The sequence below is a fragment of the Nycticebus coucang genome, chromosome 8, assembly GCF_027406575.1.
Source record: "Nycticebus coucang isolate mNycCou1 chromosome 8, mNycCou1.pri, whole genome shotgun sequence".
Taxonomy (NCBI): domain Eukaryota; kingdom Metazoa; phylum Chordata; class Mammalia; order Primates; family Lorisidae; genus Nycticebus; species Nycticebus coucang.
Genome location: NC_069787.1, coordinates 91,527,652 through 91,598,939, shown reverse-complemented (window position 1 = coordinate 91,598,939; position 71,288 = coordinate 91,527,652). Strand labels below are relative to the sequence as shown.

At 42.1% G+C, this 71,288-nt stretch overlaps 2 protein-coding genes and 1 non-coding gene across 5 annotated transcripts; 1 reads left to right on the top strand and 2 right to left on the bottom strand.

The window, feature by feature from the left end:
- Nucleotides 1-13,347: 13,347 nt before the first annotated feature.
- Nucleotides 13,348-28,477, bottom strand: TDGF1 (teratocarcinoma-derived growth factor 1). Of its 2 annotated transcripts, XM_053599906.1 has the most exons (7): nucleotides 28,285-28,477; nucleotides 17,018-17,053; nucleotides 16,165-16,217; nucleotides 15,950-16,081; nucleotides 15,435-15,549; nucleotides 15,230-15,339; nucleotides 13,348-13,745 (listed from the first exon to the last, which is right to left on the bottom strand). In XM_053599906.1, exons 2-7 carry the CDS (start codon nucleotides 17,035-17,037, stop codon nucleotides 13,630-13,632), a joined length of 546 nt encoding a protein of 181 aa, XP_053455881.1. In that variant the 5' UTR covers nucleotides 17,038-17,053; nucleotides 28,285-28,477; the 3' UTR covers nucleotides 13,348-13,629. The 2 variants fall into 2 exon arrangements, with proteins under 2 accessions (XP_053455881.1, XP_053455880.1); XM_053599905.1 differs by lacking the exon at nucleotides 28,285-28,477 and having other exon boundaries at nucleotides 17,018-17,302.
- Nucleotides 28,478-31,524: 3,047 nt separating this feature from the next.
- On the top strand, nucleotides 31,525-66,876 carry LRRC2 (leucine rich repeat containing 2). Of its 2 annotated transcripts, none has more exons than XM_053599903.1 (9): nucleotides 31,525-32,252; nucleotides 40,034-40,177; nucleotides 45,628-45,835; nucleotides 49,372-49,528; nucleotides 53,619-53,755; nucleotides 56,442-56,587; nucleotides 57,972-58,127; nucleotides 63,173-63,300; nucleotides 66,507-66,876. In XM_053599903.1, exons 2-9 carry the CDS (start codon nucleotides 40,053-40,055, stop codon nucleotides 66,554-66,556), a joined length of 1,107 nt encoding a protein of 368 aa, XP_053455878.1. In that variant the 5' UTR covers nucleotides 31,525-32,252; nucleotides 40,034-40,052; the 3' UTR covers nucleotides 66,557-66,876. The 2 variants fall into 2 exon arrangements, with proteins under 2 accessions (XP_053455878.1, XP_053455879.1); XM_053599904.1 differs by lacking the exon at nucleotides 31,525-32,252 and adding an exon at nucleotides 38,072-38,242.
- On the bottom strand, nucleotides 62,591-62,697 carry LOC128592835 (U6 spliceosomal RNA). Its single transcript, XR_008382047.1, has one exon. It is a non-coding gene; the product is annotated as a U6 spliceosomal RNA (small nuclear RNA).
- Nucleotides 66,877-71,288: the final 4,412 nt, after the last annotated feature.

The following is a 71,288-nucleotide window of genomic DNA, read 5'->3' as shown; positions in this document are numbered from 1 at the left end:
TAGCAGGGGTGGGTAGATTGCCTGAACTCAGGGGTTGGAGACCAACCTGAGCCAGAGCGAGACCCCTGTCTCTAGTAAAAATAGAAAAAATAGCTGAGTGTTGTGCCGGGCACCTGTAGTCTCAGCTTCTTGGGAGGCTGAGGCAAGAGAATTGTTGGAGCCCAAGAGTTTGAGGTTGCTGTGAGCTATGATGCCATGGCACTCAACCAAGGAGGACAGAGTGAGAATCTGTCTCAGAAAACAAAACAAAACAAAACAAAATGAAAAAAGAAAAAAACAGAGTTGATTTGGCTCCAGGAAAGTAGAAATCTTGGGACTTTGTGAGATATCCCATTTATAAGGAAGGTGGCTGATGTAGGCTGATGTACTGAGTTTGGGGAGTGAGTTGCAGAAGAAGAAGTTATGAGTCACTGGTCAGAAAGGGATGGGAGAAAACACACTTGCTCCCAGGAAGGGCTAGCTCTGTCTTTTGTGATGGGGCTCTGTGAACCCACTGGTCAGGGCAAGATGCTTTCATTCACTGCTGAGATGCAAGGGCTGCCCTCAACAGTGTTCAGAACTTTTATAGGCAAGTTCAATAAGGCAGAAATCAGGGGGTTGGGGGAGGGTAAGCCAATCCATTTCTTCACTTTTTAGTAATATTGGTTTTGTGACAACTAGAGTATTTATGTAGATCACATGGTATTTCCATCCTTCACTTGGCTGCTTTTCTGGGATAGGCTGACTGGACCAGGAAAGGCCTTTCCAAGGCTGGTAACACGGTGAGCCTTCCTATTAACACAATCATGGTCTTTCTTCCTAACACTCCAATAGGGTGAGCGCCAGTCCCTTTAGGATCTCACAGTGCTTTACACATGACATGTTAGTTATCCCATAGTTTTATAGTTAGAAGGAGTGTAAAATTAGTAAAAAGAGAAAATAAAAATTCTAATATATTATTATTGTATCTTATACAATTGTTATTTTATCTAATAAAATTATTATCAGCTATCATTCTAATAAAATTGAAGTGCAGGAGACTAATTTTCGACAAGGGGGAGAAAGAGGAAGAGGAACCTATACCGCGCGTGGCATATTATGAAGCATTTTATGTCACAGTGTGACTGAAAATCTTCACATGACGTTATCTTTCCTGTTTTAGACATAAAAATTACAGCCAGATTGACTGAATAACTTGCACATGATCCCATAGCTATAAGTGGCAGAACCGGGACTCAAATCTGTCCGATCGCAATGCATGCAAGCACTCTTGAAGCTGTTACATTTGCATCTAGTTGAAATTGGCCCCAATATTAGGCACGTTAAATATAATTTTAAATATATTTACAAATATAATTTATAAATATCCATATAAAACATGAGTAACACTGGGTAATTTGAGCCACCTGTGACTAAAACATGCCAACGTGTCTAGCCATCATTTAATAGGGAGGAAGTAGGGAATTCAAAGTTACATCTTTGATACTTACATAGAAAACAACTATTAGCCACTATGGTCAATAAAAAACAGATGACCAAATAAATGACCAACTGAAATGGGGTAGTTGGGGTTTGCTCAATAGAGAGTTAAGGGTTGGAGTCTAAGACCATGGGTTCTGGGACTCACTTTACTCCACGTGACACCTGACAGCTCAGCTTCATTATCTGTGAAATGCAGGGCTAGTCCTTACCCTCGATTATGATGTGGCCCAGGATTGACTGGTGGAGAAGAAACTGTCATGAAGGGACCCAAACAAGTACAGATAGTTAGAAGGCACACACGGCCAAGATGACAGAGGTAACCTTTCCGCCCAGCATTTTGAGAACAGATCTGACTGTAAATATTCTAACCTATTATCTTAAGAATGCGCCATTTGAAGATCATAACATCTTTCTCTCTCTCTCTCTCTTTTTTTTTTTTGTTTGAAAAAGATGGTCACTATAAGTAAAGAGGTCTCTGGAGGGCTAGGCCGCTTCTGAGGGAAGTCCAGAAGTGACATGAATAACTCACTGAGGGGCTGGGCCTCTTACTCTGATGTCTCTGGGTAGCTTTAATTCTGGGTAAACCCAGGGCTCCTTTGCCAGGAGCACAGTAGACTGTTAAGTAGGGAGCAGCTGAGCATCTTTCATTTCCCTGCCTTTACCAGGCTCGACTCCTGCCTTCCAGGTGCTTTGACCTGGTGGAGAGGTTAAGAGTCATGTCTGTGAGTCCTGCAACCATAAAAATTTAATACAGATTTTGTAGGACACTTTTTAGATTATAATGTGCTTTCAATTACATTATCTAATTTAATGAGTGACAAAAAGTGGAACAAATCTAACAAAAGACATAAGACAAACATGGCACATTCCCCAAACAATGCTGCCCCTGCTGCAGACCGTGTGATCAGAGTGCAGGAGGAGGCCTGAAGGTGAGCAGGCTCATGGGAGCTGGCAGCCTGGCAGAGGCAGGTGGAGCCAATGCCCCTCACGTCTCATGCCCCCTGCCCACCATAGACTCCACCTGGTACAGTGCCAGGAACTGGACCTTCTCAAGAAACATCCTCAGCAAACTCTGACAGAAGCCCCACTCTGAGGCTGTGCATGTGTTCGACTGGTCTGGGTAGACCACAGATCCTTGGAGATGAACGAAGCTGTAAGCAATGATTAGAAGTCTGTGCCCTGGCGATTTATCTCCAAGGACCTCATTTAGAACAGTGCCTTGAAAAGGATAGGAGTCGTGGCTCCCTTGGCCTGACATTTTCTAACTCCCTTATAAACCTGATTCATATTCCATTACTTTCAGATCCGCAGTCCCTGCCTGGCTGCTGAGGTGCACACCAGTGAGTAAGCCACCTGGATTATACTGGCCACTGGGGTGCACACCAATGAGTAAGCCACCCTGGATTATACTGGCATTTTCACCAGAGTCTCCGGTATCATTCTCTGAAGGAAAATGAGAGCAGGGAAAGATCCTCCAGCAATAGTACTGATGGGAGGATCACTTTGGGCAAGGGACATTTTGGGATACTTCCAGACATTCAGAGTGAGGCTGCTGAGTCCAGGCATAGTTTGCCCGGACATGTCCTTAGGCTTCAGAGAGGCCTCGGGAAGGGTGGAGGTGGCCCACAGAGCAGCTCTTTGCCAGCCCTGAGGCCAGCTTCATGCAGAAGGGATTAGGCTGAAGGGACAGTGGGATGAGACTCCTCCTCCATCCCACCACCCAGGGGTGGGTGGGCAAACACATGCCCAGATCACATCATGGGCTGAGGGTAGCCAGTGATCCGTGAGTGACCAGGGCTGAGCCAGGGCTGCTGCTGGATAGCTGGGGAGGCCAGCACTTGGACTTGAAGGCCTCCGCCTTCTGCCAGGTTCCCTATAGGCTCCTCCTGGCTGCATAGCCTGTGGCCTAATTCCCCTCCTCTCTCTCTTATCTCCTGATAATCAAGGTGTTAACATGGGACACCCAGGGGACTGAGGGAGTACAGGGGCCAAGTAAAGACTGGGGTCTGTTGGGCCTTGTGGCCTTAGAAACCCATTTCAATTCCTCCTGTTATTCTAAGTTCATCTGTGGAATGAGGGACTTTAAGGTCTTGTCCAGCTTGAACAATCAGTGGTTTCAGAGAGGGTTCTTAACCCAAGGTCCGTGGATCTTGACTGGGTTTCAAGGGATCCATGAGGCCTCTGAGGGTGCACAAGCGCTTGACTGTATGTTCATAATGCATTTCTTTCTGGGAAGAGTGTTGATAGCTTCCTTAAATCCTCACTGGACTCAGAGACAATGACACTTATAGGGCATGTGTAATAGGGTAAGCACCCTTCTCACTGTTTAAATCAAGGAACTCACATCTGGTCATCACATCGATTCCCAGAGACACAGAGAGGGTAAGTAATCCCAAGGCCACAGTGGGCATTTAGACTCTGCAGCCCAAGCTCTGAACTACTACTCCACATTGGGTGAGCAATGGTTTTTTCGTTCTTTCCAGTATCTGCAAAAAACCCTCTATCTTCACTTGCAGTGATGTTATAAAGGTGAATAAGGTATTTTAAGGTTGAATTTCTCTTCCAATTTAAATCACCAGTGTTGATTTAATTGTTAATAATTAAATCATTAGTGCCAATTTAAGTCATTAATAATAAGTGGTAATGAATCAATTATAATAAATCAACAATAATGCTTTAAGTCATTAATAATGAAGCATAATTAGCATGACAAATGCATGAGTCCCATGTAAGTTTTGTTTCTTAGTAACTGATCTCTGCTAATTCCTGTTTTTTGCAGATCCCTGCAATTGTCCAATAATGTCTTGAGAAAATCAATGTTATTATTCTTCACAACTATAGTTAAAGTTATTCCCAAGTCTTGCATGACAAATTATTTTTCCTGCAGTATTAGCCTATTGTTACCCAAACATATATCTATAAAAAGAAGTGAATAGCAAGATAAGAGAGACATAAAAGACAATTCATTACTTATAAAATGTTTTTCTGTAGAACACCCAACATGGAAAAAATTACTTCATTATAATCAAGAGTGATGGCCTATCTTAACTTCATGTTTCTATATATGTACTCTGGAGACTAAGCCGTCTTTATGCAAAATTTGTGCCAGATGACTTTATTGAGTTCTTTGGATTCAGGCAGTAACACACATGACTTGGAGAGTTTGGTATTTATGGTGGTATCAGATGTTATAATATCACTTTTCCTATGTGTGTTCATTAAAAACTGTGGGATTGTCTCTGAGAAGAGAGCGAACATTGGAACAAGACTGCTGAGAGCACCCACTAACATTACTTTGTGGCAAGCAGAAAAACCACCTGAACATCATATTCAAATGAAATGCTGAGGCTACACACTGAAAGAGTTGTGTTTTCCTGGAAACCATGGTGCAGTGACCCAGGATCTCGGTCCAGAGGTGTTTATGTCTTTATGCGTCAACATGTTCTGGGTTAAGTCCAGTGAGGAGAAGGGGTTCGGTGAGTGCTGACTGAGTGGAAAATGGATTGTCTCTGAGATGGCCCAGGTCCAGGCCCAGGAGGCCTCCTATCACCCAGACAAGGGGGGACCTTGCCTCCCTCGTTCTCCTGGCAGATTTCTAAGTTCCTTCAAGGAGACTTAGGACTTTCCACCGATAAATACCAGTGATGTGCAGGCACATGGAAGCCACTTAAAGTGCAGGTTGAGTTGAAGAATGAATCAGCATCAGTTGAGAGTCCAAAGTTGAGAAAAACTACAAAGACCAAAGAAAATTTATTTCTCTTTTTTCATGGTATCTGGGCAGTTTGGTCTCCCAAGACTTTTTGCTATTGTAAATGAAGTGAGACAGAGCTTTCACTTCTAAAGCCCTTTGGTCTCTTCCATCTATTGCCTTTAAAAAGCATGTTCCAAACAAATAAGACAAGAAGACAAGGAGAGAAAGTTACCCAGTGTGGATTTCACATCTGTTTCGTGAATCTGCAAAGATGATGGCAGGTTCACAAATACTGTTCCCAGCCATGGGATCTGGAGACACACAGACTCCAGGTCAGCAAGGTACCTGTTCTCCCTTACCTTCCCCCCTATTCTCCCTCCCAGGGATGGGAGGATTTTCTGTCAGTGGCCCGGTAGCCGTGGTATTGAATTAGCTGGGTCAGGAGAACCTCAGGGTGGGGAGGTTGTGTTTAAAGCCCATATCCTGCTCAGCTTCACAGAATCCCATGACCTCTGGGTCCGGCAGGCCCTGCACCCTCCCAGCAACCCCATGCTGAGAACAGGTTAGGGAAATCCAATGCGGATTCCATACTAGCCATATGGGGATGTGTTTGGGGGTTGCTCAGGCCTGGGGAGATGAAGCCTGGGAGGGGGTTTGACCTAGCTCTGGAAACCAGCAACCTGCAGAGCTGCGAGGGCCCTGTGGCATACAATCAAACTGAGCTTGAGCCTCACTGAAGCAGGAGCATCATTTGTCTGGTTTCTCCTGCCTCCCGCAGACTTTCTTGCGGCAGCTGCTGTGCTACGAAGGTGGTGGCTACAAGCCCCAGATCCACTGCGTAGGACTGTACCACTGGGAAGCCTCCTGACGTGGCACCTCATATTTAGTCTTTCACTATACACAGTTTTGGACAGGCACAAATTACTTTTATAATTTAAGAAAAGCAGAGAACTAGAAAAATGACGCAGTAGGCATGCAAAGAAACTCCCCTAAGAACAAATAAGTTAAAGCAATCCAACAACACTCTCACTTTAGTTTAGAATGTAAAATGTTTGTGGAGAAAAGAAGAGAATAGGAACTTATATAATTTGTCCTTATTTCACATACATCACGGGGCCTATGGGAGGTGGATAGGAACAAACCAAGATACCTAAAGAACAAATGGGAGGCTGGTTCACCAGGGAGGGTGGGAAAGATACCAAGTTGGATAAATGGGTGAGTGAGTAGGTTTGTCCTGAAGAATACAAAAGGCCCAATGTACTCAATACTATTATGAAATCAATATATAATCATCTACACCTTCATATGAATGGTAAAACAGAACTATAGTCCAGAAAGTAGGAAGGAAGAGGGTGTTTGATGGGATCTCATCTAATGTGCACCATGCAATGGTACATTTCAAAACTATTAAGAAAAGAGTATAATTGTCTTACCACAACAAATAGGTAAGTGAGGTGATGGATATGTTAATAAGTTTGATGTAAGCATTTTACATTGTATATCAAATCAGTACACTGAACCCCATAAATGCATCAATGTACACAGTTATGATTTAATAAAGGGGAAAAAAAGAATACAAAAGACAGGCTGGGATTCTAGGAAGGTGACATGAGTGTGTCCTCCGGACTTCCTCACGGTCTCTATACTCTTATAGAGTCACACAGCTGCCCTGAAGGCTGCCTGAAGCACGGAGGCCTCCTGAGACCCACAGGAGAGGTAGTGGCAATGGGGCTGCTTTTGCCAAGGTGCCAGGTGTGGACAGTGTCCAGAAGCCATCGGGAAGGCGTGCTTCTCTTCTAAGCTTATGGCCAAGTCCATGCTGGTCAGAGTGTCTAACCCCTGAAGGACACAGGCTACCTGCTGCCCACGAGGGCCTTTGGGTGCCACCCAGTCTTGCTGGCTCTGGTGGGACTGGAGGAGCTACATGGGGGACTGAATTGCTCCAGGACCTCATGGCTAGGAGAGCTGTTCCTGGTCCTCACACGATGGCACCTTCTACCCCTCAGCACAGGGCCACCATTTACCAGCCCATTCTTAGCAAGCACCAGGTACAGAAAACTGACTGGGAAACTACAGACCACAGAAGAAAAGGAAACTGGAAAGCCTGCTTGCCAGCTGCCCCTCTTCTCATTCTGTTTCCAGTCTTCACGGAGCTTGAGTCACGGTAGAAGGGCACAGATGTCACAGGAAGAAGTCTGATGATTTTATATGGTGATGGGTGCTATGACAAAAAACAAGATTTTTAGATACAAAGGGTCTGAAAGGGGTGACCTTAGGGCAGTCAGGGGTCTCTGAAAAGGTGACATCTCAGTGAAGCTTCAAGAGGTGAGGAAGAGCCCTCTTTCAGGGGATTCCCAGATGTGAAGGTGGTGAGGAGCCCACAGTAGGGCTGCCAAGTTCAGGGAAGGAACAGCCAGGCTCTAAGCCTCCTGGACACAGGGCTGCTCTCCTGGTGCGTCTGAAGGGGCCAGTTGGAGGCAGAGAACAGAGTCCCAGGCAGATGTCTGTTCTTCCCTCCAGCTGCAAGGAGAGGACCACTGAGCTGTCCCAGGGACCAGCCTGGTTGATGGGACCGGTGGTTCACAAACAATCAAGTCACCCTCACCTAGGGAAGAACCGACCCCTCTACCTGCTGGGTTTGGAGGTTTGGGCAGGTGCAAATACTATTTTCATGCAAGAGAAGCAAAGAGTGAGACTTCTCTGAAACATGCAGGAAATGCATGTGTTGGTTTTTAGTCCAAATATCTACAGAGGTAGATTCTGGGAACAGAAAAACCCAGGGCTGACTGTAGCCTGTGCTAGACTGGCCACCTGCAGGAGCGCCGTAGCTCCTGCTTGGAGCGGAGCTGGAGGGCAGGTGGGAACTGGCTGGGCTGCCCTGAGCTTTTGCAGCCAAATTACTAAACCCCAAACACTGGCATGTGTGCAAATCCACAAATATAAAATAAATTATCTTTATTTACAAAAACCTTAGCTTCTCAGTTATACAGTTAAGACTGTCCTATTGCAGACAATTTAGAAAATAAGATTTAAAATCACATAATTCCCCTACTCAGAAATGAGCATTTCAATATTTTCATGTTTTCTACGTTTCAAGAATTTTAGTTGAGACTGTACTGTATTCTGCCTTTAACATCTAACATCGTATCTTAAGCATTTCCCCATGTCTTTAAAACACTGGGTGCAGTAGTTCCTGCCTATAATTCTACCACTCTGGGAGCCCGAGAAGTGAGAATCCCTTGAACTCAGGGGTTCAAGACCAGCCGATCAAAACAAGAGTCTGCCTCTACTAAAAATAGAAAAACTAGCCAGGTGTGGTGGCAGGTGCCTGTAGTCCCAGCTTCTTGGGAGACTAACGCAAGAGGATTGCTTGAGCCCAGGAGTTTGAGGTTGCTGTGAGTAAGGCTGACACCATAGCCCTCTATCTAGCCTGGGCAACAGAGTGAGACTGTCTCAAACAAAACCACAACAATTTCTTTTTAAAGATGTGTAATATTCCAAGGTTTAAGATAAGCTCTAATGCAGTAGACTACTCCCCAGTGTGGGGCCTTTAAGCCAGCAATGGCCTTTTGAATGAGCCAGGACAAGTCCACCGCAATGGAATGTGGTCAAAGGTCAAAATGCTTTCCACTTCAGTGTGGACCCAGGTGCATCTTCACTTGTCCCACATGGGACCAGCATTTTGAGAAGACTGTCAACCTTTTGAGGATAGTCGCGTGTATCCCTAGAGCATCATTTCCCAAAATGTACCCCTAGTTCACGATTTTAGATGGCTTACAGGTGAATGGTATTTTTAACTTTCAAGACTTGTGTATATTATCCTTAACTTCACAACTGCTATTGCATTGAACAAGTAAAAAGCATTTTAAAAAAATGTGTCGATAGCCCTTATGCATGGGGAAAGATTCCCATCAGTAATCATTAGAGTAATACATATCCAAACTATAATGAAATACCATTTCACACCTATTAGGATGGCTAAGGTAAAGAAAGACACTAAACGGAGCACAAATGGTGACAAGGGTGTGAAGAAATGGGAACCCTTGTGCATTGTCAAGGGCAATCATAACATGGTGAAGCTACTGTGGAAAACAGTATGGTGGTTCCTCACAGAATTGAAACATAGTATTACCATATGATCCAGCAATTGCACTCTGAAATTAAGTAAAAGAATTTAAAGAAAGATGGGAGAAAATATTTGCAGGTTATGTCTCTGACAAAGGATTAAGAACCAGAATCCACAGAGAACTCAAATGTATTAGCAAGCAAAGGACAAGTGATCCCATCTCAGGGTGGGCAAGGGACTTAAAAAGAAACTTCTCTGAAGAAGACAGGCGCATGGCCTACAGACACATGAAAAAATGCTCATCGTCCTTAATCATCAGAGAACTGCAAATCAAAACTACGTTGCGATATCATCTAACTCCAGATGATAGCCCATATCACAAAATCTACGATTAGCCCATATCACAAAATCCCCAAACCAGAGTTGACGTGGATGTGGAGAAAAGCGAACACTTCTACACTGCTGGTGGGAATGCAAACTAATACATCCCTTTTGGAAAGATGTTTGGAGAACACTTGGAGAACAAAAAGTAGACCTGCCATTTGATCCTACAATTCCTCTACTAGGTATATATTCAGAAGACTAAAAATCACACTTTAACAAAGATATTTGTACCAGAATGTTTATTGCAGCCCAATTCATAATTGCTAAGTCATGGAAGAAGCCCAAGTGCCCATCAACCCACGAATGGACTAGCAAATTGTGTACACCATGGAATATTATGCAGCCTTAAAGAAAGATGGGGACTTTACCTCTTTCATGTTTACATGGATGGAAGTGGAACATACTCTTCTTGGTAAAGTATCTCAAGAATGGAAGAAAAGTATCCAATATACTCAGCCCTACTAGGAAACTAATTTATAGCTTTCACATGAAGGCTATAACCCAACTATAGCCCAAGAATATGGGGATGGGGGAGAGGAAGGGGAGGGGGAAGGATGGGTAGAGGGAGGGCAATTGGTGGGACCACACCTACAGTGCATCTTATAAGGGTACATGTGAAACTTAGTAAATGTAGAATATAAATGTCTTAACACAATAACTAAGAAAATGCCATGAAGGATATGTTAACCAGTGTGATGAAAATATGTCAAATGGTCTATAAAACCAGCACATCATACTCCATGACTGCATTAATGTACACAGATTTAATGGAAAAAAAAAAAAAAGAATTTAAAGAAGGGACTCACACAGATATTCATACCCAATGTTTATAGCAGCATGATTCATAGTAGCCAAAAGGCCAAAACAATGCTATTATCTAGCAATGAATGGATGGATAAATGGCACACACGCACAGTGGAATATCTTCAGTCTTAAAGAAAAACCGTTTGACACATGCTACAACATGGATGTGACTTGCAGACACTATGCTAAGTGAAAGAAGCCAGATTCAAAAGGACAGGCGCTGTATGACTCCTTATTTGTGGCATAGTCACTCAGAGACAGAAGTACGAGACTGGTTACCAGGAACTGGAGGGAGGGGAAATGCTTATTGGGCACAGAGTTTCCTTTCAGGATGATAAAAAATTTTTCAAAATAGATAGTAATGATGGTGGCGCTACAATGGAAATGTACTTGATGCCACTGTTTTGTACATAAATGATCCCAAATGGTACATTTTGTTATGTATATTTTACCACCATAAAAAGTGAACTGATAGAAAGAAAAAATTAACTACATTGCTTGATACTTTATTATGCTACAAAAAATTAAGTACAGATGATGTGGTCCAAATCATCAAGGTGGTATGGGAATGCCCAAGTTTGGAAAACACTGTCCTAGCCTCATTCACCGTCTGGCTATGAGTTATTTCCATGCAAATGAGCTTTCTTTTAATACTTGTAAAATAATACTTTTTTTTTTTTTTTAAAGAATTTTTCTATTTCTGGCACCCAAAATGTTTTAAAACCCTCTGTTGTAAACATGCAGGCAGAGAGAGAAGGAAATGTGACGTTTGTTGAGAGCCTATTTTGTGTAAGTGTCCCTGGTGTTTAAAGGTTCTTGCGAATGTCACAGAAAGAATTTCAGGTCATGCACACAAGCCAATGATAGTGGCAAGTTTACTGCGCCAAAGTGGACAGACCTAGAAAAGGGCTGCGCAGAAGACAGTGGGCAGGCGTGGAAAGAACCACCCTCGCCCCAAGTGTAGTTGTTTTTATCGTATTTGTTAAAGTCACAGCAGGCTGGCAGTGTTTGTTCTGTCCAACTTCCCTTCTTACTCAGAGTTCCCTTGCTTCTCCTACCAGGGGGTCAAAACCACAATGTTAATTTCTTATAATTATGGTATAAGGAGGGAAAGTTATCTTGTACCTGTGCCTACCTCAATGCTGGGAAATTAATGGCTCCTTTCTTTTCCCCACGCCAACCACAAATCTGGCTGTTTTTCTGGGGCCATTTGTTCCAGACACTAACTCTTCTGTTCCCTCCTCCCTTGGTCACACCTGACTGACTACTTACTCTAACACAAGTGTTTTATCCATTTTGTTCAACTTATTATAGTAACACTGTGATGTAGGCATTAATCCCGATTCACAGATTGGGAAACTGAGTCCCACTGTCCTGTCAGTAAGTGGCCAGCCCAGTACTCTACACTGGGCCTGTCCACCTCCACAGTTTGTGCTCTTTCTGGTATGTCTCACAGCTTCCTGCTCATCCCATTTCACTTTTTCATGGAGCACTGCAAAAAATCCTACCCATTTGGAATTTTGTATGTGCAGGAAATTTGTAAACATTTCTCATTGTATATCAAAGCAGTACCCTGCACACCATAAATGCATCAATGTACAAAGTTATGATTTAATAAAAAATAATTAATTAAAAAAAAGAAAAAACACAAATTGCGGATCAAGTAGTGCCTAAATAATGGGAGCAACACTTGTCCTCACTGCACAGCCACACACCAAAGCCAGAAACAAAACTGGGCACCCACCTGGGGCTCCCGGCTCTTCTGGTTTCCTCATTTTGCATCAGACGTATTGTTCATTCCATATGAAAACAGATATAACATGTCCTCACCAGGTAAAGTTAGAAAAATACAAAAGTGCATAGCACTCTGGGAGACTAAGGCAGGTGGATTGCTTGAGCTCAGGAGTTCAAGAACAGCCTAAGCAAGAGCAAGATCCTTCTCTAAAAAAAAGAAAAACTAGCCCAGTATTGTGGCATGCAGCTGTAGTCCCAGCGGAGGCAAGAGGATCTCTTGAGCCCAGGAGTTTGAGGTTTCTGTGAGCTAGAGCACTCTACAGAGGGTGACAGTGAGACTCTGTCCCCCCCCCCCAAAAAAAGGAAAAAGGAAAAAAGTGCACAGAGGAAAAAGCCTACCATCACAAAGCATGGTCATCTCACCACCTAGAAATAACCACAGTTCACATTTGTCAATATATTTCCATTTTTACTTGTATGCACATATATGCAATGTATTTTAAAGATGGGCTTTACAATGTATAGTTTTATCACCTGGCTTACAACTGAATATATTGTGAACATTTTCTCTCTTCTATGAGTTAAAATAACTGTTTGGAGAAAACATAATTTATTCAGCAATCTTGTTGGGAAAATTTAGATGTAAGTTTTTCCCAAGGAGTTGTCGTTCTGTTTATAATGTCTTGATAAAATAAGGAAGTCCTTGTCTTTTACAGTTTTCTATGCTCTTCTATTTAGCCCTTTAACTTGCTTCTTTACACCCACCTAGTCATCAATCAAGTAACCCATTTTATCTTTTCCAATCCTTTTCTCCCACTCACTTCCTCTTTCCTACCAATCTCCCTGAAACACAGCAGACTTCTACCACCACATCACTCCAGCTCCTCCCCTTAAAGTCTTTTTCTTCTAAAGATACTGTCTTTATAGATTTTGATCAACTCTACTCAAAATTTTATCCTCGGTTCCATATTAGGTTTAGTCTTCAATAATCTGAGGACAGAATTCAATTGTGTGAAAGAAAATATTAGTAAGAAGACTATGGTAGAGTTACATATATCAAGATACATAGGACTTGGGCACAATATAGCTGACTTTTTTTTGGAAGAAAAATTTCTGGGGAGAGCACAGGGCAGAGGTAAGAAGCACTTGGTACTTTAAGAAAGTGTTAGGGACCATATGGAAATATATTCATTCTTTCTTTCTTTTTTTTTTTTTGTAGAGACAGAGTCTCACTTTATGGCCCTCGGTAGAGTGCCGTGGCCTCACACAGCTCACAGCAACCTCCAACTCCTGGGCTTAAGCGATTCTCTTGCCTCAGCCTCCCGAATAGCTGGGACTACAGGTGCCCGCCACAAAGAAATATATTCATTATTTCAAGGCAACTAACAAATGATCATCTTTCAGTTAGGACACTGGAGCAGAAGACCTTGCTGGTCATGAAATATGCATGGTATCTATGCTTCTATTTCCAGAAAAAGTCAAATATCCACTAATAGTAACTTTGTATAGAAAAGCAGATGCTAGCTAACATAAAAATGATCCGTGCAGACAGTGGTATTTCTGGAGTTCGGGAAGCCTCTGGGTGCTCATCCACCACGTGGCCGCCTGGAAGGAAGGGGAGCTTGGTCATTAAAGGAAATCCCCCAACAGTTTATCCTGCTGCCCATGCATGTGGCATGTTTATCTGAGCCAAAAATGTGTTTGGACCCAACTATTTGATGAGGACAGTATGCTTATGGGATCAACAGTACTGACCACACAAAATTCAGACTCTCCTGAGAAACTCTTAATAATAAAAGTTGCCACAAGCCTGCTGTTCTCTTGATCTTCTCAGGACACTCTCACACCTGCACCCTACCCAACAGAGGATGCCTTCAATTGCGGGGATGAGCAGAACTCGGTGAGGCTCTCAAAAGGGGAACATGTTTTGGGCCCTAAATTCCAGAAAAACATGGTTATCATTCAACCCACACTTAACAAACACCTCTCTTGGGCCTGACATCCAGGATGCAAATGACAATGATACAATCTTTGTTGGGGTTGGGGCTCCATCTTATACTCAGTGAAGTGTTTGCTTTCCTTTACTTCCTGGACTTGAATAGTTTCAATTTCTAACATTTCCATGGGCCAGAAGTATAAAGGCCTTTCAACTTTGGTGGCCCTAGAAAGTAGGCTCAGATCAGAGTAGGGAGAAGACCCTCTGATCTTCTCTTATTTTCTCCCCCTCTAGGTCCTAGCCTTCTTTTCATCATTTTTTAAAACTCATTTGAGGAAAACAATCAATAAGGTGAAAGTATTCTGGGACCAATCACTGGGGATGGCAGTGCAAGGGCTATTTAGCCCCCAGGAAGATGTTCCTACAGGACTGGGGTTGAGGTCAAGCCTCGGGTGGAATGTACTATTGGGGTGGGTTCTGAATGAATTGCCATCCTGGAGATAGTTTGACTCCCTCTGCCCAGAGGAAAGGAATACTGGAGAACAACTCTTGGTTAAATAAGAAACTGAGTCTTTTCTTTCTTTCTTTTTTTGGAGACAGAGTCTTACTCTTTGCCCCTAGTAGAGTGCCGTGGCATCATCATTGCTCAGCTACCTCAAACTCCTGGACTCAAGTGATCTTCCTGCCTCAGCCTCCTGAGTAGGCACTTGCTACAAGGCCTGGCTAATTTTTCTATTTTTAGTAGAGATGGGGTCTTGCTCTGCTCATGGCTGGTCTCAAACTCCTAAGCTAAAGTGATCCCCCTGCCTCAGCCTCTCAGAATGCTAGGATTACAGGTGCGAGCCATGTACCCTGCCATGAGATGAAGTCTTGTTTATTTTCCTCAATAAAAGTTCACACAAAATAAAATGTCAAATGGACTTGAACTCTCCATCTGAAGGGTAGCAGGACTAACGACGTTTCTGAGAAAGTCAATATCCAGCACTCCAAGACGAGTGTTTCATCTGGAGTCCTCAGAGCTATTACAAGCACAACTTTGGCTGTCAGGCTCCCACAGGTTATGAGGTATGAGAATAGGTCCCATTAACTAAGCATTCTGAAAGGCAACTAAGTCACCCCAAAGGGTGACAGCTGGGGGAGAACCTCTGCTTACCACACCCAGGTAGAAATGTCTGAGGAAAGCAGCGGAATTGGCCACGCCAACATTTACACATGGAGCACTTCCTGGGCAGCCAGGTGTCATGGGGCACAGAATCGCAGCTCCTGAGAATGGACAGGCAAGGCAATGACCATGAATCCGAAATTCTCATTCTCCTTCCCTCTCCTCTCCACCCCTCCCTGCCCTGTGAATGGCTTACTCTTTGCGCACATCATACTCGCAGTTCCGTCCATAGAAAAAGTGGGGACAGGCACAAAAGGACCCCAGCATGCAGGTTCCCCCATTCAGACAGCAGGTTCTGTTTTGCTCCTTACCTAAAAGGTACAAAGATGTGGCTAAGGGTGGAGAGATGGCAAAAGAATTCCTGTAGAGAGATGGCAAGGTTCATAAAATGCCAAGGACTTGATCTCCCCAATGTGTCTGCAGATGTCTAAAAGTTGTAAACCTCAGAGAGTACGACTGTATGAATGAGTGCTGCTTTTGCTACCTGTGCTTTTGAGCAGAAAAATCATTTTCATACACAGGGCAGTGGCGGTTCCAGGAGTCCCCCAGGGAGGTAAAGTATACAATGCCTGTCTCACTTCCCAAACTAAAAGCAGTCCAACCACCTGTCCAGTTCCAAAACAAAGCATCCACGCTCTTAGGTGAAAGAGCATTAAGAAGGAGATGAATGAAGGACCAGGATACAGATGATTCAAGGCAGGCAGATCTTACTGTGCTGTATTTCCATGGATGGCACGAACTGGAGAGATGGAGGACGAACTGCAGGTGCCTCCTGGGACTGAATGCTGTCGTTTCTGAAGGACAGGTCTTTCTGAGGTGGATGTGTAAGTTCATGGCCCAACCCTTAAAGACAAAATCCACTCAAGGAGTCTGTATTTCAGGCCACATAAAAATGTTAGTGATCAAAAGAACAAAAAGTCTCTCACCCACAACTAATCCCAGTTCAAAAGCTTTGGAAAAGGCCATGATCAAAATCACACTAGGAAGAGGAAATCAGACATTAGTTAGCAAAACAAAGAAAATAAACCCTACAAATTCACACCCCGTGCTCTCAGCACGTGGACAAGACCACAGACCACTAAGGAGAAACAGCGTGCCACCTTTCTTTTTTTTTCTTTTCCTCTTTTAAAGGCTGACTAATTCAGATAACCAAGAAAAATGATGAAAATAAAAGTCACCAATATACAATTCTTTTCATTACATATTATTTCTCAGGCCCTGTCTTTGTATGCACATAATTTTAAGTAGATATGAATCTTTTATCTTGTACTTCACATAATATTTTACAATTTATATTTACATATTATATATTTTTCATCCTGTATAGTTTTCATATAAGAATTTTAAAACAGCTGCATGATAGTCCAAGTTATTGACAAATCACATTTTACAAACTATTTCATTTTAACCAGTCAAAATGTTTTCAGGTTAAAAAAAGTTTTTTTGCTATTATTCTTAAAGGTTTTTTGCAAGTATAGACTCTGTCTAAACCTTTTCAGTAGGTTTTTAATTTGGTTTTGATATTGACCTTTGTTTACCCAAAAGTAGGAAAACACTATTTTCTAGGCAAAGCCATTAATATGATTGAAACTGTTAGAAGCCAAAGGCATAGTTGGAAGTAACTGTGTGAAGTTCCGAGTCTTTCAGGAAAAACAGCAGAGACCTTGGCAACTCTTCTAAGGTTTGAGCAAGATAGAGTTAAGCAACTGGTGGAGAGCATTATTTACTAAACTAGTAATCTCTAGCAGTTAAATATTCACATTCAAGATTAGCTCGTACCTGGAAGAGAAGCGCACCATCTTCAGTAGTCCACAGCTGTTAACAATTTAGGGGGTAAAAAAATGTTAGCATGCCCTTAATTCAGAGTCATTTTCAAAACACCCAAAGGAAAACATTAATTCCTAAGTGAAAATGGCGACTTAAAAAGGAAAAGTATTCCAGATGAGAAGTACACCTTCTCCAGAGGGCCTTGGGAGAAGCAGGAGCCAAGGTGTCCCGGAAAACTGGGGCTTCTTGGCCCCAAATAATGTCTTGACCTTGAGCCCGAAACTCCGCCTTACAGGAATTCTCGGGCTTTACAACAAACCCCAGGGGTGGCGGGGAGGGCGCAGGGGAGGGCGAGGAGGCGGAGGCCCACCAGCATTACAATGCCCAAACTCTTAGGGGAAGGGAGGCTGCCGGCGGTAAACCGACCGAAAACAATCAAGAGAATGGAAAAGGTGGAGTCCGGGACAACAGTGCTTAACTAGCCCTAATAACTCTATCCCTAGTTGCAGGTTTAAAATGTCACATTTATTCTTTTGAAAATAAGGTAAGTCAACTACTGTCAAGTTGGTGATTCAAGGTTGGAGGAGTGGTGGAAAATAATTACTTTAATTAGAAAAACCTAAGCACCAGGTATGGGTCTCTCAAGACATCCGATACTTTGTTACTAAGTTTTATTTCTTGCGATTTGCTTCCATCTTTGTTTTTCCAAGAAAAGTGGTTTGCGCCAGGTCCTCCACCCGGGGCGCGCTCTGCCGGGTGAGGGTAAGACTAGGGAGCTCGCGCTGACAAGTTCAGCGCAGGCGGGTTCCCTCCCCACCCCCGGCGGGCGCAGCGAAGGTGCTTTGCAGGCGGAGGCTGGCTGGGCGCGGACGCTGGGGATCTGCAGTCAGATTGCCAGGCCTGTTGTAGGAAAAAGTTCTAGAAACACAGTAGTGTTGTCCCTCAAGGGAGGCCATTTCAGCTTTGCCACTGATTGTGACCTGACTTTTCTCTCAGTCTCCCAGCGTCTCCAGTGCGGCCTCTTCCATCCCCACCTGCCCAGCCACACCTCACTGGGAATTAACCCTAGACTGAGATGTGTCACGTGGAACCGTCTAAGTGTTTATTCGGTGGGCCCAGGAAGACAGGAAGACGCATCCTAACATCTCAGTCCTTCAGGTTACTTAGTTACTAAACTTAGTCGTGAGTTATTTTCTTCAATAACTTAATTCCAGTTTCTAAAGGAAAGCCTGGCGTTTCGCAATTGGCCAAGCATACAATCTGAAGCTTTGATATAGACCTGTTTACATCCGTCTCTACTTAGTGGGTTTAGGTGGGGGCAGAAGGAACTGGTAACAGGCCATTTCAGCATCAGCGCCAGGGATTCACAGGTACTACTGAGAAGAACCTTTACTTCTACACCTGATCTTGGGAGCATTAAACTTGAAATTATTTTCATTGAGGGAATGGGGCCCTCTGCAATCAATGCCCAGATGCAGCAACATTTTCAACTCAATAGCAGCTGACGATTTAATTCCTACTGCACTTCAGCTCCTCCTCGTGTGTACTTTTTAGCTAGATTCCTCAGGTGGCAAGCTGAGACGCAGAGGGGACCAACTTGGCTTGTAGCTCTAGGAGGTGTAGCTTGGGGGAGGGTTCAGCAGTGGGTGAGGTGACTCTGCCAGTCCTGGAGCTGCAAGAGGCTTAAGGACCTCTCTTAAAACAGAAACTTGAGGCTGCAGGGCCCTTAACAGTTTATTGTGCTAAGAAGGTAAGTAGTGTCGACACTATAGTCTCACCTTGTGGACCAGACAACTAGTTCCATTTGAGGATTTCAATTTTTCAGAGATGGGGCAGGCCAGTGGCAGACTTGTACACACAGCCCTGGAGCTGCGACTTCTTTGTCTAACAGGGCTGTTTTGGGATTTGTCGAGTTTGAACTAGGACCCCTACAAATTACCTCTTCATTTTCGGAGGTAGAAACGCCAGTCCCCAAATCCATACTTTGGTATGGCTGGGCTAATTTCAGCCCTAAGCCCAAGCATGCCAGCCCTTCTGTCACACAAAATTCCTTCTCATCCGAAGACCAGAAGCCACTGAAAAGATTCCCATTCCCCACAGGTGCAGAGCAGAGGAAGCCGAGTGGACCCAGGGTAGACAGCCTGGGCAAAATTTTGGAATGGGGAGAGGAGAAAAGAAGGGTAAGGCTGTGGTGCTATTGGGCTGGGGATGCAAGAGCTGTTCATTTAACACAGTGGTTCTCAACCTTTCTAATGCCACAACCCTTTAATACAGTTCCTGTGGGTCGCGACCCATAGGTTAAGAACCAATGAACAGGTATTGAGCTAATCTCCTGCTAGGTTGCTTGTAGACTGGGAGTGGTCTCTGGGGAAAGAGTGGAGAGGAAGACCCCCCCACTGTGAGTTTGGGAAGAACAGTAATTCATGATTATAATTGTGATTGCAAAAAGTTGCTGCTGCCTCCAACTAGGAGAATTGAATAGCTACCCTAGGTCCAGCTAGCCAGCGGACCTCTCTGCTCTAGCACTGCTGAAACTGGCCCTGCCCGGCCTCTGGCTAGTGAGTGCTGTGCCAAAGGGTTATGGCTAGAACTGGGGAGCACTACAGCACGGGGTTCCCAAATCACAGGCAGCTGGTACAGTCACCTTCTCCCTCATGAAGAGCACCTCATGAATAGCTGAGAGTGAAAAACAATGGTCTTGGTCTCCGACATTCCCAGTATTGCCCTAGAACTGTTGTATTTTAAAAACTGGAGCAAGAGAGACAGAATTGTGCTTAAAACAAAGCAAATAAACATTTTGAGTTAAAACTGGCCAACCAACCAAGAATAATGGAACCCGAAACATGGTAATCAAAGAACAGACTCCCAATGTCTGTCTAAAATCCATGAACGAAAACAAACTTGGAGAATGGGATCAATTTTAGTCTTAAAAAGCCAATTAAAGCCTTGTTTCAGTGGTGGATAACATGTAGCATTAAATTCCAACTTAAGAGTTTGTCAAAAGAACAGCCATTTCTGCAGCACAGTGGCAGTGTTTCAAGGTCCAAGCCTCCAGTTATCATAGGGCTCCCGGGAATACCTTTCTCTTACCTTTGTCATAGTCCCCTGAAAGTTGGAGCAGGCCAGAAGATGGAAGGGAGCAGAGGCAGAGCTGAGGAACTAGGTATCTATACATACCCTCCAGCCGAGGAATGGTGGGGCCTTCCTAATCCCATCAAGCTGAGCGCCCTCCTAATCCCATCAAGCTGAGCGCCCAACAATTTATGATAATACCGGCCTTACACTCCCGCTGAAATGTTACCTACTCAGCCTGCCCAGCCAGGTTCATTAACAAGCTAATGGCTTTCTGTTCTCACCCGTGAACTTAACAAATAGCAACTGGAACCCTATTGTATTTGCCACTGGTCTCTGTGTGGGGTTTAAAGAATAGATTCCTGCATGCAAAAAATCTGCAATCTCAGTGGGGAAGGCAAGCTCAAGTGAGTCATTTTAGAGCCATATTGTTATATAAATGGTGTAAAAGGAATGGAAAAAGGCTGAATTTTTTTCCCTGTGTGTAGAACATTAGAAGGGACACATGTGTCTACATTTTGTGATGCACTTCTTTGTACATGTATCTTGGTCAATGCTTAAAAGCGAATTCATCTGGTAAATTGCTACCACTGGAATTTATTGGTTATAGGGTTATTATTTCCCAGAAGCCTGCACCAGACTCCTCTCCTCCTCTTCCTCCCCCCTTTGATGTGGAGAGCTCATTTCTCATGCACTTACCAGCTCTGGCTGCAGTAAGCATCTTAATTTTTGCTATATGGGATGTGAAAAAGACTATTTCATTCTATCTTGGGTTTGCATTATTCCTTATGTTTATTGAATGTTTGTATTTCATTTTCTGTGACCTGGCTGGTAGTTGTTAAAGGCTCCTTGAACTGCCTTTGAGACTCAGGCTAAATGTCATTTGCTTTGGGAAGTTCTGGCTGACACCATTCTCCTTCCCCTGGCTTCCAGCTGTGCTGAGAGCCCCATCCTGGTATCCTCTGCCCCAGTGTTTACCTTGTCAACACTGTATTGTAAACTGCTTGTTGTTTTTGTCTTTCACTAACTCTTCCCTCTTATCCCTTACCCCCCTGAACTAAGAGGTCCAGAAACCTGGTTTTCCAGGAATCACAGCCTCCCCAACTAGTGCAGCAGCTGCCTCTGCTGGGTTTTGTTGTCGTTGTTGTTTTTTGGCTGAATCTTATTCCAATTCTACATCCATGACAGAAACATTAAATCTCAGCTCTATTTTCCAAAATGGTGGTGTGGCAAGCGCGAGGTCTTTGGGAAAGACCACAGGAAAACAACTTGTTTCCCAGTCCTGAGCCTGGAAATATAACAAAGAATACCTTCTTCCCTCAACAAAGAAGGGAAGAAAGATGAATTCTAAGTATGTACTCCAATCTGTCACTGATATGCCAGATTCTGGGGAATTTATTTAAGAGTGTTCACCATGTATAAGACAAGATAATTTTGATGCACTTACTGGAAACCACAGCAGGGCATGGACAGTCTGATTTAGACTATTAGATGTAGTTATGGTTTAGGATTTTTTTACACCCCAATCTTTCTCTTTCCAATTAAATTCAACGAATATCGACTGGCCAGTTATTCTGTGCCAAGCACCATGGGGTGGGTAGAGATTTCAAGGTTGGACTTCTGCTCCCTTTCCCTCTCCCCTGAGAAGAGACAGGCCCAGTAATCTAAGCCAAGTGCCATTTTAGTGTGATCAGAAAACTGCAGATAGGAAGAAGGCAGCCACTTCCTGACTTCCTGCTGACCAGGTTGAGGCTGAGTGGATGGGCAGACAGACTCCTAGGAGTTAAATTTGGGAAGGAAAGCAGGGGTCCGACTTGGTTTTCACAAGACCTGGAGAATCTCATTTAGAAGTGCTTCTTAAGTGGATTTTGCATTTGATCACATACAGGCATTCTTCACAGATCTTAATGGGTTTGAACTGCAAAAGGAGAGAGGGAGGCTGTGGTACAGGGCCCAAGCTGCTATCAGAATGGGGTAAAGGAAGGTCTCCAGTGAGATGTCCTGTAGGCAAACAACCCCGGGCACTTTGAAGTGTGCCTTCCTCCATGGAAACTCATTTGATTTAGGCTGGACCTCTGACCTGTGGAAACTGTGAGTTAATCAATGGGTATTGTGTTAAGCCTTTAAGTTTGTAAGAATTTATTATACAAATTCATAGCAATATAAAATTAATACAATAAACACAAAAATACTTCTACTTTTTTTTATTGGAATCTATCATGCACTTATAAAATTGGATGAATGAATAATAAGGCTTCCATGTTAATGAATTATTCCAAAGTGAGTATCATCTGACTGCTAGAAGCACAGAAGTCTATCTCAGGCCTGTTCACAATCACTACCTTCTTCCTCTTCCCCAAAGCTCTCTACCTATTTCTTACACCATAGATTGGTTTTCCCATGGTTTTTGAGTTATATAATCCTAAATGTGTACGTGTGAGTGCCTCCTGTCATTAAGCACGTCGGTGTGAGTCAGTGAGGTTGTTTGGAGAAGGTGGCTCATTTCATTATTTTATAGTCTTCCATTGCATATTATACTAAGATTTAGTACCATTATTGAAAGGATTATTCTTGTATGACTGCTTAATATGCCATTTCCACCAGGAATCAATTGTTCATGTATTTGTGAGTCTTTTTCTCTATGTTTATTATGTTCAGGTAGTCTATTTTATTTTTATTTTTTTATTATTAAATCATAGCTATGTACATTAATGCGATCATGGGGCACCATACACTGGTTTTATAGACCATTTGACATATTTTCATCACACTGGTTAACATAGCCTTCCTGGCATTTTCTTAGTTATTGCGTTAACACATTTATATTCTACATTTACTAAGTTTCACATGTACCCTTGTAAGATGCACCGTAGGTGTGATCCCACCTATCACCCTCCTTCTGCCCATCAGGTAGTCTATTTTAGATGTTCTCATGTCAAAGTTCCAGGGTCATTGCCATGCCAGACTGATGAAAACACTAAAGTTGTGCTTCTTGATTTTCTCAACAAACATGTTTAATGTCAGGGAGCCAGGTGAGGGCACATTCCGGGCACATTTACCTTGTCTTTGGTTACTTAACCTCAGTTTCATTATCTGTAAAATGGGGATATGCACACCTACCCCACAGAGATGCTGTAGGTCAGTGATTCTCAACTTTCCTAATGCCATGACCCTTTAATATAGTTCCCCCAACCATAAAATTATTTTCATTGCTACTTCATAACTGGAATTTTGCTACTGTTATGAATCGTAATGTAAGTATCTGATACGTAGGATGTGTTTAGGTGACCCCTGTGAAAGGGTCGTTCGATCCCTAAAGGGGTCGCAACCCACAGGTTGAGAACCGCTGCTCTAGGTAGACACCTACTATAGCTCTGGCACATGGTAGGAGTTTGAGATGTTCCTGTCTTTCTACTACCTCTTCCCTGTGGGCAAGGTCAGGCAGCATGCACCCATTCACTTATGCATTTGTTATTTCTACCAAGTGTCAGGTAATAGGCTGGGTGCTATGAGTACCAGGCGTTGAACAATGCACAATGAACATGCCCTTTTCTTAAGGCCTCACAGTCAAGAGCACATGGACATGCGATTTGGTGAGTTTGCTTAATAATAGAGGGTCTGTGCTGAGTATGATGTAGTGGCCAAAAGAAGCAATGGGTCACTTTTCTAGAAGTCAGAGAGGGGAATCCTTATTTGCAGATCAAAGGCAGGAAAGCACGAATGGGCCTGGTGGAAGGAGGGCACAGAAGCAGTGTGCTTGGGCTGGCCATGAGTGATGGAGGCAAGCAGTGGTGATGCTGGTGACAAGTGAGCCCTGAGGGCCAACAGAGACAGATCAGGGAGACCTTGCCTATCAAGGAGCTGCCTTCTTACTGTAGTTGTTCTGCCAAGAACTCAAGGAGGAGAGTGTCCTGAGCAGCTCTATGTGTTTAGAAAGATCTCTTTGGCATCAAAGGGAAAGCAGACTGGTTAGAGAAACTGGGGGAGACTGTTGCAATAGAGCAGCCAAGAAATGCAGGGGCCTCGAGTGAGACTCAGGAGTGTGAGAAGGGAAGGGTGGGGAGATGGGGAGAAGGCAGAATCTACAGGGCCTGTGGTGGCTCAGTGGCATGGCAGAGGCTGGTTTTGAAGGACATCTGCAGCTTCTAGTTTCCTAGGGACTTGGAAACCAGAGGTTTGTGTAGAAGGGTAAACAGGCTTCTGGATGCAGTACAGACTCTCAGAAAGATCACTGGCTTTGTGTCTCACAGACCTGGGTCCAGTGACAATGTCCACCTGAAAGCTGGGAGTCCTGGGTCAAAGAACTTAACCCCTTGAGCCTCATTTCCTGGACAGTAAAAGGGCTTGAGTATTTCCTCCCTTTTAGTGTTGTTTCCAATCTGTTCTATCTATAACAGGGAGAAAGTGCCGGCATATGTACATATGTATTATGTACAGAGAGTAGCACCCTTTATCTCCTTCTATTATTTCAGAAAGGTGGCTTCTGATATTTGCCACATTTTGATGTAATGTTATTAAATACCTAGAACTGTGCCTAGTGCAAAGTAGGCACATGTTAGCTATTATTTGTGTGTGTTAGTCTTTTTTTCTATTTTTGAGACAGAGTCTCACTTTGTCAGCCTTGGTAGAGTGCCATGGCATCACAGCTCACAGTAACCTCAAACTCTTGGGTGCAAGTGATTCTCTTGCCTCAGCCTCCCAAGTAGCTGGGACTACAGCGCCCACCACAATACCTGGCTATTTTTTTAGAGACGGGGTCTCACTCTTGCGCAAGCTAGTCTCAAATCTGTGAGCTCAGGCAATTCACCAGCCTCAGCCTCCCAGAGTGCTGGATTACAGGCGTGAGCCACTGTGCCAACCTCGTGTGTGTAGTTTTTAATATTTTTCTTTATTGGCTTTGTGTGTATGTTTCATTTTAATGGTATAATCGTCATACCAAAATTTGAAATAAAAGAAAGAAAAAGTTAAGTCAAAATAGCTTTCCATCATTATACCTGAAGAGTTTCCATTGGGAATTTTAGGCCTGGCATTCTTGATGATTTGTGTGGCTGAAAGGCAATGACTGACCAAAATGTCCCTGGGTAGATCCAATGCATTGGCAAAGTCATCCTCCGGGGGCGATGGTCAGCATTATGTCAAATTTGCAGGTGAACCAGGTGGACCAATACAGCTTTCAGGACACAGGTGACATGGCTTACAGGGGTAGAACTGGCTCTGGTGACCACAGTTATACTTTTGAAGAAGTTTGGCTTCCTCCCAGGGAAAAACTAAATAAATACGAATCTTGGAAAGAAGGGTACACTGCTCTGAGTCAGGATCCTTAGTGAGTGCTCCCTGTGGCCAGTCCTGTGGTGAACGGGAGCCCCTGTCTGAGAATTTCCCACTGGGGTTGTTCCAGGCTAGATTCTCTGACTCAGGCCAGTGCAACCCAGTTGAAACAGCATGCCAGCCTTGTGTGTTAAGTTTAAACTTTCCAGTAGCCACATTGACAAAGTACAGAGAAACAGGTGAAATGACTTTAATAATATATTTTATTTAACCCAATATAGACCAACTATTATCACTTAATCATGCTGTTAAGATAAAAAATTACTGAGATACTTTATTTTTAAAAAACAGTAAGTCTTGGGCGGCGCCTGTGGCTTAAGGAGTAGGGCGCCGGTCCCATATGCCGGAGGTGGCGGGTTCAAACCCAGCCCCGGCCAAAAAAGAAAAAAGAAAAAAAAAACAAAAAAAAAAAACAGTAAGTCTTTAAATAGATGTATATTTTATGCTTACAGTTCATCTCAGTTTGGATTAGCCACATTTCAAGTGCTTAGTGACTCCACGTGGCTGTGGCTGCTGTGTTAAGTGCTGTAGCTCTGCTGTTAAGGAATGTGCCATGTGACCCGTGAGGGCCAGCACAGCCTTCCTCAGCCCAGGAGCTGTGCTTCAAGGTTTTAGAAGACGGCAAATATGGAGTGGCCAGCCAGGAGCCCTGGCCACCTGCTCCCACATCAGTCAAAAGCATTTAGTAATGGTCATTGAAATGAAATGCAATGTTTATAAACTTTTGAAGTTTTCATTCTTTTATAGTCATGGGTGCTGGGTTAGTGAGTCCAGGGATTTTTTTTTTTTTTGAGACAGTCTCATTGTCACCCTGGGTAGAGTGCCGTGGCATCGTAGCTCACAGAAACCTCAAACTCCTGGGTTTAGGTGATCCTCTTGCCTCAGCCTCCTGCATAGCTGGGACTAAAGATGCCTGCCACAATATCTGTTTAATTTTTTCCATTTTTAGTAGAGATAGGGTCTTGCTCTTGCTCAGGCTGGTCTTGAACTCCTGAACTCAAGCAATCCACCTGCTTTGGCCTCCCAGAGTGCTAGGAGTACAGGCTTGAGCCACCACGCCTGGCCCAAGGATTTTCTTCAAAGAAAGCTTCACTGTGCTTGTGACTCACATTTTGACAGGAGCACTAGACTCAGGCGGGGTGTGAGGAAAGCAGTTAGTCCACCCACGGATGTGCGGCTGAGCGTGTATGTGGAGCCCCTTTGGATGTGGGGCATATGTGTCCACATCCCCACGGAGAAGCTGAAGCAGTGGGCTTCAGACTGAGCCCAGCTGGAGCCAAAATGCATAAAAACATCTTGAGCTCTTGGACACCATAAGGCTGTTTCCAGGTGTGTGGGAGCACTGGAAAGGGAGGAGCACAGGGCACAGTCCTACCTGCTGCCTCCGGCAGGTGGTCTCTCTAGATACACCCAGCCCACACAGAAATGTCTACATAGTGAGTTTAGTATGATAACGTGTAATAACGATTCCTATGCGACCATAAGTACATAGCTTAAAATACTTCCTGGCTCACATCCTGACTGTGAATCTGAAGCAACTGTGGAGATGCTGAAAATACTGATCCCTGGACCCTACCTGGGCTTACTGAGTAAGAGCTTCCTAGGAAGAGAGGGGCCACCAGGCCTTGCCAGGGAGGAGCCAATCCTGGGTGTCCCTGTGCCAGACTATGCTCATTCCAGACCCTTACCACTCACTGTGTGATGGTTACAGATATAGACACACTCTGCATTTTAGTATGATCTCAGGGCTGGGCACGGTGGCTCCCACCTCTGGGAGGCCAAGGCAGGTGGATTGCCTGAGCTAAGAAGTTCCAGACCAGTTGAGGTTGCTGTGAGCTATGACACCATGGCACTCTACCAAGGGCAACAAAGTGAGACTCTGTCTCAAAAAAAAAAAAAGAAAAAAAATCTCAAGTGGTTTGGGTATACGGTAGCCAGATAAAATATAGGACATCTAGTTAGATTTAAATTTCAGATAAACAATTAATAAGGTTTTAGTATAAGTATGTTCCTTGTAATATTTGAGACGTATCAGAAGTTATTTGTTATTTATCTGAAATTCAAATCTAATTGTGTTCTATATTTTTATTTGTTAAATTTCTTACCCATATTTGGGTACATATTATATTATTATTATAGTATGAGGGGCCTGGGCCAAGCAATGGCCCACTTCTTCAACATTACCATAATAAAGGCATCCCATTATATTCTGAATACATTTATGGAAATTTTTTCCCATTTAAATATGATTAAGCTTTTGAACATGTAGGTGTGTCATAAACTGAAATAATGTTTAAGTAGCATCTGAACTGAAACTGCCTTTTCATTTCTTTTGGCTTAGAAAACCAGGAAACAAAACCAAACCAAACTAAACACTATCTAATAAGTAGGTAACTTACATTATTTATCCAAAGAGAAAAATAATCTAAAAACATTACCCTAAGTTATAAAATAGCAGATCTAACACTTAAAAGATATGATTTAATATAGTCACAAAGATTTATTGTCCCCCATTAACAACTCAGCATATAATTTTAACTAATTTAATTATAAATGTCAACAATTAATAGATGTTAACAATTAGAACAGAGAATCTAGAGATGAAACCATCCTAATATGGCTATATGATCTTTGACAAAGCAAATTTACCACTCACAGGAATTGACTCTTGATGTACAAAAGATTTAAACCTAAGACATGAAACTATACACATCTTAGAATAAATTGTGGGACTCCCTTAAAGATATCAACTAGGTGAGGAATTTCTGATGAAGATCCCATTGCTAATCATAGCAACAACAAAAGTAAATGGGACCTGATCGAGTTTAAAAGTTTTTGAACAGCCAAGGACACAATCCACAAAGAAAATGACAACCTACAGAGTGGGAGAAGATACTTGCCGCACTGGAATCCTGTGTGATCTTCAGCAGGTTAATCAATCTCTTTGAGTCTCCGTTTTTTCACTTGGAAAGTAGGAGAAAAATGACTGTTGTTTGGCCAAAATGAAATTTTATGCTTGAATCCATCATTGTAATATCTGACCTACCAATAGGGATCGTTAAGTATCCACTCCATATTTTAATCATGGTAATCATAAAATCATGGTAAACATAAAATAAACTTTCTTTTTTAGGTACTTTACTTGAGCATAAAGACAGTAAATATATTGACTTTCTAAACCAAAGGGAAATGTCTTAGGAAATGTCCTGGGTGGAAGGGTGAAACTATTTGGAGAATGTGAAGGTCTAACATAGTTTACCTCTGTGGTTCAGGGACTATTTTCAAACTAAACAAAGTAAATAAACTTCATTGCAGTTTGAATCTCATTATTTTAAAAAATAAAATGAGAATAAGCTTTAGGCCCTAGAACCATTTTTAGAGACATTTCTTCACCAAATCACCAAAGTCAAAAGTAAAAAAAAAAAAAACAAAGTAAAAGTATATTTTGGGAGAATTTCTTACAGTGTCTGACAACACTGGTCTGTACCTGTTGTATCCACCCCCCACTGCCCACCCCCATTGGTTTGTACCTGTTGAAAGCTATTCTTCCAAAGTATACTTTGTCTTTTTTCACTTTTTACTGGAGCATTTAAAAAGAATTGATGGGCTGGGCACGGTGACTCATGCCTGTATTCCTAGCACTCTGGAAGGCCGAGGCAAGCAGATTGCTTGAGCTCACGAGTTGGAGACCAGCCTGAGCAAGACTGAGACCCCCCTCTCTAAAAATAGCTGGGTGTTGTGGTGGGCACCTGTAGTCCCAGCTACTCAGGAAGATGAGGGAAAAGGATCACTTCGCCCAAGAGTTTGAGATTGCTGTGAACTACGACACCATGGCACTCTACCAAGGTGACAAAGTGAGATTCCGTTTCCAAAAAAAAGAAATTGCCCACAAGTATCCAAACGCAGAATTTATCTATACTCATATAGAGAAACTCCTATACTTTTATGTTGCCTTTTCCAGAAAAAGTTCTTTTAACTTTAAAATTTACACATTGCTAGCTCAAGTTATTGTCAAAGTTGAAAGTCTATAAAACAAAACAAATTTGGTGATTGGGAGAAGAAATGTCCCTAAAAATGGTCTTAGGCCCTAAAATGTATTCTCATTTTATTTATTAAAGTAATGATGTTTAAACTACAATGAAGTTTATTTCCCTTGTTTAGTTTGGAAGTAGTTCCTGAGCCATAGAGATAGATAAGCTATATTAGACTGGCATATTTTCCAAATATTTTTAACCATCCACCCAGGACATTTCCTAAGACATTTACCTTTGGTTCAGGTAGTCACTATGTTTACTTTCTTTGTGTTCAAGTCAAGTATCTAAAAAAATATTTTTTGTTTACCATGATTTTATGTTTAGCATGATTATTAAAAATATGGAGTACATACTTAATAATCACTTCAGACATTACATGAGTTGGTTCATTTTAGCTTAACTAGTCATTCCCCCCCCACACACACACACTTTAAAGATGAAAAAATTGAGAATCAAAGAGATTCATTAACCTGCTGAAGATCACACAGGATTCAGCCTGGATTTATGTGACTCTAAATCTCAAGCTCTTAACGACCAATATACTTAATTTCATGTACTTCCTATAATGGTCGAATACCAATGGTGGGGTCAGAGACTGTGGTGACTGACAAAGGCTGATGACGTTCATGTTCTCTAATCATCAGGGAAGTGCATAATCAACTCCACATTGAGGTACCACAGTGTGATAACCCCAGGGAGAAGGGGTCCCATTGTAAAGTCCCAAAGCAACAGATGCTGGCAGAGAGAAAGGAATACTCATACGCTGTTGGTGGAACTGCAAACTCGGACAATTTGTTTCTAAAGTAATAAGGAGATTGCTCAAAGAACTAAAATAGACTTACCATTTGATCCTATAATTACACTACTAGGTATCTATCCAAGGAAAAAAGTCATTTTGTCATAAAGACACCTGCACTCCAATGTTAGCAGCACATGTCACAATCACAAAGATGTGGAAACAACCCAAGTGCCTATCAGTACATGAGTGGATTAATAAAATGTGGTGTGTGTGTACATGGAATATTATTCAGCCATAAAAAGATGGAGATCTAGTATCTTTTGTAAAAAACCTGGAAATATTTGGAGACCATTCTCCTAAGTGAAGTATCACAAGAATAGAAAAACAAATACCACATGTACTTAATACTAAACAGCAACTAGTTGATCAACACCTGTGAGTTCAGATGGAAGCAAAACTCAGTGATATGCAGGTAGAGGGGAGAGGGAGAAAAGGATGGATAAAGTCCCATCCAATGGGTACGCTGTTTGGGTATGTTGCACACTTTCTGGGACAAAGATATATCTATAATTCTGACTTTATCCACACAAAAATAAGCTATGTAACCGAAATGTATATACTCTCATTAACAATCTGAAATAATAATAATAAAATCCTGTCTCAGTTTGGCATACACCTAAAAAAAAAAAAAACAAAACAAAACCAAGTCTTCTAGTTAATATAAAAATGTTTGAAAAGGAATGTGTAAGAATTTTCATGTGAAGCTACCCAGGTATGCTAGAGGTAAATGTAGTAGAAATCTGTGTTCATTCCATACCTGTCCACATGATATGTCATTTTTATGTTTGTGCCAAGAAGTACAAAGGTCAATAGCAAAGGTGAATAGTGCTTGGTCAGAGCAACAAATGTTTTCTCCAATACATAACTTAATATGGGACATTAATCTACATGTTGGACATAAGTCCAAATAAAAATGGATTTGTCATTCATACAGTTATGCCTATTATATGGATTTATAGTGAGTTAAAACTAATTTGGTAATTTCCACCTACCTGTATCTCTTTTTGTGAAGTTTCTTTGCTAACATATTATTAACACTATCATCATTAGTACGATTGTCTTTTCATGTATAAGGTAATGTATTTAAATTATTAAATTCAACTTTATACTCATCAGCTGTAAAAAATATACCTAAATTCTATGCTGGACATTTACAAATAATTATTTTATGCTTCAACAACAAACAAAAGATTTATTGTGCCCCGTTAACAATTTAGCATACAAATTTAAATAATTTAATTATAAACATCAAAAAATAGAAAATGTACCATATAGAACATAATCCTTTTAAAATAATTTTGGCAATTAGCTTTATTTGTATTTATTAGATAAAAGGTATTTCTAAGTTACAGGGCTTAGGTACATGAAGAGCTGTTGCCATGAAAGGGCAGGAAGGGTTGGGAGGATGCCTGGGTGTCACACGCCTGCGGCGTGATTATTGATTACTGTCAAATTTCACAATGTTGGCTATTCGCAGAACGTATCTGTCCAACTAGTAAATTCTCTAAAGATAACCTAAACTCACATACATTTCAGGAAATTAGAAACACATATAAGGATGAAATTGAGACCTTCGACGTCCTTTGCTTCCAACACTGAAAAAACTTACATCCCCCTGGTCATAGGGCGCTGTAATCCTCCTTGTTGGGTTCCCAGCTTAAGGTGCTAAGAACACGCTCTGGCCCCGTTTTATTCCCACGCGTCAGGATTTCCAATGTGAAGGATCCAGGGTGTGTGGCAGACGTGCACTAGTCCTGGTTCCAGGGCTCAAGCTGGCCGGTTGCGGTCTGCTCTGTGCCAAATCCTCCCCTAAAAGATCTGTTTTGTCTCAGGCTGGTCTGACTCACATAGAATAGATAGATAATCAGCGCATGCCCTCCAGATCAGGTTGTCGGCTTACAAATATAGCTCGTTAGCGCACAGGCACTGGACGCTCCGCCGCGCGGGCTCTTCCGGCCGCTCGGCGGGTGTAAACAGCCTCGAGCGGATTACGTGCGACTCCGGGGAGGTGGCGGTAAGGGTCTCGGGTGGCCTTCCCGGAGGGCGCGAGGGCCTGCCGGACAGGGGAGGGCCGCGGGCGCGCTCCGCTTGTTTATGTGCGACCCTGGGCGGTGGTGACCTCGAACCAGCCCAGGCTAAGCGTCCCTAAGGGGGCCGAGGACGAGGCCTCGATCTCTGTCGAGGGACGGCGACAACTGAGCCGGGGAAAGGGGGACGCTGTGGGGAGGGAGCATTCCCTCCCATTGGGGACTCCTGAGCACTCCTGCAGACTCCCTTGGGGCCACGGCTTAGCCCAGATCTTTTCTGGTCCAGAGCGCTGTCCAGGGGAGATAAATCAATTTTGTTTTTGTATCCTCTAGTGCCCTGAAAAGTATGAGTGACACGGAAGAGACTCTCACGTCCCCTGACGTGGGGTAGGGGATAGGCGGAGCGGAGGTGGGGTGGGGGTGGGGTCGAGGGTGGAAAGTGATTGGAGTCCCAGAGAGTTGAATGGCTTTAAGTGGCTTGGCCTTGCTGCTGGCTTTTTTGTTGGATCAAGCTCCCCCAGAATTCAGCAACTGAGGGGTTCACCATTATTGTTCCAGAGAACCTCTACTAACCATGCAGGGTGGAGAAAAACCCTCAGATGCTCAAATACCTCTTGTTTTTATCTTATCCTGTATGTAATTGGTGACAATGGCCTTGTCTGAATTTCCCTTTTTTTCTTTAAAACAATTGACTTTTTTTGAGCCTTGCTAGATGGCAGGACTAAGCACTGGGCACAAATGGTCATATGTAACCCTTTTGCTAACCCCATGAGCTTGGTGTTATAACATTGTGTCCACAGGAGGACACTGGGGGGTTCAGAGTGGTTAGGCCATGTTCTCAGGGACTGTAAGCCAGTAGGCAGGGCTCCAGCCTAGGCAGGCTGGCTCTGATGCAGTCCTCTTAATCCTATCTGGACCTTCTAGCTCCCAGGCTAGATTTTCTAGCTTAACAAATTACCATAAAAATAATCAGGTGTCCCCAGGGAAACGGATCATGTGGCACATATCTAATTCAGAATTTGGCTGTCTATACTAACCTTACTCAAATATGTAGCCCATACCTACCCCACAATTTCTCTTTTTATTTTAAGACAGGGTCTCACTGTTTTGCCCAGGCTAGAGTGCAGTGACATCATCATAGCTCATTGTAGCCTCAAACTCCTGGGCTCAAACAATCCTCCTGGCTCAGCCTTCTGAGTAGCTGGGACTATAGGCACCTGCCACCATGCCCAGCTAATTTTTCTACTCTTTGTAGGAAAAAAAAGATGTCCACGGCATCCTTCTCTGTGCAGGGTCTTGGTTTTGCTCAGTCTGGTCTCAAACTCTTGGCTTCAAGTCATCCTCCCTCCTCCAATTCCCAAAATGCTAGGATTATAGGTGTGAGCCACCATACCCCACCCTTATCTCACTATTTCTATCAGAAAACTCACTCTTTATTCCAACTCTGAGGATCAGGCAGTGGCCTTATTTGAGGAGAGAATGGAATTTGGGTTACCAAAGCTGCTTGGCTGCCATTTTATTGTCCCATTTTGGTGTCTCTAGCAATTACATTGGTTACAGTTGTTCTCTTGAATCTGGCAAGGCTGATGATAGAGGTGTTCACAGTGAGGACACACCTGGAAGCATGCTGTGGAAGGCCTGGAACTGGGCAGCCCAAGGGAAAGAGGGTCTTGGGGGGCAGAAGGGAAGGAGGGAGCCAGGCCTCTATCCTCATGGTTGGTCCAGGTGACCCCTGCCTCCAGCACCATTTCTCCCTCACCTCTCCCCACCTCCAGAAGTGCACCTATTCCCAGACTCCTCCAGACCCTTCTCATGAGATGCTCTGAGATGGAAGCCCTACACCCTCTCTACACCTCCTGCCTCCCAGTCCAGGCTGTCATTTGACAAGAAGGGAGAAGACTAGGTCACCATAAAGTCCCCCCCCTTCTCCCTGGCATACGACTTCTGAGTAGAGACTAGTGTTGTGGTGCCAGGGGGCAGGATTTTCCAGTCATACCCTATGGCTCAGGAGAGTAGATGGTTCTGTAAAGTGATTCTGATATAACTGTGTTGGGGAGAAGGGCACAGAAGTTATCCCACACTGATGACCATTTATGTCCCTTCCTTACCATTGCTGTGGGACTCTCCTCTGCCCCTTACAGCAGTTGGTTTAGTGTCTGTTGTCTAATTAACATGCTGTGCTGAAATATAGCCCTTTATACCTATGTTCTCCCTTCTAGACTGGGAATTTGGAGCCATGGATAAAATCTTAATTTTTCTGTATTTAGTTGCCCATAAATTTAGTTATTTAGGACTCCTAGGAATTGAACAACAGAAACACGCACTAAATAAAATAGTGTATTGAGGTTCATAAGCAGCAGCTTGGTGTCTGCAGCCCTTACAGGACTCAAGCCTCATCATTTGATGGCTGTGGCATGCCTCTCTGTGTGGGAGCTGGTGCGGGGTGATAGGCACTGCATTTGCTACTGTGTGACCTGCTCAGTGGCCGGTGGCTGCTGATTTGATGGGGGCCAGGCTTCTGGGAACTTCCCAGTAGCTATTCCTGTCAGTAAAATGTGGCTCCATTTATGGACATAGAAAATATAATTAAGCAATCATATATTTAACTTCCATTAAGTGCTGTAATGTAAATAATCAGTAGAGAGAAAAAGTAATGAGAGGACCCACTTTGGAGGGAAAGGCTGGAAAGGCCAGACTGAGGCAAAAACATTTAAGCTGAGTACAGAGGCTGAGGGGAGGAAGCCATGTGAATGGGGAAGAGTGTTCTAGATTTAGGGGGCAGCATGTGCTGAGCTCTGAGTGGGAAGGAGCACAGGGTGAAAACAGTGAGAAGGAGAGTGGTAGAGGTGAGACAGGAGGGGCTGGCTGAGGACAGATCATGCCAGGGGCTCATTGCCCCTGTGGACAGCTGAGATCTCACTCTCATTACAAAGCTAAGTCTGGGGAGCATTTGTGCCCTGTGGCAGCACGATCTAGTTTTGTTGGAAAATGACTCTCACTGTGGAGTGGAAAGTGGGTTGGATGCGAGTGAGTGGGAAGCCAGGAGACAAGTAAGGAGACTTTCGCACAACTGAGGCAAGATGTGACACTAGTTGGTGGTGAGAAGTGCATGTCCTTTAAGACCTAGGTGATAGATAATTGGATGGGCAAATGAATGTGTGCGTGTGAGCATGTGTGTGTGTAAGTGTGTGCATAGTATGCATGTGTGTGCATATGCATCTGCATAGTAGGTGGCAGAGTAAGGAGATAGAAAGCAAAAGGAGTGACGTGTAGACAGTGATGTGGTCCTAAGGCCCAGGGAAAGATGGATTCTAAAGGAATAAGTTTGGAGGTCATCATGTTTCTTTGAGATCTGTGTGAGACATCCAAGTGAATATGTCAAGGAAGCAGCTAGCAGATGTCACTGTAAGTTAAGACTGATTTTTACAAGTGCCTCTTATTTCATTGTCTGCTATCTCAGTTATTTATTGCTGTATAACAAATTACCTCTAAACATATCAGCTTACAATAGCATTTTATTATCTCACAGTTTCTGAGAGTCAGAAATTGAGGCAGCTTAACTGAGTGTTTCTGGCTCAGGGTGTTTCATGAGGTTAAAGTCAAGATGTTGGTTGGAGCTGCACTTATCTGAAGGCTTGATTGGAGTTCAAGGTTCTGTTTTTAAGGCAGTCCACTCACATGGCTATGGACAAGAGGCCTCAGTTCCTTTCCTTATGAAGTTTCTCCACAGGGCTGCTTGGGCATCCTCATGACATGGCGGCTATCTTCCCCCAGAGTGAGTGATCCAGGAGAGAGTGAACAATACCTTTTAGACCTAGTCTTAGAAGTCACACACGATCACTTTCATCACATTATATTCATTAGAGGTGAGTTACTAAGTCTATCACCTTTTTCTTTTTTTTTTTCTTTTGAGACAGAGTCTCACTGTGTCACCCTCGGTAGAGTGCTGTGGCATCACAGCTTACAGCAACCTCCAACTCTTGGGCTTAAGCAATTTTCTTGCCTCAGCCTCCCAAGTAGCTGGGACTCCAGGCACTCCACAAAGTCCAGGTATATTTTTGTTGCAGTTGTCAGCGTTGTTTGGCAGGCCAGGGCTGGGTTTGAACCCCTGCCCAGGTGTACATGGCTGGCGCCCTAGCTGCTAAGCTACAGGCTCCGAGACTAATCTTTACCTTTTTAAAGGGAAAAATGTGAAGGAGCTTTTGCCAGGGGTCCTCAAACTACGACCTGCAGGCCACATGAGGCGGTGTGATTGTATTTGTTCCCGTTTTGTTTTTTTACTTCAAAATAAGATATGTGCAGTGTGCATAGGAATTTGTTCGTAGTTTTTTTTTTAAACTATAGTCCGGCCCTCCAATGGTCTGAGGGACAGTGAACTGGCCCCCTGTTTAAAAAGTTTGAGGACCCCTGGTTTAACCCATCATATCCACCAAAGCAAAATATTTTATGTCTTATTGTTTGCTAAAGCTAGGCTAAGCAAACTGTATTCCAAAGGCCTGTCATCTGTTTTGTATGGCATGTGGGCACTTGCTGGAATGCCTGGGAACCAAGTACCCCCTTCTGTCATGTCTCTCCTCTCAGTCCCTGGCTACCTGGCCAGCTGTATCTTGCTGTAGGCCAGGGCCCACACTTGTTGCCATCTACACATCGGAGTCTCTATTGATAGCAGCTGTTGGGCACCAAGCAGAGGAATCTCAACTCAAGATGTGCAGATCACCTTGCCTCCTGCCAGTTAACTTGAAATACCTAGAGGAGAGAAGGGCACACAGGCATCTATCTGAGTGTCACTGGGGCAGAGAGTGAGACTGATGGCAGCAGGCTCCCCCTGCCAGCCCTGACCCTACCCCTCTGTCCCCAGGCCTGCCAGCTTTTCCTGTCTTGGACTAGTCACTCTTGCCCTGAGAACGTATCCAGCAGGTGGCAACTGGGCATGACACATTCTTACCACTCAGGGTGGCCCACTCAAGGCAAGTGAGGAGGGGCAGACCAGGCATTTTCTCTTTTCTTATGTAAATTCCTACATATTATCTTCTATTTTGCCTATTAACATGTGAAGCTTGGAATATTTACTATCTTTTCCTGTATAGAAAAAGTTTGCTGACCCCTGCAATGACGCAAAAGGATTTTGTAGGTGGTATTTTCCTTTCCTTTGTGAATCTAACCTTTGAGAGTATCATGCAGGAGCTGTAGCACTGTAAGTCCCTGGCAGTCCTGGACTGAGGAGCAATGTGCCTGACCCACTCTGTGTCTCAGGGTCTTTTCCTTTCCAGTGAAGAATGCCACTGTTTTTCTTGTGCCTCATGGTCTCAGGTGTTCTCTTCTCTGGAAGAGGATCTTTTACTGTGGACAGTGTAGCTCATATCTAGGGAGGCTTGTTTTCACAATAAACACACAAATCCAGGTCCACAGCCTGGGAACTGGAATTAGATGATGTCTTAGAACCATGACTGTGGCCAGATTCAGTAAGGGCCCAGGCTAAAGCTTTGCTCTGTGTGGGAAAGTCTACTTGATTGTAAAGTTTCCTCTGAGATGTTATTGCTTTATTTGTATTGAGGGGCTCCCACAATGATTCTATAGAGGTTAACTTTTCCTTTTCTGTTTTAGTGTAGTGTATCATGGGGACAATTCTATAGTCCTGGAGAAAGTTGATGCTAGAGAGACTACATTTTATGTATTTACCTGAAAGATTGTGTTGGCTAGAGAAGAGATTAGCTTTGTAAATTTGCAAAGCTTTGTAAAGTTGCTGAGGGACTGGCACCTGAATCTCTCACTAACATCTGCCTTTCTATGTTCCCCAGTGTGGCTTTACCACTGGACAGAGGTTCTCTGCCTACCCTGGACTGACTCATGGGCTCTCACTGGATAACCTCTTTCCCAAGCACTCACAATGGAGCTACTACCTCCTGGGTGAAGGTCAAATTTGTCCAGTTGTCTAGAGAGGTCTCTGCACTCAGCCCTGCTCTGTACAAGATGCCAGGTACTGGGCTGGACCTGGCACTTGGGAGCTTGTGTTTCTTACTTCTCAGGACCTCTGGATGTTATATGCATTTCTCTAGCAAACGTGGTCATCACTTACCATTCTTAAAGTCTCCAGTTTTCATTGTTCATTTTTGCAAATAGAACTTCATCTTATGAGCAAGACCTTGATTTAAAATTGGCACATTCAAAGCCCCCTTAATTCAAAGGAGGTTGTAGAACAGAACTTCCTTCTCAGCTTTATAAAACACAGGGAAAATGCCGAATGTGGTTAGATGACAGACAAAGGATATAGTTTCCCACCAAAATACTGAGGGTAATAATAATTTATAACTATTTAAAAATATATCAAGAAAAAAATAAAAAGAAATAAAAATATATCAAGGCCTTTGGTAATTAAATTTCATATATTCCTGGAACTTGTCAAAGATGATTAAGTCCTTTTTGTTGACATGATCAAATATTTAGAACACAAAGGCAACAATTAGGAAGAGACCAGTGCATAAGATAGAAACTTGAATTGCATTTCCCTAAATGAATTTAATAAACAATGATATTTTTTAATGCAGGGATAGTTAGTGTACAGATCTGGTTACTTCTCAAGGCCTCAGAGAATGGCCTAAGAAAATGAAAGAACCTCAACAAGGAAATGAAAGGATCTGAGCTGTGTCTGGTTGACCTAGAGAGTGTACATCCTTTGGGTTGTGAGCAGTTCTTCCAGCTTCAGTTACTCTGGCTGGCCAGGTGAACTTGAGCTCCACAGGGTTCAAGTACAGTTTACTTTACTTTGGCTTTTTGGTTTACTTTCATGTGTAGACTTGGGTTCTTTGCACAAATTCCCCTCAAGAAATTAAGCTGACAATTTTTCTTTTTAATTTTCCTCCAGTATTGACTATAATCTGGCTATAATTGGCTATTGATCTTTTGTTTTTAGGCTGATGTTTGGCATTCCTTTATGGAGACATTTATGTCAAAAGCCAAAGCCTTAATATCTTTGCAGGGTAGGTGCTCCTGAGCTGAAAATAACAGAGTAAGGAAAGTGGTCAAAGAAGAATTAAACCCAGAAATTTCTGATTCTGGGTTAGATGGAGTAGCACACTCTACCCTGTCTCTCCCACTCAGTGCAGGTATAAAACCCGAACAGAGTACATGGAGCAGTGACATGAACATGGAAAAGTAAATGGTTGCAAGAGGATAAGAAAAGAACTCAGAATTCAAAGTGTCATACAACCAGTAGTTGAAGGAAATCACACTTACGTTCCTCTTGTCCTGTCCTTAAAGGAAAGAAAGAACACTCAAATATATTTAGAAAAAATTTTATCAAATGAAGGGGCACTTTTCTTGATCATTCTCAATTAACTAGAAAAGTAAACACAACCTACGTGAGCTCTTATTTGTATTGAGTTATGTTCTACTGGAGAGAAAAGGAAAGAGAATGTTTGTGTGTGTTTGCTCGTGCCATGATGCGTTTATCTGACTGCCCTTGAGTCTGTTACAACCTATTGGGAAGATTAGATGCATTGCTAGATTCAGTGGAATGTGGCCCCACGAGGCCTGAGGAAACCCAGAGTTCAGCTGACAGGGAGACAAGCCTGATGTTCTAGAGATCACCCCAGGGTGAGTGTTGAGCTCAGACTTACACACAGTACCGTCAGATTAGCAGACTGCCGTCCTGGAAGTAGTGTGGCGGAGTATCATTCCTTAAGCCAGGAGATTTCACTTCAAAGTGCATGTCAAAACTATTCTTTTCTGTACGTGTATGAAGCTGACACACATATATTTTTTTAAACAGGTAATTTCATGCTCTTCCAATGGGGCACAAAGTGGTCGTGTTTGACATTTCTGTCATCAGAGCCCTGTGGGAAACCCGTGTCAAGAAGCACAGAGTTCGGCAGAAGAAGGAGGAAGAAAGGCTTGAGAAGAGTGCATTGGAAAAGTAGGTGTTTCAGGGGGTAGGGATTTGGGCAGGCAGCAGCAGGTGAGCTGTGGAGGAGGATGCTTTTCTTCTGGGATTTCCCACTGTCGGTGACAGTTTCCTCCCTAGACTTCAGAACCTCACACTGTTGCCCAAGATGGACACCGGATTCCTGTAACAGTAACACCCATAATTATAATGACTTACATATAATCCAGGCACTGTGCTAGGGAAGACAGAGTTGACACAGTAACTTCCTCTACAATACATGCTGGAGAAAACTGCTGTGCTGGCTTTCACAGCAGCTCGCTGGGCTGCCTGGTGCATGCCACACCCATGTAAGCCATCTGAGGGCGGCTCTGCCCTGTATTCTGGCCCTCCCCCATTGAGCTGAATCCTAGATAAGATTTGTTAGGTTGATGTCATTTTTATCTGGGTTAAAATGATGTAATTTGACTAACATATAAACTTGCAGAATGAGTAAAAGAGTGCTTTGAAAAAAACTACATTTGTCATAAACACATTTATAATAGCCATACAATTAGATTAGCTCTATATGAGGTTGATAAAAGAACAGTAAGCTAGAAAAGGTGTATTTGCGTATGGCTTTGCGTGTGTCTACAATTTTTATTTCCTCTACAAAATCCCACACTGGAACTCCTGGATGATGCGTTATGGGCATTCTTTTTACCAAAAGGGCACAGTGCCATTCTGATTGGCAGACTCTTTCTCAAAGGAGGTCCCTGGCCCTATGTCAAGTTAGCAGATGGTGGTGTATTTCTGTGTTTTAAGTTAAAAACAAAAATGTAAGGCATGAGTATATCTATATTCTTGGTTCTCCACTTTCAGGAGATTTTTGGATTGAACGACTGCCTTTTCTGATCATGCTTGATAGTGAAGCTGCTACTGTTTGTATCATAGTGTTTCTAGGTGTTTATCATCATCCTTAATTTACAGATGAGAAAGTTAAGAACCTCAGTACCATTCCCAAGTTCACCAAACTGGTAAATGGAGGATTTGGCCAAACTCTTTCCTCTATCAGGGGCGTCCAGCCTGAGGCCTGTGGGATATAGGCAGATTATTATTTGAGGACTGTTTGGCTTCTCTGTGGTGTTAGATATCATGATATTGCAAAAATGAAAAGTATGCATGGACCTATTTTTTTTTTTTTAACTCATTAGCATTTGTATATTTACTCTGTAGCCCAACACTTATTCTTCTAATGTGTGGCAGAAAAGCCAAAAGGTTGGATGCCCCTGCCTGTACTCATAGGTAATTGAAACATCTTTTCAGTTGGCACTAATCTGAGATTATCCAACATGATGTGAATTTTGAATTTGGGAATTGGAACTGTCAAACTGTCCCATGGCAATGGATCTGGGAGACTGACACTCACACAAGTCACACAGTGTCTCAGGGCCTGTCTCAGCCTGGCTTTAACTTCTCCTGACTCCTTACTCGTGGGTCACTCTGGAGCATAGCAGACTTGTTGCATGGAGACCCAAGCCCTGGGGTGGGGGAGGCTTAAGGAAGTGTTTGTAGCCAATGTAACCTGCTGAGGTTCTTGGAACAGGAGTCACCTCCAGAACTGAGTCTGAAAGCTGTGTTCTCCAACCTGCTTTGGAGTGGTAACTGCCCTGCCCCTTCAGCTATGTCACTGTGATGTTAAGCGTCTTCCCACAGCTCATGTATATAGGATTGACCCTGAATTGGGCTCAGTGTCACTGAGCTTGTGCTGCGTCTCATCTTAACCTAAGACAGAAACCTCTCAGGGATTTGTTAGGCACTCCGAGCTCCAGATAAGAAAAACAGCCACCAAGTTGGCTGGGACAATAAGGAGGAATGTGAGTGTTGAAGAAAACAATAATTAGTTTCCCAGGACCTCGGAAATTTGCTTTCTTCACGGGGGTTTTTGAGTTTCCATAATATGATTCATACTGTGATTACTAGTACTACTTAAAGGTTAACTTGGTTTCTTGGGATCTATTTCCTGGTTCATTTAAATTTCCTAAAACAAGGAAAACTCTCCAGCTTGTTTTGTTACCTTACTTGATAGTATTTCATCTTGTAATGCTGTATTTGTTCCTGTGGTATATGCCAGCATTTAAAAGTTGTAAGTAGATATAAAATATAGAGTATCAGTCTGAAACTTGTTCATCAAAAGAAAAATAGAAGAGCTATTGTTAGGCTTTCAGTGAGGAATTCCTTGTCCAATGAGGCTATTTGCCATCTGGGATTATGGGTTCATTTCTTAAGGAAAAAGTATTTTGTTTGCACATTTATTGATTTAATTAGTAGAACCCTAATGACCTTGTTTTGTATGTTTATCTCATATTTGATGTTCTACTTAAACTGATTCAAGGGGAAGATTTCCCATTTATTTATGTGGGTGAAAAAACACACAAAAACAATGGCGTTTTATTTATTTTAATTACTCTTAAGGAAGAGAATAGAATGTAAAAAAATGTTTCTATTCTCATCTTGCCTTTCCTATCAGGTTTCAGAGGAAAGAAGACATAAAATATTTAAGAAAGAAATACAAAACAGAATAGTCATATGATGATTTTTAATGGGGTCTGTCTAATTTCCTTTTTTCTCCATTTTATGTTGGCTATATCAAGATATGTGAAATATTTATATCAATTTACAATTTGTGATATAGGAAAGATGTATGGTATAGGGCTTAACTGGTATCATTTCCTTACACTGCCAGAATCTACCTTCGGGTTCAGTCTAAGAAACGAGGAAAGTTGGGCGGCGCCTGTGGCTCAGTTGGTAAGGCGCTGGCCCCATATACCGAGGGTGGTGGGTTCAAACCCAGCCCCGGCTGAACTGCAACCAAAAAATAGCTGGGCGTTGTGGCGGGCGCCTATAGTCCCAGCTACTCGGGAGGCTGAGGCAAGAGAATCGCTTAAGCCCAGGAGTTGGAGGTTGCTGTGAGCTGGGTGAGGCCACGGCACTCTACCGAGGGCCATAAAGTGAGACTCTGTCTCTAAAAAAAAAAAAAAAAAAAAAGAAACGAGGAAAGTGAGTACAAGCACTGGTGGCAGTGGCTGTGCTGCTGATTGCTAAAATTTTGAAGAAACTGCTTCTAAAAGAAGGCCAAGCAGCATGTCTCATACCTAGGGTATGCCCCTGTCCTTGGCTGGTACAGTCAGATCTAAATATACAGGTAGATATTAAACATTTGTTTTTATCATATGGTTGTGAACATATTTAAATCACAAAGAAAAGTTTATTACAAATGAAAAGCAACGATTTTCAAGCTGCTGCAAAATCTGCCAGAGGAGATTCTAATTCTTTTAGCCCTTTCTTCTGGCATGAAATACATGTCACTTCATGTGCTGATATTTTTAAATTTATTACTTTTATTACATTACTTCAAGACTTCATACGCTTTATGTTTAGTTGACTGCTGGGTGATCTCCCCTAGCTCACTTCACAGTGATTGAGACCTATGTAGCCATGCCAACCAGTATTATCAGCAATTATTTTTTTCAAATGTTCCTGCTTCCTTCAGCTTAACGGTAAACATGAAACTCCAGGAATATTCAAAGTGGTTTCTCAAGAGCAAGATGTTTGATTAAGAAGATGATAGTTGCACATAGATCTGGGGAGCCAGACCTGCAGAAATCTAGAAACAAGCTTCCAGGCAGGCATAATAGTAGGTGCAAATGCCCTGAGGCAGGAGTTTCCTGGATAGTCAATGAAAAGCAAGGAAAGGGGGGTGGGGGGCAATGAGGTCAGACTAGCCAGAGGAGGGGCCCAGGTCTGTAGGGCCTTACAGGTTGTATGTGTGAGATGAGAAGCCAATAAGAGGTGTGGGCAGAGGCATAACACAACATGATCAACATTGTAACAGTCTGGCTCAAACTGCTGGGTGGGTGTAGACCACAGGGAGGCCAGGGTGGTGCCAGCAAGCAGATTGATGATAGAAGCTTGGATTAGGATGGAAGCAGTAAAGAGGATGCAAAGTGGTCAGATTGTGATAGAACTGACCGTGTATGTTGATGGATTTGATATGGGTATGAAAGTAAACGTAGAATCAGAGAGAGGGGATTTTTGGCCAGAGGAACTGGCAGCCTTTTACTGAGCCGAGAGAAGAAGCATGTTTAGGGAGTGAAGATCAGGAGTTTGTGTTGGAACTTGTCAACTTGAGATGCCTTTAGACATGCAGGCGAAGATAGTGGAAGGCAATTTGATATAGAGGAAATCTTGGCTGGAGATGTAAACTTGGGCATGGTCAGCATACAGATGTATTGAAGGCCAGGAGGCTGGAAGATATCTAAAGAGTGAGTGTAGCAGAGAAGAAGCCCTTGGAAGTCCAAAGGTTGAGAAGGTAAGGAGGAGGCACAGGGTCCGAAGAGGTGGGAGGGTCACCAGCAGAATGCATTGACCTAGAGGCTACATGATAAGCAAGCTGCAGGGAGGAGCAAGTCACTGGCTGTGTCAGGTACAAAGGTGGGTCAGACATGGACTTGGATTTGACCACTGGATTTAGTGAAATAGTAGTCACTGATGACCTTAACGAGAGTAGTTTCACACTTGATCTTATCCAAAAGGCTAAAAAGCGATCAATGAGAACAGTTTCAGGAGAGGTAAGGATGGCTAGGTGCAGTGGCTTGTGTCTGAATCCTAGCATTCTGGGAGGCCTGGGCAGGAGGATTGCTTGAGCCCAGGAGTTCAAGACCAGCTTGGACAATATAGCAAGATCCCATCCCTACAAAAAAATAAATAAATAAGGAGAGAGAAGCAAGGGCTACTGAAGTGATTTCAATAGAGAACATGTTAAAGGCTTCAAGTGGAAAACAAATCCCTAAATAAAGAAAAGCCCACCAGGTGCAGAACACTGTTCTAAGAGCTATGTGTACATCGGAAGGGCAGCCAGATACGCCTAATGCCATCATGGAGCTTAGGATCAAGCTGGGAGGATCAGCCGTAAGTGTGAGAAGCTATAAAGTGATAGGGCAGAAAATTGGCAACGATGCTTTATGGGAGGCTGAGTCCTGAATCAGCTCCTGTGTCTGGCTGGACCTTGGTTCATTTACAGGAGTGAAGTTTCCCAAGGTGGCTGATGGATGACATTTCAAAGTCAGGGATGTTATAAACTGAGGCTCCTCTCTATTTCTATTCAAACGCACTTGAAAGATCAACAGTTCCTGGGGCCTTGAACTTTGTAAAAGCTTAGGCTGGCAAAATATAATTTCAAAAGAAATTGCAACTGAATGCACAGGTAATTTTGGTAGAAATATTGGCCAGAAATTCCATCTTCCTCACTTCCTCTACTTTTCTAAACAAAGTTACTTAGTTACTTATAATTCACTAAAGAGTTTAGGATTTCCCCTACCTCCCCCAACACACCCACAGGGGGAAATCAGCTCTGTAGTGAGTCAGGAGGCCTGGCTGGCTTCTCTAGGCAGGCAATGGCCATTCCGTGGGACAGTGACCGTGGCTTCTGCTGCCCACTGTAGGATAAAGGAGGAGTGGAACTTCGTGGCTGAGTGCAGGAGGAAAGGCATCCCCCAAGCTGCATACTGCAAGAATGGCTTCGTAGACACCAATGTGCAGCTTCTGCAAAAGATTGAAAAGAACATTCTCACCAAGCAGAGTTCACTTGTCAAGGACAAAGGCAAACAGAGCAGTGAGTTTGTGCTTGAACTTTCAGGGGATCACTGGAAGGTGAGTGGATGTGTTTCTCTGACTGGCAAATTATGCTTGCTGCAGCTGCTGTGGCTGATGACTGCTGCTCAGCTGAGCTGGAGGCATTGGCCTGGGCTCTTGCTTTTAGAGGGCTTTCCAGAGGGTGGAGAGGAGGCAGTTCTGTGCTCTGAACCAGGCTGTCCTGTGTCTTCCTCCATGAAACTCAGTGTAGTCCTGGCAGCAGCGGTAGTATCCACCTGAGTCCCTCTCGGGCTTAGCTGGGGCCTCACAACCCTCCCAAGGTTTAATGACACAGTCTTTAAAGGTGTTTCATTCTGTGATTTTTCCTCCAGCATTTAAAATAACTCTTTGGCTTTTAAAAAATCTAATTTAAATGACTGAGCCTCCCATTCATCTAAGCTGCCAGTGGGCAGTGACTTACTGATATGTCGTAATGCTGCTGGTGCTGGGCCCTGGGCAAAGGAATTTCAGGGATCCTGGATCCAGCTTTCCTGTCATGAGATTCTGAGAACACAGCAAAGACACCTCCCTCTTTCTTTCCTCAAGTATTTTCAGGTGTTGTCCTGGCTCCTGCTCCCCTACTCGCTTTGCGTGGGGAGGTGTCTCCAGGGCTTGGCTGTGAGCTGGCATTCTCCGGTTGAAGAAGCACCTGGGTGTGCAGGATAAGTCGGCACGTTTGGAGAAGCTGCTGTGGGCACAGGAACTCAGGCCATTGCCCATTACATTGGGGCAGGGTGCTCTGGACCTGCCCTCCATTCCCTTCCTTTTTTAAAAATTTTAGTTAATGATTTTTTTATTAAATTATAACTGTGTGCACTGATGCATTGATGGGGTTCAGTGTACTGATTTGATATACAATGTGAAATGCTTACATCAAACTGATTAATACATCCATCACCTCACTTACTTATTTGCTGTGGTAAGACAATTATACTCTTTTCTGAATAGTTTGTATTATGCACATTGTGGCTGAAAGTACTTTTGGATGGGAAACGGAATATTTGGGATTATCTGGGGGCTGGTCTTCAAGAGTCATGTGACCTGGGGCAGTTTACCTTTACGTGTTTTATCGACTTTATCAGGAGAATGATGCCAGTGCTTCCTCTGACCCTCTCTGAAGGCTGTTGTGAGCATTAAATGCGCGAATATTCTGTAATTCCAAAAATGCAAGATTATTGCTGTAAAACCGCTTAGATATTCTTCCTCCTGCACCCTCGTCTCTGTGACAGTAGGTACATGGATGGTACCTATTCTGGGACAAGAAGAAAGGCACATCTGGGTTTTCTTGGAAGTCTGGAGACACTAGTTTGCAGGACGTTACACGGAGCTCTGAGAGTATGTTTGGCACACTTAGTTTTTGAGGGCATCACTGCAGAGCCCCCATCTCCCTGGTGCCTCCCCTCCACTCAGGAGCACATATTTATAATTTATCTGGAGCTGGTAAGAAGGATCTCAGTTCCTGAGACAGAGAGGAAAATCTCAGCACTTATCAACTGACTGTCACCTCCTCTGCCCCAACTGTGCCTGCAGGACCCCAGTCCAGGGACTCTGTTTCACCCTCTCCCCTGAACAGGCCTCGGTCTCCTTTGAGTGGAGGCAGAGGCAGTTGATTTGTGCCATGGATGGGGGTCAGGGTTCTGGTCCTTCGACTTTGACCCCACCCTCCTTCTTTGGGCCCTGCCTTCAGCTTTCACATCCAGGCATGCGTGTTCTTCCCCCTGGTTCTTCCACCACCTGAGCCTCTTGGGGCTTCTGGTGAGAATCCAGGTTGTGTTTCCCCTGCTGGTGTAAGACTGAGTAGATGTGGAAGCTGCTTACCATCTGCGAGCTTCCCAGCTCCCCGCATTTTGCTGCTGATGGCTCCTTCCCTTTCTTTTGTCCTGCAGGTGTATGCCATCTGAAGAGTTCCTGTGCTATTTATTCCCTTTCACGGAATTTTAGAGAGGAACAGAAGTGTCTGTGTATCTTCAATCTGTCATTTTCACTTTATTCCTTTCATTTCCATTTAATATGATACCTTAGTACTTTTCTCATGACTAAAAATAGTCATTAACACAGTTTAGAAAGTATAATAATCTTTCAAGAGCGCCAGTATTGAAAGAGTGGAATGAGAAGAGTCGCATGGGAACGGAGTCAGGGCGCTGGAGCTTGGGGGTGCCGGGAGAGCGGCTGTGAGCCTGCAGCCTGCTCCCTAAGGAGGCGACTCTTCGTTTTGTCTCAGCCCCAGGGCAGACCGTCTGCTCTGGTGTGGAGTCCCTTGGGATCAGAAGGAGCAGGGATGGCCTGCCCGGGCAGAGCGCAGGTGGCGGGGGGCAACTAGGTGGTCAGCTATAGAAGCAGCTCCTGGCAGCTGGTTTAGTGCTCTGTGGTCACCCACTGGAAATGGTTACTTTTTAGCAAGGTGCTTGCATTTTCATTTCACAGGGGGCCCTGCAAACTACACAGTCACACAGTCCATCCTTAGTGTGATTCATTTAAACATCTTTTGGTTTCAGTTTTCCTCTTTCAAAGGGGCCTTACTAACACCCATTTTGCGTGTATTATATGGTACTGCTGGATGGAATGGTGCTAGAGTGAAAGTACTCTTGCAAGTTGAAATTCTTCACCCACCCCCAGCGGCAGTGATCATAAAGCACATATGAGCACTGAGCACTAAATAAAAGGGTCGGTGTGGATTCTCCCTACCCACCCCCTCACCCCCATGGAGTTTTCTACCCCACCCAGTGCGCCAGCCCCTATGCTGATGGTGCTCTGGGGTCAGCTTTTGCAGCCAGGGGCCCTGGTGCCCTGTCTCTGCCCTCCCAGCCGTGCCGCCACACCCCTCCTGCAGTGGGGGCTCCCTGACTCTTGGTGAATCAGATGTCTTCAACCAGACAAATAGCCCCCCTAAAGTCTTTAAGCACTTCTCAACACCTCTCCAATGTATCCTGGAGCACTTGTTCAAGAGGAAGCCTGGATACCTCAGCGTTCCTCACCATCGCTTCAGAAGCCAAGGCTCAGGGAGTGGTGAGCCTGGAAGATGGTAGGGTCTGGTCTTCCCACCACCTGTCTTTCTGGTGCTCTTTCCTTGTCATAGACTCAAAAGAACATCTGGAAATTTGGTACAGCGAATGTTAGATGTTTATCAAGAATTTCTAAAAGGAAATATAGCTCATATTTCAAAATGGAACATATGGGCAGATTTTATTTTTAGAGGGTGTTAAATTGGTGTGTTGCAAATGAATAATGTGTATTGTGGCGATGAATGTGAGCCTGGTTGTATTCAGTAGGATTTAAATAATAGGAATTATTGAATTTGATTAATATTGAATATTATGAATAATTTTTTAATAATATGAATCCCTGGCAGCTTTGAAATCAGGCAGATCCACTGTGAAATGAATGAAGACTGCGGTGTCTTTGGTTTCTTTCTGAAATGGCTGGAGCTCTGGTGGTTACATCTAATGCTCTCACGTCCACTTTCTTGCTTCTTGTTTTGAAATAAATACTTGGTTTTACATGGTTTTGGGCCCCTAAGGGGCTAGCTCTGATTGATGTTGTTCATTCTATTTTAGGAGCTCCCAGATTCGTTGAGGGAGCAGACACACCTGAGAGAATGGCACATAAGCAATACCCTGATTCAAATCATTCCTGCATATATCAAGCTGTTTCAAGCAATGAGAGTTCTGGATCTGCCAAAAAACCAAATCTCTCATCTTCCAGCTGAAATTGGTATGTCACTTAGCAGGGTCTTCAGGCTCCTGTGTGGTGAGCAGCAGGCAGCTGTGTACAGGTGACACTCTGCAGATACCAGGGTTCCTCTTCCACCCGCTCCAAAGGTCTCTGGCCAGGGCTATTTTGACAGTCCTCAGAGTTGCTTGTTCACAGCGTCCCTTATGGGCGGAAAAGCCATGATTTCACCTGTGTAATTCAGCTCATACAGATGTTTGCCAGTTGCTGAGAAACTAGAAGTTTCATGTGTTGGCAACACTTTGTTTAAGAACTTTTTGGTTATTTCTTTTTAGTTTTAGAGACATACGCATCCAATAATATGATTATTGTAAATATCGAATAAAATATATTGCTCCCATGTATTAGTCCATTGATAAGTCTAGCTTAGCTTATTCTGTCTTTTTGAAAGATTGGAATTGTTCAAATGCATATTCTTAAAATGAGGACTGTAGTGATCATTATTGCTTCTTTTCCCCGGGACTTGAGAAGCAGAGGCGAAAGGGCTGCACAGAGCTCCATTCTCACAACACATGCCCTAGGGCCAGTGGAATGGCAAACTCCTGTGAGAATTTACCAGCAGCCAAGGCCATGTGGGACAAAGAGTGGCTTGTTGGGCCTCTGGCGTTCATACAAGTGTGTCTGGACTACAGAGTTCCAGCCATCCTTTTATCCAGGCCAATCTCAGGGTTGTTATGCAGCTACTAAATGGAGAGATGAGGTGATGTCTTCCCCCAAAGAGCACTTGCTATAAAAGCAGTATGTTCCCCAAGCTCAGACTCCTTCAGCTATGACACTTTCTGTGTATACATCCTTGTGGAATATCTGTATCATGTGTGGTGGGCTTGGTTGTAAGGGAACTGACATAAATATGCCATCTCTGACCAGGAGTCTTGTATCTTCTGCTAATATCCATAGAACAGCAACAGGCAAACTTATTAGCTCGTAAGTAGGGTAAATTCAAATTCTAGACCCAATGAGGACAAGTACTTCTGATTCCTTGTCCAGTTTCTTAAAAGGTAGGAAGGCCTTGGAAGTTTTATAGTTGAAAAGCACCATCTTTGACTTGTTAGTGGTCATTTACCTCCTGTCTCTCTATTTTACAGATTGGAGAGAGCAGTTGCCAGTGATATTAATGACTTAGCCCAGGGGTGGGGAATCTGTGGCCTTAAGGCCACACGTGGCCAAGGGAAAGTAACCTGTTTAAACAAGGACAAAACATTCAGGATAAAAGATGGGTAGAATTTAGTGCAGAGTACTTAACAAGCAAATACTAAATCGTGATTAGTGGCCTTCCACCTCCAGTGGGACTGGGCTTTTGATCTAAATTTACTCTGATGGAGAAAACTGAGCCCATTTCAGAGGAGTAATGCCAAATCCTTACCAAGATACTGCTGAGAAATGAAAAGTAATGTTTACATGATGAAACTAGGCATTGTGGAAGTGGGTGGCAAGGGTAACAGTGATCTGAATATAAATAATTTCTTTGTGTCTATAAATCATCAAAGTGTTACATTTGCTGTAGACTTTCTAAAGCTATTACTTTTCTTTGACCCCCTTTGAGAAGAAGCTAGTATAATATAAAACTCTCTCTCTCCTATTACTTCATTTTCTCTTTGTATCCTCCCCGCCCCCGGTGTAGTCAGATACACGTGTCATTGATGGACACGTCTCCTGTGTGCCCTCATGTACTGGAGCAAATGCCTCCATGAACCAGGTCATGTAATTCCTTCATAGATCAGATTTATTTCTGCTGTGTCGAAAAGCTTAGACACACATGGAATGGTTATGTCCTCTGTACCAATCTCCTACATTCCTTATTTAAAGAGAGATTCCATAATACATAGACAGAAGCTGAAGCTATAGAAATAGTTAGTCTGATCATGTGCCCAGTCCTCTGTGGAAAAGAGACTATTTTATTTTATATTATCCTCCTAATCCCCTCTGCTACTTTGATTACAATAACTGACCATAAGGCTTGCAAGTATATACCAGGTAGGTAAGTTAGAGGGGCTACTGATTTCCACATCATTATATCATCTTCTAACAAACCCTGAGAAGCAACAAAATTATAGAAATGGCCCTACTTCTAATATACTGTCTTGGTATGTTTTACTTTCTCATTTTTGAAATGACAAAATGAGTGTCTATTCTGTAAAACTGAATAAGAACTTTGGTTTTCTAAGTTAAGTTTAGCTTAAAAGTGTTAAAAGTATTCAATGCCTTAGAACACACAAGACGTGATTTTTAGAGTGTTAAGTATATTTGCTCTTACACTAGTTTCCGGTTTTAAAATGATTATGTGTTTATTCAATCAAGAATCAGAATTGGGGGTCAGGTGCAGGGGCTCATGCCTGTAATCCTTGCACTCTGGGTGGCTGAGGCAGGTGGATTGCCTGAGCTCACAGGTTTGAGACCAGCCTGAGCCAGAGGGAGACCCCATCTCTAAAAGTACCTGGGCATTGTGGTGGGCTCCTGTAGTCCCAGCTACTCAGGAGGCTGAGGCAAGAGAATCGCTTGAGCCCAAAGAGTTTGAGGTTGCTGTGAGCTATGACCCCATGGCACTCTACTGAGGGTGACAAAGTGAAACTCCATCTCAAAACAGAAAAAAAAAAAAAAGAATCAGTATTGGAATATAGTATTTTCCAGTCAATTCATTATTGCCTCTTATTCTTAGTATGTTCATATCTGCCTATGAAAGAGACTTGTAGTGGGCAGCGCCCGTACCTCAGTGGGTAGGGTGCCAGCCACATACACCGAGGCTGGCCAGTTTGAACCCAGCTGGGCCAGCTAAAAAACAACAATGACAACTGCAACAACAAAAATAGCCAGGTGTTGTGGCAGGCGCCTGTAGTCCCAGCTACTCTGGAGGCTGAGACAAGAGAATCGCCTAAGCCCAAGAGTTTGGGGTTGCTGTGAGCTATGACACCGCCACTGCATTCTACCCAGGTCTCAAAAAAAAAAAAAAAAGAAAGAAAGAGACTTGTAGCATATTTTCAGGAAATATGATAGATTATGCATTATAAATCAATGCAAATTTGAAGCCAAAGATACACAGGGAATTACATGTCATCTATAAACAGTTTGCTTCTTTGAATCATTTACCACATACACAGAGCTTTGTGCCTGCCTATTTCAGTGCACAGCTCACTTTTCCTTAGAACCCATCGTTAGGCTATTGTTTGTCACTGTATTTCCTAAAAGCTGTACTACTCTTCAAAGTGACTCCCTGTTATTTAATTCATCATATAATTTCAAAGTATTTGCACGCTCATGGGTGGTGGGTCTGACCCCAGGTATACAGAGGGCAAATTCCTTATGCTCACTCACCTTGCCTGTAGTTTTACAAAGGGCCCAGGGGTATCCAACCTGAGGCCTGCAGGCCACATGTAGATTGTGTGAGGACTTTTTTGCTTATCTGTGGTGGCAGATACCATGAAATATTTTGCATGGACCTTTTTATTTTTGCTTATCAGTTTTCATTAGTGTTTGTATATTTATATATATATTTTTTGAGACAGAGCCTCAAGCTGTCACCCTGAGTAGAGTGCCATGGCATCACAGCTCACAGCAATCTCCAACTCTTGGGCTCAAGTGATTCTCTTGCCTCAGCCTCCCAAGTAGCTGGGACTACAGGTGCCTGCCACAATGCCTGGCTGTTTTTGGTTGCAGCCATCATTGTTGTTTGGCCAGCCGCAGCTGAATTCGAACCTGCCAGCTCAGGTGTATGTGGCTGGTGCCTTAGCTGCTTGAGCCACAGGCGCCGAGCCTAGTGTTTGTGTATTTAATGTGTGGCCCAAGAGAACTCTTCTTTCACTGTGGTGCAGAGAAGCTCAAAGGTTAGATACCCCTACAAGAGTAAGCTGGAAACAGAAAGATAGATGGATAGATAGCTATGATCAGGGACCAAAATGCTTAGGATAAAAGATGACACTTAAAGACACTTAAAGAATGTTTGAAAAGCAAACACAAAATTATATTTAGTGACTTCTGCATCATTACTAATACAAATGTTTGCCTCTTAGTTTTTGTTTTTATTCTTAAAAGACCTTAAAGGACCTACTCAATGGCTGTGACCTTTTTTTGCTGACAGGTTGTTTGAAGAACCTGAAAGAACTCAATGTGAGTTTCAACCATCTGAAGAGCATTCCGCCAGAACTGGGAGAGTGTGAAAATCTAGAGAGACTGGACTGTTCTGGGAACCTAGAATTAACTGAGCTGCCCTTTGAAGTAAGAAATAAACATTTCTGCACTATAACTTACTTTGATTTGATTTATGACATGGAATGGTCCATAATATGCAGAAGTTTTAAAAGATGAAACCCATCTTTATCATATAACCTTTTCTTGGCATTTCAATCATGCTATACCAGCAATTGTAAGGCCTTTAAAAATGTTTTTACACTAGGCCAACACCTCATTTAAATTCAGACATGCTATCCAAGGAAAATAGGGAAATAATCCTATTTTTTACTCAAGATATTTTAATTTAATGTCTGTGGATGCCTAAAAGGTATGAGATTTGTTGTCTGTAGTACAGACTCTGATTTATCCACAGTGGTGAAGTTTTAATACTCATTAGTTTCTTTTGATCTGTATTCATGGAGAAATGATTTTCTAATCAAATGGAGCAGGTATGTGGGTCAGTATGAAAGTTTTGAGATGTACTGTGTTATGGTCCATTATTTCACTTCTAGAAAACACAGTCGACAGCATCCTTTCTGATTGACCCGTGCGAGTTTCTTCCCTGGCTTGTCGGTGTCGCTAGGAGGGCTTCATTTGTTTCTGTCCATAAGGATATGATGTTCCTTGATTTTTGGGTATCCCAAAACTTATGTAATGACCCATCTAAAAGTGAACAACTTTTATTGCCAAATAAAATCAAATAAGCTTTTTGTGCTGAAGGGAGAGAAGGATTTGACAATCATCCTGATAATAAATGGGCAAAAATGGTGATTATTGGTGAGGTTCTGACAAGGCATAGGACACCAATTGTAGTTCTAGAGGGGGTGTTATTTTCTTTTCCTGATCACTGCTGGGCCAGAGGAAGTAGCTGCTTCTAAACTGTTAGCACCCCTTTCACCTCAGGAAATGCCCAACAGTGGTCCTGGTGAGGGTGCACAGCCAGGACCCTCTCATCCCCCAATCTTTCTTAGTTCAGGAAATTGGCTCAGTTATCACTCAGATGTTAGGGCTGAGTTAAGTTGAGTCACTCTTGACATATCTCGCTCCCACGCCCCATATCCAACCCATGAACAAATCCTGTTGGGCACGCCCTTCAGAATACATTTTGCACCTGGCCCCTGGAACTTAACCTTTCTACCACCTACATTTCCACTACCACTCCAGTCACTTGCTAAATATCTGTTGAATTAGCGACTAGAATAAACTGATGAACACCAGATGCATTTTTAGCAATTCACACAATTTTTATCATATCTTCTTCCCATTTGTAAGTCTGCCTTGATTCTTTACTACCAAGCATTCCTTACTCCCGGATCCGACCTTTAAAATCCAGCACTACACTTCATAATCTCAGCCTGACTTTTGCCAGCTCCCGCACCTCTGTCCGTTACGAGTCCTCTGGTTTAGAGTGTCCCAGCAAGTAAGGCCCTTGCCCACACACGGGTCCCCGTCTTCATGTGTGTCTGCATTTGCTAACATTTGCCTGTCTTAATAGGCTGTTACTTACACAAATAATTGACACAATTCTGATTTAAAATGCAAATAAACAGCAGGTAGAATGAATGACCTAGAGATGGCTAAGTGAAGGAATAATCAGAAAGTCTGAGATAAAGGTAAAGATTATCAAACTTCCTAGCTACATGAACATTTTTGTATAAAAAAAGTGTTCCGTTTATTCTGACCGAGAGTCAGATTTTGTTCTGTACAACATTGGCATTTTCAGACAAATATAAATACTTTCCAAAAGAGTTTATGAATGTTTTACTTTGCCACTAATGAAAGTAGCTAGTGGGGAAATGAGATTTATATCCAAGTAACTTTTCTCCTTGCTAGTTCAAAGCCACTGTGATGTCTTACTCTGATTTTCACAAATGTTTTAAATTATTTCCTTTAAAAAATGCATTTTCTACATTTAGCATAAAAAGAAGAGCAGGTGGTAGTAATTTTGTATTGATCTTTCTGCTGAGGCAACACAGAGACCTTTTTTTTTTTTGAGACAGAGTCTCACTTGGTAGAGTGCTATGGCTTCAGAGCTCACAGCAACCTCACACTCTGGGGCTCAAGCTATCCTCTTGCCTCAGCCTCCTGAGTAGCTGGGACTACAGGCGCCCGCCACAATGCCCGGCTATTTTTAGAGATGGGGTCTTGCTCTAGCTCAGGCTGGTCTGGAACTCCTGAGCTCAGGCAGTCCACCTGCCTCAGTCTCCTAGAGTGCTGGGATTACAGGCATGAGCCCCTGCGCCCGGCCTCATTCTACTCTATAAAACTTGGACTTTCTGTCCTCTGGGATTTTGTACATGCCATTCCCCCACCTCAGTTTCCTTCCCTACCTTTCCCCATTCAAATACTCCATTTTCTGTGAACTTTTTTTGGATCCCTGGCTCTTACCCCACTGTAATGTTGGGCAGATTAAACATTTATTTCCCCGAATTACCAAACATGGGAAGTTGGAAGCTTCTTAGTGTTAATTCTTACTACGTCAGATCGCATTATTTATTTATGAGCATCTAGATTCCTGGAGGGCAGCCACAGTGTCCTACTTATCTTAGCTTCCCCAGCACGTGCACAGTGTGTGCCTCACAGTGGGGCTCCAAAGTATAGACTACATTGATCCGTTTGGCATATATCATAGAAATGCCTTTGGGGAAGCAATACCAATCTAAAAATTATTAATTGAATATAATTATCATTGTCATAAAAGTCATTCGAATATGTTGTTATTCTTTTCTAGTTAAGTAATTTGAAGCAAGTTACGTTTGTAGATATTTCAGCAAACAAGTTTTCAAGTGTCCCGATCTGTGTCCTGCGGATGTCTAATTTGCAGTGGTTGGATATAAGCAACAATAACCTGAGTGACCTGCCACAAGATATAGACAGGTAGCTACTTGCATTCTGCAGGTGAGGTAAATAAATTGGTTACAAGCTCCTTGAACACTGTTAGCATTTTAAACATGTGTAGCACATGGATGTTCTTGGAAATCAGGGAATTTTCCAGAGTTTGTTTCTAGGAAATTAGTTTTCCAAGAAATTATAGAGTAAGACAATTTCCAATCTGCATTATATCTATAGACATATATGTGCTTTGAATACACCTTCATTGTCTCAACGAGCTCGAATTTGCTTCAGTCTTCCTTAACTGGCATCATTAACTTTACTCCACGGAAGTAGAAAAGTAAATTGGTTATGTATAGAACAGAAACATATCACTCTATGTTTAGAATAGCAGTGAGGACAATTTTTATTTTATTTATTGATTTACTATGCATAATCTTTCAAACGAAATTGATAGTCTTAGCAAGGTTTTCAGATTATATTCTCATAGCTACTTCATGTTTAAGAAATAATTTTGATACTGAATTATGTAAGATTCATTCACTCACTTATTCATTTAAATATTATTAGGCTCGGTACGGCAGGCCTGGAGAGTGGGAAGGGTGTAAAGTGGTGAATGAAACACAATCTCTGTCCTCCTGGAATCTGCAATCTTTTTTTATAAAGAAGCATAAACAAGCTCTTAGGACACAGAAGCCAACAACAGCTTAGGCCTGAATGCCGGCTCGTATGACCTTTCTCTACTTGTGGTACACGTGACATGTATCCGTGCTTTCTGGGTTTTTGAGACGAAGTGGAATTTGTTTTAGTTTGAAACGCGAAGGGAACTTAATGACATATTTGTGGAATTAGCCCCAATTTTGCAAATGAATGAAAGAAAAATCTTGGGTGGAGGTCACTGAGTTAGAATAAAATAGAAAACAGAACAACATATTTTGCTCATTTTCTTTTCATTCTACATTTTTCTTCCATTTTAAAGTTAGAAAATACGATGGGAGAAGAATAACTGCTTTTAAGATGTATTATTCAAAAGGAAATACATTGCTGAAATCTACTTATTCTCATTCTAACTGTAGTAAGATTTCTTTCCTGTGTCCTGCTGACCTTCATAAATGCAGGAGACACTTAGAAAGAGAGAGATACTGATTTCTGAGGCTCCACGTAGCCTACTGGGTCTTGTGCAATTTGCTTATCCTGCGGCTGTGTATGTCGTCAATTAGTGATTAAATCAGTAAAAAGTGGGGAGGGGGAGGATTGTGTCACTTGGCATGACTTTATTAATGTAAAATTTATAGTAAGTTGTTTTCATAAAGGTTACATATATGAAATGAATAAAGTAGGGCTGTCCTGGCGTTGAGTTGTAATTCACACTGCTTTTCTTAGCTGCGGAGCTGAGTCTTGGTGTTCTCTGATGCTGTTTACTTCTCAGGCTAGAAGAACTGCAGAGCTTTCTCTTACACAAAAACAAGCTGACCTATCTTCCTTACTCCATGCTTAACCTAAAGAAGCTCAGCTTGTTAGTCGTCAGTGGGAACCATTTGGTGGAGGTGCCAACTGCCCTTTGTGACTCATCCACGCCTTTGCGGTGAGTAGACCAGAGATCCCCATTCAGACACAGGCAAGGAGTTAGGAGTTTAGAGCTGGGACAACTGTTTCAGGAACTGGATTAGATGGTTCTGGTATACTGAACCTGATCTCAGTTCACAGAAGTTCTGATAACTTCACAGAACTTCACAGAAGTTCTGATAACAGGATTTTGAAGTTTTTGGCATATGTCACAAGGAGGAAGCACATGGCTCAGAGGATTTCTGGACAGAGGTCCCATGCTGGGGGCCCCAGTCTGTTGCTCAGCACTCACATCCCTGCTGGCCTGGAGGGGGCAGCAGCTGTTGAACAAATCCTCCCTGGTTGCCTCACCCTTATTTCTGTTTCTTTAAACCGAACCATGTGTAACTAAGAAAAAACATCCATGCGATGTGTTATAAACAGACTCCAGTTGCGGGTGGGAAGGAAATGGAATTGAGAATTCTAAGCTCTACCCTCCCTTTAAGGGACTCCATGGCAGCTGATGGCTCCCTGGTAGCATATCTTGCCAGAATTTAGGGCCTTGGGGTTCCCCCGTCACCTCTACCCTGAGACCATTTTTGTCCATCCCCAGCAGCTTGGAGCCATGACAAGAGATGGCCTTATTAAAAGCCACTTTCTCTCTGTGTCCAGAGACTCATGTGCCTTGAATACCAGATGCTTGTTATAACCGCTTCTGGAGGGAATATTTCCCAAGGACCCCAAGTTCTCTCAATGGTGAATGTTTACTATCAACATAGAGTCCAATCTTATCTTCCTGTCTTTGCAGTAAAATGCATGGCAAGCAGAGGTTTGACTGTTAGAGAGAGATGAATTTCACACCTGTGTGAGCATAAGATTAACAGGGGTGTAAAAGATCTCCTCCCTGCTCACCCGACTCCATCCACTGGAATGAGTCTCCCATTGTCCATGGCTGTGCTAGGAGGGTTGTTTGGATAAGAAGAGGCCCACTGGTGAGAGGAGAAGCAGAATCTGTCCCCAGAGCCCCTTCCACATTTGGCAGCTTTGTATCTAAGAACATTCAGGGTAAAACTGTCATCTAACTAAAGTAATTTTAAGTGATACAATTGTAGGACTCAGAAATCTAAGAGACTCAGATGGAAGCTCTTTGAATTATTGAAAGCTCACTAAAAAGATTAAAGTTTACATAAAAAACTTAATAGGTTATTACTGATTTCTCAAAAATTATCTGTAGGAAAAGAAATAGAAGAAATGATGGCATTAAACTAATGACCAAAAACGCACAATAACTAGGAAAACCCTAGGAAAAATAGTTCTCTTATATGAAGGGAACTAGATATCAAAGACATTGCAAATATTTGGGAAAGACATACTGTATATTTTCCGAGTAAAAAGATGGTAGAGATGTGATTTCTTGGAGTGCTGTCATGAAAGTTCTGAAGGATAAAGGCTTTAAACCTGTAATTCTATATCCAACCAAATTGGCATTTGATTTTCAGGGTAAGACAAAGATATTTCTTAATAACAGAGAATTTAGGAAGTCTATTTCTTGTATACCCTCTTTGAAAGAATTTCTGGAGAATATATTTTACCAATATAGGGTGACAACAAACACATGTGCGTAATATGGTTTCCTCCCACCAACATATACGTCCAAAAATCAAGTGAAAGCAGAAAATAGAACAGTACAGCTCTAACCAGGATGGACAGCTAACCAACATACTTCAGGATGAGAGGAAAGAAGATGCTACCTAGATGTTGGTGAAATTTTTTAAAAATAGACTGTTCTGGGCGGTGCCTGTGGCTCAGTGAGTGGGGCGCCGGCCCCATATACCGAGGGTGGCAGGTTAGAACCCGGCCCTGGCCAAACTGCAACGATCACAGCAAAAAAGTAGCCAGGTATTGTGGCAGGCGCCTGTAGTCCCAGCTACTCGGGAGGCTGAGGCAAGAGAATCGCCTCGGCCCAAGAGCTGGAGGTTGCTGTGAGCTGTGACGTTACGGCACTCTACTGAGGGTGACAAAGTGAGACTCTGTCTCTAAAAAAAAAAAAAAAAAATAGACTGTTCCTGAAAGTAGTGAGTTATTTTAATTATTGTTTAGTCAGTTAGAACTCCTTGTTACTTATTGCTCTTTCCCTCCTCACCATTGCACTTGACTAGTCTTGAAAGAATGATAAATGATAGTAACCATCCTAGGATGGAAATCTGTCAACGTAACATGTCAGTGCAGAAGAAAGCAATAGAAAAGCATGGGATGAGGTGACAAGATAAGTCAAAATAGAAAAAATGGAAAAGCGGCACTCATCAAAAGAAGAATTTTTCATAAATTTTATTATTTATCATGATGTGCATCTTGAAGTTTTATATTAAATCTTTTCCTTTGGGAAAAAAATGTGATTTTTTTCTAAAAATTATACTGAAGTGTGATATAATTCCAATTATAACTCAAATGGGATTTCTTTAGTGGAATTTGAAAAATGAATTTGAAAGTGTATGTGAAGGGAAAAAAGCTAAGGACAGTAATGATAATTTTAGGAAACAAGAGTAATGTGTTAGAACTTACTGGGAATTATGAGGTATTTGTGATTCTTGGTAAATTATGTGATGCTGGGCGAGAGTTTAGGTAGTCCTGAAATCAACCCTAATACATAATATAGGAATTCTCATGAACCGGTAAAGAAAGTATGGATGATTTCATACAATATTAAAGAAATTGGCTAGTTAGGAAAAATTCTTCACTGCATAAGAAAGCTTTATAGCACATAGTTATATATGCCACATATAGTTGATATAAAGGTATGGCATATAAAGCATATGGAAAGAAATCTAGGTCAACTCACAAGTTAAATATCAAAAAGAGGTCATAAAAACAATAAGAGATACCATGTTAATGGCTGCATGTTTAACACCCATCCCTCTTGAGAGTCCATTAAAATGGAAGGAAAAAATTGTAAATAGGTAAGCTTTACAATGATGGACAGCACAAGGGGAAGGCCTTTGTAGAATAAGCGATCTCAACACATTCGTGTAAGACACAGAGCAGACGGCACAGTGGTGACTGATGAGATGGGACCAGCCGAAGCCCAGAGAGCAAGCAGTGAAGCAGGCCAGTCTGTCCTGAAGAATTCCCAAGAAGTGTGGTGGTCAGGGATTCCAGGTACAGGGAGGTGCAGACGGAAACATGGTATAAGAAATAGAAGGATCAAGGGAAAATTTTCATAGTCACAGGCAACCTCCTCCTTGATTCCAATGGGCAGAGCACTTCACACCAGTGGGCCAGCCCCAGATCAACAGCCTGAGGTTTCCTCTAGGGTGGCGCTGGCGAAAAGACCCTGGAGACTGGACTCCCTGCCTGAGTGACCACCCATGCTGAGGCCAGCCCTGCCCACATACTCAGGGTGCCCAACCAGCACTTTTTGTCTCATTCTCAACTGTGAAGGTCTCACCAAGCCTTCCCAGATAATTGTCACAAAAATGTAAATATTGCTTATTGATTTTTAATGTTAGAATCAAACTGCTGGCAAAAAAAAGTTATATGTGGTTATAGATCAGAATGAGTATAGTATTGATCTTAACAATGGAATAGGACAAAATGTCTATGATGTGCTTTGAGATGCATCAAAAAAATGAGAGGGTTAGCTGGGCATGGTGTACTCTGTAGTCCCCAACTACTGGGGAGGCTGAGGCAGGAGGAGAGCTTGAGCCATGGAGTTTGAGGCTGTAGTGAGCTATGATGGTGCTGTTGCACTCCAGCCCAGGTAACAGAATAAGACCCTATCTCAAAAAAAGAAAAAAATTAAAAAGTTAAAAAAAAAATGACTGATGTGTGGATGAATGTGTGGGTATGTGGTAAAGCAAGTATAGTCAGATGGTAAAAGTGGGGGCTGGTGGGTGTCCACCGTGAGATTTTTTCTCCATTTCTGAATAATTGAAAATTTTTATAACATTAAAGTAAAAGAATAGATAAAAATTGGGAGGTGTGAAGGTTGGGAAATTGAAGAGAAGGGGAGGAATACCACCATTTGGTTAAATGACATTAAAGTATTTGTCCTAAGGTGAAAGATATTTTCAATTGCTTAAGTAAGAGTAGTGATTGACCAATGAAAGAGATTGCCTCTGGGCCCAAGAGTAACGCAGGGAAGGATGAGAGAATACTGCTTCACAAAAAAGAACATAATACTCTGCAAAATTTAAAGTATGTACAGTGATTACTTTGATAAAAAATTGGAGAATAATAAAATATAGATATATTTTTTTATTTTGGGGTAAGGAAGAATGCTAAGAATTATTTCAATGAGAGAAACTGTAAAGGAAAAGTTGAATGATTCTATCTCCATACTCCTGTTGGATTTGGAATTCCACTGGTGATACTATTTTTTTTTTAATTTTTATAGAAACTGTATATTCTTTATTAAATTGATTTGCAGGTTTTCTATGGTTTTCTTCCAGTTATTATTTAATTGTGGCTGTGACTTCACCATCACTTTTTTTTTTTATTAAATCAAAAAATATGCAAAGCTTCACGAGTTTGCGTGTCATCCTTGCGCAGGGGCCATGCTAATCTTCTCTGTATCGGTCCAATTTTAGTATATGTGCTGCCAAAGCAAGCACAACTGGTGATACTATTATGTGATCAACTCTGACTTTCAAAGATAAGCCAGATGTTAGGGTTTAGTACCACAAAGCTTACCTTCCAGCAGGAGAAAATTTGCAGTTAAAAATGCACAGGTGAGGCTAGGTGTGTTGGCTCACTCCTGTAATCCTAGTGTCTGGGGAGGCTGAGGCAGGAGGATCCTTTGAGGATCCTTGATCCTCAGGACTTCAAGACCAGCCTGAGCAAGAGCGAGACTCCTGTCTTTACCCAACACACAAAAATTAGCCAGGCATTGTGATGGGTGCCTGTAGTCTCAGCTACTTGGGAGGCTGAAGCAGGAGGATCAGTTGAACCCAGGAGTTTGAGGTTGCTGTGAGCTAGGTTGACATCACAGAACTCTAGCCTGGGGAACAAAGCGAGACTCTGTCTCACAACAACAAACAAAAGAAAGCACAGGTGATAATATAGTATTTTCCATACTTTCTTGAATAGATTTGTAAGCCTTATGGATAATCCTACACAACTTCAAGATGCTGATGAAATAATGGAAAGTGAACAGGATCGCCAACATTTTGATAAGGAATTTATGAAAGCCTATATTGAAGATCTTAAAGAAAGAGGTGAGTTACTCATATTTAAAATTATTTTATGTGAATGTCCAGAATTCCACTCATTTGTGCCATGCATTTATTAATATAAGTCAAATTGACAAAAAATTAATTGGTTGGAAGGGCAGATTACTTCGTAAACTTTTTTTCCCATTTACCCTCCCAAACAACCAAACCCAAATGACACATTTCCTCAAAATATCCAATTGTGCTACCCCATTTGATTGCTTGATATCATCAACTGTTTGACAGAGAAGTTAAGAACACACCCTTAAAATGTGAGGGATCTGCATTATTAACCACACATGAATTTTAAACTAAATGAAATTGATCAAATAGTATTTGAAGTTAATGGGAAAATATGATGCCATTTCAAAAATCCATTTGAATGCAACTTTTGAAAAAAGTTCTGTTGTATAAAATCCAAGGGATACCTGTTTTCCAAAAGGAAAAACACAAGATGGCAGATAGGTGAATATATCCTTTTAGTTTTGGTTTTCCCTAAGGAGATCAGGTCCCTCAGGAAGGCGGGGGCATGTTTTTCCCAGAGCGGAATTCTGGTGATTGTTTGTGAAGGGGTAGTGGTGATATCCTGGTCGTGGCTGGAAGGCTTCCTCCTGTCACATGCAGACATATGCAGGAAAAAGGCGTACATCGCCTTTGGTTTTCTAATCACCGCCTCCTTTCTGGATCTGAACGCCTTCAAGTTATAACTTAATTTTTCAGTTCTTTTCCTTGGTAAGTGAAGCATGGACCTGACAGTAAGATGCCATTCCTGTGGATTTAGGGAAGAGGTGGCACTGGCCCCTGTGCCTTTAAAGATAAGGTTTGTGGGCAGGTCCCCACTGTCACCCTCAGGAAGCACGCATGAAAGCATATTCCTCCCTCAGCAGTTTAGTCTGAAGAGGATTAGTCGCATTCAAATATTCAGAGGTTCAATAGCACTAAAGAAAAATTTCATTTATTTGAAAAAAATTTTCAGCTAAATTAAGAACATTTCCAAATCATTCTATTTGATCTGGGTACATCTGATATTAAAATTGGAGAAAATATATTATTATAAAGGGGAAATTACAAACATGTCACATGTTTGTCACTTGTTTAGGATGCAGTATCCTCAACAACATATTAACAAGTTGAATTAAAAATTAATGTGTAAGTAATGTACTTTGGTTAAAATTAAATCCAATTTATGTGAGAATTAGTCACTACTCAGATCTCAGAAGTTTTTCTTCTTTTTCTATTGTCTATAAGATTTGGCATGATCTGTTTTTCGAAATTATCTTTTACTTTTATTTATAAATATTAGTTGTCTATTTTTTGAGACTTAAAAAAAAATAAGACGTTAACGACTCCATACTGAATCTCAGAGTCAAAGCATTCTATAATAGATACTCTTATTTGACAATGTGAATGTTACTTTTTTTGCATTATTATTATTATTGCTTAATATTTCGATGTAGCAATTGTCTGATTCCTTTTCTGAATGTATTTATGCTCGTTCATTCTTTTTTTTTTATGCTCGTTCGTTCTTTACGAGGTTTTTGTTTCTAGTCCTTATCTCAAACATTGTTATTGTTATTAAATTTTAAGCCTTTCTAATTTTGTGAAGGCAAAAAAATGGAAACCTAATAAACCCATGTATATATAAAAATAAAAAAATAAATAAAAACAAAATAAAAGGGTGTTGCCTGTGGCTCAAGGAGTAGGGTGCCAGCCCCATATACCAAACCTGGGGGGTGGTGGGTTCAAACCTGGCCCCCGGCCAATAAATTAAAAAAAAAAATAAAATAAAAAATAAAAAGAAAATTTCTATGCAGTTATCTTTTATCTATTTAGGTATCCCTAATCTTAAATGTTAAACTATTGTGAAATAAATTAGAAATGTGTGTTAAACTGAAGTCAGAGAACTATTTATTTGCCAAAATTTATCTTTGAGGGAATATGATTTTCCTCTTGTGAAAAACTTTATTTTACTCATTTAATTATTCACAATTATATTTTAGAGCTATTACATAAAAATACAAAAATGAATTAGAGAGTTCAGATATTAAATTTGGACTCTGTGTGGCCAGCAATAATAATTTGCATTTAAAGTTAATTGATTTAAATAAAATAAATTCATTATAAAATAAATATTATTAATTATTTAAATAAAATAATTTGCTATTTAAAAATAATTTAATTTAAAAAGTAGCAATAGATTTTGAATTTATTCACTTATTTCTAAGTAATTTTAATAATTTTAATTATTTCTAAATAATGGAAAATCCTATTGGTAATACTCAATGTCAGGATGATATAATAATTTAATTATTACTAAATAATTGTAATAATCACCTTTCATACATTCATATTGGGTTGAACCAAATAATAGTGCTAATATTCAGCTGGTTTTGACCTATAAACATGCCAGTTACTATGGTTCAACCTATATATGGTCAGGCATGTGCTTTGAATTTTTAAGAATTTGTTTATTTTCCTTTCTTTATTGTGATGGCTTCTTTCTTTTCTCTCCTTCCTTATTAGACCAATGTCTGAGTCAATCATAGAGACAATGGGTATCAGGAAGAAAAGTAGGTTTAGTCCACCTGGCCTCCTGTACCTCAAGAATGATGCAGATGCGAAGCCCTCACTGGTTCTCCAATTTTAGCGAACTTAAGAATGAGGGTTGCGACCCAACAAATCACATAGGGCTGAGAATGTGCAACAAGTTTCTAGGTGGTGTTGATGCCCATGCTGGAGAGCCATTGCTATATAGACTGTCCTTTGACAAGATTTGGCTGTGAAGGGAGAGTGAAGGGCACTAACTTGTGGGAAGAGCAAGGTTGGGAACTTTACTTAGTAAGAGTGTACTTGGCTTAAGAATAGCCCAAACATCGTTCCTAAATTATACCCCCTTCTACTGATATCCATAGTCCCAAGTCCATTTATTTCTATTCTGTCAGCTGTTGTTTCTAAAGGTTCACCCAGTTTCCAAGATCTTGATATAGTTGTGTGAACTGGTTGGAAAGATTGCAAAAGAACGTGAGTTAATGATTCTATGTTAGATCTAAACATTTCTAAAGCTTGACTACACATTTGTGATGGCTGACTTAAATGGTTAATAAGTGTATTATTTAACATCTATACATTATCTTTATACTTAAACATTAAGTGGCAATAATTTGTGTATTGAAATGATGAATAGTTGAGCATGTTTTTTCTTTTTGTTACAGAATCTGTTCCCAGCTATACCACCAAAGTATCTTTTAGCCTTCAACTTTGATATCATCCATCAGAAGACCACAAAATCTCACTATCCTGTGGAGCTTTAAATCTTTGTGTTATGGGTCATGTCATATAGGAATAATATGGCTTGTCCTTAAGGACAAAGTCTAGCAACCACTGTCATAGTTGTTAAGAAAAACTATTTTCAAATTTCAAATATATGAATATCTCCTTTTGTGGACCGGAGAATTGATAAATTGGTTTAAATATTGATATTTATAAGTGCTTTTACATATACTTACTTCCAAATAATACACATTTAATATTTTTAAAAATGTATTATCTTTTAAAATTATAGCTTAAAGACCAAATTCTGAAGTTGAGTGTATCATTTTCAGGAATTAAGGGATAATGGGATTTTGAAAAGAGAATTTATATTGGACTAGTCAGATGAGTTCGTAATTTTGAAAGTGTTTTACGAGACTAATTTTCCTTGGGTTTCTATCAATTGCTATTTCCATATGTTTTAAATTTTGGGGCGGCGCCTGTGGCTCAGTGAGTAGGGCGCCGGCCCCATATGCCGAGGGTGGTGGGTTCGGACCCAGCCCCGGCCAAACTGCAACAGAAAAATAGCCGGGCGTTGTGGCGGGCGCCTGTAGTCCCAGCTACTTGGGAGGCTGAGGCAAGAGAATCGCTTAAGCCCAGGAGTTGGAGGTTGCTGTGAGCTGTGTGAGGCCACGGCACTCTACCCGAGGGCGGTACAGTGAGACTCTGTCTCTACAAAAAAAATAAAAATAAAAATAAAAAAAAATAAAAATATGTTTTAAATTATATTTTGGTAGGCATTGGCTCTCAGAAGAGACTTTGGGTACAATGTGGGTCTTGAAGATAGGAAGGCTGGAATGTCTACCCATGCATTGGGCATGACATGCTGAGATGGTGGGTGGGTAGCCCTGTTGAGGAAGTATGGGCCTGGCTGTTTGTGAGGAACCTTGAATGGTCCACATGATGGCCATCCTGCCCTGTGTGGCCACCTTGGGGGGTACTGGGACTCACCTCCGAGTAAAGAGCAGAAACCATGTCCTCAGGGCTTCCTCCCTAAAGGTGGCCAGGTGGAGTAATAAGGAGAACTGAGCAGACTAGTCTGTAATGTTAACAAGCCCCTGGCAATGCTTCCTTGTGGCTACCAGGGGAGAACTAGGCCCATGCACAGATGTTTAGTCCAGAGGGAGCCCAGGGCACTGTGTTTGATGTTGGCAAAGGTGGGAGTCTTTATAGGGCTTTGGGCTCTTAGATCACATTATATGATTTGGAGAGATTGTACACAATCTCTTTAGTTTTATACCACTGTCTTGGGCTAAAATAAATAGGATTGTGACATATGTTCTTGAAGGTAAGCTTAAACAAGTAGGTTTTGTGGCTAAGAAGGAAAATATGCACACGGTTGCGTATTTATATATGAATTGATGCCTCTGTGCTGCTGCACAGTGCTGTCCGGCAGAGCGAGTTGCCAGTGATGGAAGCGCTCTGTATCTGCTGCTCAGGGCAGCAGCCTCCAGACACATGTGGTCCTTGAGTACCAGAACAGTGACTGGTGTGCCCCAAGGACTAAATTTTAAGTTAAATTTAAATAGCCATATTGTTTGGTCAGGCCATGCTCAAGGCTGGAATAGTCCCCCAAATGACAGAAGGGTAATTTCCACGAAGGAGTGTTCCAAACCATCTTGAGATGGTGCGCTGTCAGGGATTCCAAAGAAAGAATCACTGAATGCCAGGGCGACTGGTCCAGACATTAGTGGAACGTACTTGCAGAATGGGCTGTAGCTCCTTGTGACAATGAGACAATGGATGTTCTACTGAGACATGTCCCCGGTGAGGGGGTCAGGTTAAGAGTTCGTGTGATGGTTTAAGGAATTGGGCTAGGGGTGGGGCTCACCTCTATGTGTTTAGAACATGGTTAATCTGTCAGTGTTCTGGTAACAACCTAAGCATTTTATTAGTGCCTGGGATATTCAAGGTCTGGGCTTGGGTTCAAGCCTGCAGGGCAAAACATGTAGCTGGCTGGATCACAGAGCAGTTGAGTCCTTCTGTGTTTCCTGATCAGCATAGATAAAAAAGCAGGGGTCACTGGGGTCCCTACACATATATGGTTACCATACTGAACAACATAGGTCTAGCCAAGTGGGTTTTCTGGAAGTTAATCTAGGGTAGAAATGAAAGGTGATTTTAATTTTATCTGTTCTCAGAGGCATGCATTGTAAAAGGGTTATTATTGGTACTCCGATATTTAGTTTTGATGAGCTTAGTGATACATCTAAACATTTTACTCTCAACAGATGTAAAACAGGCAGAATATTCTAAAACTGCATGGTAATGCTTCAGTAGAGGATTGCTTCAACTTAAACTCTCAGAAATATGTTAAAAGATTAAAAGAGTAGGAAAAATAGGAAATCACTTTAATTGAAACTTAAAAATTACATTCTTTTTAACACTTTAAAAACATAGTTCAAATTCATCAACTGTATTACCTGAATGATTTTGGAATTTTATGTCATGCCAAGGTATATGTTATATATGGTCAAGTGGAAAATATGGTATATCAGAGAAAAGAGTGAGTGGGGGGCTGACACACAAATAGACTGCCCATAATTTATGTAAATTTTATTAAAATAAAAGTCTATAGTGTAAAAACCTCATCTCAGTGTCACATATAAATAAATGAAAGGAATATAGCATTGATGTATGATTTGTATCATGTTATATAATAACCTAAAACAAATGTTATTTGAATATGTTTGTAGAGATACTATTTAATTTATTCAATTTGTATAAAAACGTGAAAAGATTCTAAAGTAGAATATGTATCTTAGTGGAAATATTATAGAGATTTAAACAATTTACATGATACATATGGACTGATGTAAATTGGAAAGCAGATAATATTTCTATTATGTACGAACATTGAAGTAATAGGAGTGAAAGAATAAAATATTCTAAGAAGAAAAATGTCTAGCTCCAAATGCTTATCATTATATCTGTTTTTGTATACGTTGGAAGACTAGGGGAGAAAAGACTTCTAACTCTGACCCTTAATGTCCCCACCTATTTGTGGCTTCTCCCCCACAGGGTGGGTCCACTTAGGAATCCCACTGACATCAAAACCCAAAATATTATAGGTGTGTTTATTTCCTTCCTCCATTTTCCAAAGCTACATTAATAGTATTTCTTGGTCTTGCAAATACGTAATTCTATATCATTTTCTTTTTTAAACCTGTTTAAACACATTCACAGAGTGTACTTATTTCTCTTTAAAATATTTACTCAATTCTAATCTTTCCCATCAAAATTTTGTTGCATTCCTGATTCACAGAGACAACACTTTTTCTAGAATTTCCTCCTCCACCTTCTCCCATCTTACTTGTTAGGAGCAAGACTTGTCATCAAAATCAGTTTTGACCGTATAATAGCATGTCATAGGATCTTTGAAGGGCTTTCCAATTCTTTCTTGAGATTAAAGTTTCTTTTTTTTTTTTTGAGACACAGTCTCACTCTGTTGTCCTGGGTAGAATGCCGTGGTGTCTTGAGACTCAAGTCTTCAGTGAGCTCACAAACAGTTTAACTTCCGTTTCCCTTGTTGTCCTAATTATCTAAGTTAAAAAAAACACACTAACATATTCTGGTTGGTTTTCCTTACTTACATGCCCCAACTCATTCTCTCCATCCCTGCCTGTCTCTGTATATAGTAGAGTCTGTGTATGCATCTCTCTGACCTTTCCTCAGAAGTTGTGTCTTTCTGACGAGAGATTCTCCACTTTAAGTACTCACGTGATTATATTGGGTCCCACTGGATAATCCAGGATAATCTGTCCATCTCAAGGTCCTTAATCTTCACCACATCTACAAAATCCCTTTTGCCATGTAAGGTTAATACACCCCCAGGTTCTGGGGATTAGGAAGGACACAGACAGTGTTGGGGGGCCTTATCACAGAGGCATTCACCCGTTTTTTTCCCCTAATACTTGTGAGCTTTTATTATTTACAGTTAAGTCCCTAATTCATTTAGAATCTGTCCTGGTATATGGCTGAGGAATAGTTCTAATTGTTATGGTTGAACAACTTGCACATGTGAACCTAATTTTTCAATTGTAAATTTTATGAATTCTAAACACAAATATTTCCCTTGAAATATTTTTTCATTTCAAAAACTTAGTGTGAAGGCTCAGTGCCCGTAGTACAGTGGTTACGGTGCCAGCCACATCCACCCAGGCTGGCGGGTTAGAGCCTGGCCCCAGCCAGCTAAACAACAATAACAACTACAACAAAAAAATAGCCAGGCACTGTGGTGGTTGCCTGCAGTCCCATCTACTTGGGAGGCCGAGGCAAGAGAATCGCTTATGCCCAAGGTTTTGAGGTTGCTGTGAGCTGTGACACTGCCACACTCTACTGAGGGTGACATAGTGAGACTCTGTTTCAAAAAAAAAAACTTAGTGTGAAAAGAATACAAAATCTCTCACTAAGAATTTTAATACTGATTACATGTTTTTTTTTTTGTTTTGTTTTTTTTTATAGAGACAGAGTCTCACTTTATGGCCCTTCGTAGAGTGCCATGGCCTGACACAGCTCACAGCAACCTCCAACTCCTGAGCTTAAGCGATTCTTTTGCCTCAGCCTCCTGAGTAGCTGGGACTACAGGCGCCCGCCACAACGCCCAGCCATTGTTTGGTTGCAGTTTGGCCGGGGCCGGGTTTGAACCCGCCACCCTCGGTATATGGGGCCGGTGCCCCACCGAC

What these genes read in the sequence shown, in the direction of transcription:
- TDGF1 (XM_053599906.1), bottom strand. Translation starts at nt 17,037, where the DNA reads ATGGTGCGCTTCTCTTCCAG. An exon ending in ATGGTGCGCTTCTCTTCCAG is followed by an intron (nt 16,218 to 17,017) that starts GTACGAGCTAAT and finishes TCCTCTTCCTAG; the next exon opens with TGTGATTTTGATCATGGCCT. An exon ending in GAGTATGATGTGCGCAAAGA is followed by an intron (nt 15,340 to 15,434) that starts GTAAGCCATTCA and finishes GTCCATTCTCAG; the next exon opens with GAGCTGCGATTCTGTGCCCC.
- LRRC2 (XM_053599903.1), top strand. Translation starts at nt 40,053, where the DNA reads ATGGGGCACAAAGTGGTCGTGTTTGACATTTCTGTCATCAGAGCCCTG. An exon ending in TCATCTTCCAGCTGAAATTG is followed by an intron (nt 49,529 to 53,618) that starts GTATGTCACTTA and finishes TTTTGCTGACAG; the next exon opens with GTTGTTTGAAGAACCTGAAA. An exon ending in TGAAGATCTTAAAGAAAGAG is followed by an intron (nt 63,301 to 66,506) that starts GTGAGTTACTCA and finishes TTTTTGTTACAG; the next exon opens with AATCTGTTCCCAGCTATACC.